We start from the raw sequence: 60,948 nt of genomic DNA, 5'->3' as shown, positions 1-60,948 counted from the left end.
CCGCTTCCGGTCTCTTAACGTTACACCTATCATTTTTCTTTCCATGGCTCGCTGCGTTGTCCCTAACTTAAGCTGAACCCTTTTCGTTAGCTTCCACGTATCTGCCCCATAGGTGAGTACACTTGAGGGATATTGGTAAACTGCCACTCATGACCTGCGAGAATTCGCCATATGCGCTCCACCCCATTCTTATCCTTCTAGTTATCTCCCTCTCATGATCTGGATCAGCTGTCACTACCTGCCCTAAGTAGACGTATTCCTTTACCACTTCCAGCACCTCGCTTCCAATTGTGAACTGCTGCTTTCTTGCTAGGTGTTGAACATTACTTTGGTTTTCTGCATATTAAATTTTTAGACCCACCATTCTGCTCTGCCTGTCTAAATCATCGATCATGCTTTGCAATTCATCTTCTGAGTGACTCAGCAAGGTAATGTCGTCAGCGGATCGCAGATCATTTAAGTATTTTTCATTAACTCTTACGCCCAATTGTTTCCAATTAAGGCCTCGGTATACCTCCTGTCAGCAGGCGGTGAGAGCCACGCTTTTCTCTAAACGACGCTGCTCTATTACTGTCTCATCATTACACCTGTAATTTTCATTTTGATCGATAGGTGGACTGCCAGTACTAGTTTCGGGCAATTAGTATACATGTATTCAAAGACAGAGGAAATCGTAGAGATAAGACTGGATTGTACAGCCATTTTTGGCAGTTCAAGTACACAGAGAATAAATCCAACTACTGTGCTTCGGTTCTAATACAGTGCAGATGGTCCTACCCTTGCTGATGGCATTTGTTCCGCTTGCGACCGAATTCTGAATCACGTTATATCGCGGCATATTTGGAGAAAGAGATAATTCTTTAAAAAATTTAAGAATAGCTGGGACCATGTGATTGTGCAGCGCCTTTCAAGAACCGCGCACCTTAGTTATTAAGAGATAAAGTCATTGACGACTAACCACAAGTTGACTTCAGAAAACCATTATTAGGTTAGGATGGTCTGTGATGAACTAGAACTCGGGCGACTGCCAAACAAGGTAGCCAATGGTAGACAGCCTTTGGCTACATTACCCGAGGACCACCCTGTTATTCGGGCCTTTCATTAGTCGAAGGTAGTGGAGGCTAGCCGCAACTTTCGCAACGCCCCACTGTTTCAGGAAAGCAGGTGGCACACAAGAAGTTCTGCTGCGAAATATAGCAGGTTTTCTGAGCACGCCGACGAGCTGAATTGCTTGCCGTTTAGCTTGAATGCGTTGAGTGGTTTCAAGAATAAAACGAGACAGTGATTGCACGAATTGCTTCTTGGATTTCTCACACGGCGCTGTGAGCCCTTGTTACTGGCAGGCAAAAGGTAAAATCGAATGTTCAGCAGCTACCTGAATTGTGACAGAGCGTAGCGAGTATGGTGCGCTGCGTGCGATCTCTATCGGGAAGGGCGGCGTTCACGTGACCTTCCTCACCTCGTTTGCCCTGGACATTAGGAAGCGAACGTTGGAGCAGGGCAGGGCGAGCTCCAGGAAGACGCGGAGCAGGCGCAGGTCGGTCGAACAGCCTGAGCATCAGCGGAACGGTAGGGAAACACGGTTGTAAAGCGTATAATGCTTACATTATTTCTCATTCTCGGAAATCGCAGTTGGACGTTGTCTCCTAATCGCGATTTTCCGTCCGCAGTATACTCTTATATTGCAAAGGACTGAACTATATTCAACCCACGCCTGAGCGTGACCAGCAGCGCGTTTACCTAACGCCTCACCGGTCGGCCATCATGACTGGATACGCTTAGCCTTCGTAACGTAAATTTGTGCACGTGATTAGATTACGCAAATAATAGGCAGCTGGATTGATTACATATAAGGATTCATAGGCTGCCCCACTCGGTGGTCGATGCACTGACAGCAGATGGCGGGGCGTAGTGATTTAGCACATTGAAACAAAGGGAAACGGCACAAGCACCATCTTCACCAGCGGTTATTCTTCATGCCTGGTATGAGGTTTCTGCGCGTACTCACGCCCGGTTGCTGTAGCTCAAGGCTGCACGTGTCCAACTGGAGGACGGAAAAAAGGGTTAAAAGGGGGGAGAGGGCGGAGGTGGGGCTTGGGTTGGTCGAAGGCGGGGGGGGGGGGGGGGGGGGTGAATGCGCTTACGGACACTAGTCTCGGTCACGGGCTATCACACTGGAGCAGAAGATTCCATACACACCGACAGCATGTTATCAGCCTCAACACCATACCGTAAACCTAAGTTATATCTCAGTATTGTTACGCCTATCATATCACCCGAAAATGGCGAATCAAGCCTTTTCCTGTCCGTAATCCTGCCTTTTTTCGCTCACTAGCTTCTGGGACAGCCGTCGCGGTGGCCGAGTGGTTACGGCGCTCGGCTGCTGGCCCGAATGACGCGGAATAGATCCCGGCCGCGGCGGTCGAATTTCGATGGAGGCGAAATTCTAGAGGCCCGTGTACTGTGCGATGTCAGTGCACGTTAAAGAATCCCAGGTGGTCGACATTCCCGGAGCCCTTCACTACGGCGTCTCTCATAGCCTGAGTCGCTTTGGGACGTTAAACCCCCATAAACCATAAACCAAACCAGCTTCTGGGACTGTCCTAGCTTAGGCTGGTCACACAGGTTTACGCCTGACGGCGCCGTGCCGCGGAGGTAATAAGAAGCGCCTTCCGGTACCGCAGCCTGATTGATGTAACGCGGGCTTTCGTCGGTGCTAGACACAAAGGGAACGATTGTTGATCGAAGCATCCACGCTGATACCATTGAAAAGCGGATGATCTGCGAGAAGTTGATACAGGGGGCGCTGGTTAAGCACGCGTGATCGCGGTTCCCGGCGAACAAACTATCTCCGCCGCGGAGCGCGCATCTGGGATATCAGCTGCAAAGATTTGGTTTTACCACCCTCTCCGTTGCGTCAGTAGCGACTATGGAGTCCCCTCGTGCCAGTCAAGAAAAATAATAATGATTAAGAGACAATACCCCAGCTGCTTATCAGAAATGAGTGCGAGGTGCTGCAGAACATATATCAGACGAGCAGGTATAGAAGGCATGCAGTGTCTCATTTTGGCGCACATTTCAGCGTCTATTACACACGACGAAAACGTAACGTGAATGAAGCAGCGCTCCTAAACGTGTAAAGCAACTAAAGCTATACGCACCGTACATTCCGTGCACCAGCACGATAAGGTGAACGCTATCCGACATGGCCGTCTTCGCTTGGGGAAAATTCAGCGCAAGAAGCTCCGCAACGTCGGGCCTGCATGAATACAAGCGGGAAATCTGGGAGCGGTTGTCGTTCTAAACATCACCGAAGAATGTGGAAAACCAGCGAAAAGGACGCATTCACAAGTAGGAGAAGTACACAGGACAACGCTGTCCTGTTCCAGCGTTGTCCTGTGTACTTCTTCTACTTGTGAATGCGTCCTTTTCGCTGGTTTTCCACATACCATGCACCAACTGGCCCAACAAGCTACGCTTCTTCAACACCGAAGAAGCTTGCCGTAGCCCAGAAACGAAAATAAATAAAGTATTTGGACAGTGAGCCGATCAGAGTTAACGCTCACGAGGGGCCGTAATCTCGTTTTTCAAGTTTGCGTCGGCGCCCTGGCGATGTCGTCGACTTTTCCGACGCCACATTTAAAGCGCTGTATACAAGTGCAGAAAGGCAAGGAAAGGTGCCGATAACACTCATGCTGCCCTAGCACTGATCGATGGATTAAGGCACGCCTTTCTATGTGAACATTAACTCAGAACATACTGTTGTTACATATCATTACACAATTCATCGTGGTTGTGGCTTAGAGCCAAACACGCTGAAAATGTGCCGCCTCAGCACACATGTTAATACATTTGAATTAGACCTTTTTGTAGCGACCTATCCCTGTCTTTCTTATCGCTGGCCAAGGTCTCGAACCCAATCTGCAGTGGCGGACGCAGATGCCAACAGAAGGGGTCCTTAAGTGTCGCTGGAAACAACTCGAAGCTGGACTCAAGCGCTACCAATTCTACCCTCAAGATCGAGGATCGCGGATCGAGGAATCCACGACGTTCCGCTGGTCACAACGGAACTCGGGAAGCTGTCGTGTTTTAATTCATGGCTCGCTAAGTGGGCATGATTTTAAATTCCTTCCGCATTATTCTACCTTTACCGTATGGGCAAGGTTTTCTGAAATTTATCTGTCTTTAACAATGAAAAAAATTACTGGCATCCAATGATGTCGCTAATGCCGCCAAATAAATGAGACCAAGCGTCATCAAATGATTGCACTTGAGCGGAGAAGTGAGCACATTATTCTAGAAAGCGTATTACGTCATTCTAAAAAGAAAATGCTCAATAGAAACGAAATGGTTTTGCCGCACTTCGGCTATTAGCCAGGGAACGGCAATTTTCTTCCGTTATCTCCGCACAAAGCTTGACTTACGTGCGCCATGAAACGGGTATCTTGAGGGAATCCCACAGCCCTCGTCTCAGTTGGCTGAACCTGCAACACAAATTACGTGATTCTCGGTCAGGACAACATGCTTCATTGCAGGATTTCTCTCTCGTAAACCTTGTAGAGAAAGAAACCAAAAGATTTCGGGACTTGCTGCAACACTACTAAGGCGATAATTAACGCGGGAAACGGGCGGGGTTTCACAAACAGTGTCATATGGCTTTCACAGACCCCGTAGTGGAGGAAACCGGATAAATTCCGAAAATCAGGGGTTCTTTAACGTACGCTGATATCGCACAGCCCACGGGTGTTTTCCCATTTCGCCTCTCTGGAGTAGCATGCCAGGCCGACAACCAGACAGGCCTCTCCTGTTCCAGTAAAGTAGCTCCTCCTCCATCGAAATGTGCCCGCCTCAGTCGGGATTGAATCCCACCACCTTAGGCTCGGAAGCCGAACTCCATAGCCACTACGTCACCGCAGCAGACGAATAAGCCACTCGGCAAGAAACATGCTTTGTCTCAAGCAATTTCTCACCTCACAGTGTTACGTTATAATGCTTGAATATTAGACATCGGTTTTGATGCACTATATCACATCTGGACTCCTTAAGATGATAGAGCAGTTCAGATATACAGCTGACAATAGGGAACCTGCACTGAAGTTTGCCATGTCGATTGTAGCGCCGTGGCACACAGCCTAGCGAGAGAAGAAAGCTGTGGTTTCTGGGGGCACTTTTCTAGGTCACCTTCTTGCTCTTATTGAAATGAGCCTGTCGCAGCCACACGTGGAATGCATCAGCTATCTGCGCTACGTCGAGAGAAGCCAGGTAACGGGTTCTATCAGCCAAACGCGAACCTCTAATCGTTGATAATATGCTCTCGCTTTTGTAGAGGCCCGCGGCTGACGGCAGCAGTTTTTAGTCGCCGAATGGAACAACTGCAGTGCCACCTCCTGGGCAGCGCAGGTTCCCTATGAAGTGAGAGTGCGCAGCGTCACTGGTTTCAACGATGGTCAAACCCTTACAAAGGCAAAAAAAGAAGAAATGTTACAAACGCCTACGGGACTTTGTCACAAAAATCGGCGCACGTTTATGCATTGTTCGCCTGACGCCTCGCTTTTACGTTTCAACCTATTCCACTTTTTTAATATACTCTAAAGAGCGGAATTTGGAGCGGAGACGAAACTGCGACTGCAGATGTGCGCGATTATGAGGACAGCAAAGCCTAGGCTGCAACAGGTGTGAAAATGGCGCTGGTACATTACCTCTGGGTATCGTATATTCTATAGCAGCCCGAGTTGGCATTATGGTAGAGTTCGGACAGCGCCGGAGACAGCGAGGTGGCCGACGGCCGCCGGAAGCGAAAGTAGGTGGCCCGCAGCTGGCGGTGGCAGTTGCATACCTCGCTCTCCGGGTGGGTGCTGAGCGCCAGCAGCTCCATGCTGCCCGCCGTCAGCGTGTGCACCGACGCCAGCTCAGCGACGTCGTCCTGGAGGCCACCGGTGCCATCTGCGGGTGGGTAGCAGCACTAAAAAACTATAAAGTTGCCCGTTGGCGAATAAAACGCTGCTGCGTAAAGCCTTTGACAAAAAAAGTAGCGGTGTAATCCGTGCTACGCATAGACTGCTCCACTGTAGGAATGCAAGCGCGCTGACCCGTGTTCTTAGGTCATAGAAACACGCTCTGAGCATGTAATTTTCAGATTCGATTAAAAACGTTCCTTTCATCTCGAGCGCCGTGTGAAATCTGGGGCAGTTGCAATGGGCAGGAATGCAGGCAACGATTGCTTTGCAAAGGGGGTGTCCCGTGCGCACAGCCTGTTGGACAAGCGGGGCAAGGGGTGAAGTAGACAGCGAAAGAAACACCGACGCTAGCTTTGGTACAAGCATAATAAAGGCTTAGCATTGCGCGTACAGTTGACTTAATGCGCGCCGCCAGTGCTTACACGCTGATTAATCAAGATGCGTCATGCGTGCTGCACCCAGCTCGCCGGCACGTGGCGTCATCTGGCGCCCTTATGGAGGACTTTAAAGGCTGTCGCTGCCTAAGCATTTCAGTACAACAATCGTCCTAGTGATGCGGTGCATATCTGCTGTCACAACGCTGTTATCATAGGTGACAATTTAAAACTCTGCTTACTTGGCAGAGCAGAAATTGAGGCTATTGTTAACATTTACAAAGACAGGGAAGGAAATTTTTCGAGCCTCGTTCAAGCAGTCCATTGTGCACATATGCACTTATGCAGTACGAGCCCGGATGAACGGACTGACGGAAACCGGAGAAAGTTTGCGGACAAAGGGAGGGGAAAATTTATCCATTGAATGCTTTCCTACATTAAAATGGAAAGGCCTCCGAGATTGCTTCTGGACCATGCAGTGTGCCTTGTTGGGCATCGCTAGTGTAGGAAACGTCTAAAAGGCGAGAGAAAGTCAATTTTTCATCTTTCATGAGCACACGTATCCATGGATACTGCTCAGCCCCACTACACGGCTTACAACCAAACATGTGGTGTGTATTTGTGACAGATTTTACAGCCGGAGAAAAACGAAGATAGCGGCAGGATCAAGCACTGGTACCAAATTGGTTTACAGTTGGTTTCTAAATCATTCCAAAAACAAGTGAGAAGCTGAACCTTCAGCCTTCTCAAGAAAAGAATTCTCTGGAGTCATATCTTTTGTAAAGCATGCTTCGCTGCAAGAACACGCATTGTGCGGCAAAGCAACCGTACTTTCAGCTGTCATATCTTATATACAGGGTGTTTCACCTAAGACTTTACACAATGTTTAAAAACAGGATTTTTGAGTTAAAATAGCGCTTTTTTCGCCATCGCATTTCCAGCAGTGTAGTGCATCAGAATACACTAAGACGTGTTAACTTTCAGGATGGTTAACTAATATTGAATAGATAACCTTTTAACTATTACTCTTAGAATTCTTAATTATTGAGAGTCGTGTAAGCCACAGTAAGCAATGTCTATATCAGTTTTCATAACTAAGAAAATGTGGCCCAGCAAATTTTGGCTATTTTGACGGGCTATTGGCTATTTTGGCTTTGACTGCAAGCTTCTCGAAAGCGCATGCATTTTGGCGTGATGCGGGCAACATTTCTTCGACCACAACACCGAGGGTAACCATGTTTTCGAAATTCTAAAGCTGACATAGATATTACTGATGCTACGCTATACGCTTCCCCATAATTAAGGAGCCTAACAGTAATAGCTAGAAAGTTGACTATTCAATACTACTTAACGAGCCTGTTAGTTAGCACGTCTTAGTGTATTATGATGTACCACGCCACTGGCAATGCTATGCCGAAAAAAGCGCTCTTTTAACTCAAAAAACCTATTCTTAAAAACTGCGTGAAGTCTTAGGTGAAATACCCTGTATCTAAGATATGACTGCTGAAAGTACGGTTGCTTTGCCGCACAATGAAAAGTTTTGCAGAGAAGCATGCTTTACAGATGATATGATTGCAGATAATTTTTTTTCATGGGAAGTAACGTTCAGCTTCTGGTCTCAATTGTTCCAGATAATTAAGATATTACTTTATATTTTTTAGCATCGCATAATGACGTCAATAAGGTAAGGTTCACTGGGGTAATGCGTGTTTTCGTGTTTTTTTTTTTGTTCTTATTGGGAGAAAGAGCAATGCGAAAAGGTTTTCGATGTCCAGAGTGATTATTTAGGAACACTGCAATCATTTTAGCTCGACACTTTCACTGCGCCTTTGAATTCGTCTCATTTTTTCGGTATATCGCCACAAATGTGACACGTTGAGGAACACATCGGTCTGCGATTAACCCCAGCGCCGTGAGCAGCTTGCCTTCGTCCGCTGTCGAAGGAGAGGTCAGCGAGCGGTAGCGCTCCTCGAAGATTACGGGCGTGTTCTTGTTGTTTCCGTCCAGTGGCCAGCACTCGATCTCGAGGACGGGGAGGCTCTTGAAGTAGTCCGAGCCGCGGATCTTGCGAGCCATCTGCCGGTACATGTTCTCGCTGCGGGAGGACGCGGTGAAAGATGACAGTGCAGACCATTGCACTCTCTGTCAAGACAAAATGCCCTTATGATGGCTAGTGGACGGTAAAACTTCCATTACTACTCAGTTTCATGACACTACCATCTTATGTACCATCTTAGATCTCTTAGATTTCAGGTATATAATAATATACTGGTGTTATATCGGTGATTATCTACTAATGTTATACTAATACTAATCTTATACTGTACTATTGCTTGCTGCTGTCAGAAAAAAAAACCTGTGACTGGTTTTCCATTTTGACACATCACATTTCGCAGAAAAACGCTGCTAAACTACCATAAGCGCTTTTCGTCTAAATCACAGCATGCAAATATAATAAAATTGTGATTTGTAGCTTCCCCAGTATTTCGCGGTACCATTGTAAATGTAAATACAAACAAAGGGAACAAGGGAGATAGAATCTTGAGGGAGCTAACCAATGTTTCGACAAAACGACTTGCCTTCGTATGGGTTCAGGCAAAGACAAGTCATCTTGTCGAAACATTATATATATATATATATATATATATATATATATATATATATATATATATATATATATATATATATATATATATATATATATATATAAAGTCACCATAAATTGAAGAAACATAATAGGATTTAATTCACGACGTTTCGGCTGGAGGACCAGCCTTTATATATATATATATATATATATATATATATATATATATATATATATATATATATATATATATATATATATATATATATATATATATATATATATATATATATATATATATATATATATATATATATATATATATATATATATATATATATATAATGGGTTAGGTGAGGTAGGCACACATATATTGTCGACGCGCTGTGCGGTCTTCTTCCTGAAGAAGACCGCACCATGGTCGAAACGTCGACAATAAATGTGTTTTTAGAAGTGCCTACTTCATTTAACCTTTTCCCTGCGGAACCTACTTTCGTAACTGTCTATATATATATATATATATATATATATATATATATATATATATATATATATATATATATATATATATAATTTCAAAGTTGAAAACGCTTCATTTAGCCATAGATTTATTTTGAGTCGACGTTTCGGACAGAAACGTCGGCTCAAAATAAATCTATGGCTAAATGAAGCGTTTTCAACTTTGAATTTTTGCCTCTAGCAACCAAATACGTTTATCTTTCTATACTGTATATATATATATATATATATATATATATATATATAGGCTGCCTTCAATACCACTGCTAAAATGCGCCGCGCCTCACTCGACCACGCCGTCGTAGTAGACGGCTTCGGCGTTCTTGTTGAGGATGAGGTAGCCTTCGCAGAGCCTGGCGGTGCGCGCCCGCTGCAGTGGCTCGTAGAGCACGAAGCGCAGCTCCTGGTGTCCCACAACGGCCTCCAGGTATTGCTCCCACAGCACGACCAGGATGACGCTGAGCTTCTTGGACTCCTCGTCCTGGAAGCGCACTGCCTCCGGCCTGTCCAGCGTGCTGTAGCGGCTCACGCGGGTGCGTGCCTGCGCACGCGACATAGTCCGTGGGGCTTTCAGGGTGACTGTAGCTACGATCCACAGTAAGACTTCGGTTTCAGCTAGTGTGTTGTATCGAGGGATATTTGCATGAACGCGAACTGGCGCGAGTCTTGTCTTGTGTGGGTTGTCCTGTTTTATCGCGCCAGTGCGCATTTATATACACGTCTTAAGGTCATTAATATGAAGTAAGGGAGACAATTCTTGATGAAGTCGCTATACTCGAGAACTTTTTTTTTTCGGAATGCAGACAGGCTTTGTAATCGTGCCGTGTTGTTCATTGTTCGGATCAATAGCTTCTTCTCTCCGCACGGTCCTCGGAACGCCCAGCCCGAACAATGAATGCACAACCCCCCCCCCCCCCCCCCCCCCCCCCGGCACGGGGACAAAAGCCCACCTGCTTCCCTTTCCTGCCTAGCCTTTGCAGCATTGCCAAGAAAAGTGGCCCCCTTGTATAGTCTCGGTCATCACGTTGGCTCCTAGGTTCCTTTATCATACTAGTTGAGAAACTCTCAAATACCCCATGTGTTGAAAATCCTCTGGTCTAGTTGGGCCAAAACTCGGAGCCTTGCTGATGGTAGCGACGCCTGTAGGTGGTAAAATAACCCCTTTACAATTTTCAAACTCCGAGGTGATCGATGACGCCTGTAGGTAGTAAAATAAGCTGTTTCCAATTTACAATCTCCGAGGCGATCTAACGCCGAGGAAGATTTGTGACATCTGTTACTTGAAGGTTTCCAGACAGCGCCGCCATCTGTCTGCTTAATTCTGCTAAGTTGTCACTAGGGAAAGGTTGGCTTCGAAGCAAATTTTTGTAGCTGACATGATCAGGGATTTCCGGTTCAGCCTGCCGGCCTGCCATTGCAAGTCCTCGTTGGCACCAGTTGGTCAGCCCCTTCTTCCAAGAGGACGAGATGGAGTAAGAGATTGTAGGGAAAAAGAGGGATTGTCTGAAGATGCGTGGCCACCCATTTTGTTCCCACTAGGATGGAGGGACGATCTCTACTATGAGAACAGACACGGTTGACTAGACAGAGATTACTGTACGCAGTCAAATAGCTGCGTTTGGAAAATGTTGGTCTGAAGCTGCCCGAAGAAAGTTGTTTCGTAAGAACAGGGTGAAAAGGACAGAAAAGTAAGAATAAAAGCGCGTAGTGTATATATGGCAGAGAATCGTTAGAGCATTTGCAGGTGCTCTTACAAGTCGCGTTATGTTCTCGGGCTAGTTATCCTGGCTCGTGCTTTTGCCTCTTTCAGCCGGATAAACAGCGTTAGTAGAGGAAGTACTTAGTGAGCCACACTTCGTTAAAAGTATCAAGTAGGGTTTCCAAAGCAACTTGGAAGGGAGGGCTTTGGAAACCATTTCCTTTTCAACTTATGCCTCATGGCACACTTCTCGAATAAAAAAAAAGTACTTAGTGAGCAAAAAGACGGCCCCCATAGATATAAGCGCTTCAGGGTTCTTTTAAACTAATTTTAAAAAGTACAGTTTCTAAACATAGCCTGCTCAAAATTTTACCCAAAACGAGCGCCAAAGGTTAGAAAAGAGGAACAACACTTCGCTTATTACTTAGGCTCCTCCATGTCACAAAATATTGTGCTAGGCTCTCTCCAGAAAAGCTTCGGCCTGTGTATCTGTCTCTGTGCTGCAAGCCCTAAAACCGACACAAAAGACAAGACACCTGCGGACTGATTCTCGCTAACACGCACACATACACGGTACAATTGATACTCACTCTCTCTGATCCAGCGTCTTTTCCTATGTCCGCTTCTCGGCTTTCTGAAAAAGTGTACAGCTCAAACTACATCACATGTGCTGCTGCGAGAACAGAGAGCATGCCAATAACGCGCTATGTTTTTCTCTGATAACGCATTTTACGTTGTGGGCGTGCAATGCGCAGCCGGTTTTTAAATTCAGCGTGTAAGGCTTTTTTTTTAATTCATATCTTAACAACCTACAAAACTCCCGAGGCGAAGTTCTACCAAAGAAGTCTAAGATTTGTCGGCCGTGCCACATTTCCCGCCGGTAGTAGGAGCTTTTCAAATTAGCCGCATCGCGATGTCTTGCAAAAAATTTCGAAAAGTGCGCCTTCAGCAACTACAGCAGCTCGAAAACGAACTGCAGAGTATGACATACTTCCAGGATCAAAATACAGGAGAGATAAGGCGAAAAACACCCCTGGACCTGTGCTGCGTCAGCGTGTTTCTTTTACTAGAGCCCATTCCTTCAGGCGTAATTGTAGGGTTACGTGCATATCATATATGGGGCCCTGCCAAGATGAATCAATGTTCTCAGCGTTCGGCTGCTAATTACAAGTTATCGAGAATAACTCTCGCTGTGGCAGCCGTGTTTAGATGGAGGCGAAATGGGAAAGACGCCCAGATACTGTGCGATTTCATTGCATGTCAAGGAACCCCAGGGGGCGGAAATTAATCCGGAGCTCTCCCCTCGCAGCTCCATCCCCCTTGAAACTTGCCTTTTTCACTCCCTCCTTCGTCCCTTCAGAAGTTGAGACGTCAACAACAAAATACATGTTTATCAGTTGCTAATGAAACAAATGGCTCCCATAGATTTTGTACTCCTCCGAACTACAGGTGTTAAGGATGCTAGACATGCAGTCCTGTTCACAGCGGCATTCATTTCTGTTCACAAGTATGTGCGCACGTATCGCACACTTGATAAACTCGCACTTTGCCAATCGTCTCATTGGATTACGCATTCGGCCGACGAGCATGCATCAGCCATATACGAACTACCCTTGTGAGCAGTCATCACATGCAAAGTGTCATTTTCACTTACCTTTAGCTGACAGGCACTAAATACGTTCTCGTCGGAACGCGTTGTGTTTTACGCTATACAGTCTGCTGGACTTGCGTGCGTTCGTCCAACGCGACCTGCAAGTTTGCGGCGCACTCACTGCGGTCGACCGCGGACTGGCGCTGGTGCTCCTCGAGGATCTTGCGCAGGTGGCTGGCAGTGTGCGTCAGGAGTGAGTTTAGCTCCTGCTGCACGCTCTTGTCAATGGACGCCGAGTAGCAGCACGAACTCTGCGTCGCCCCAGCAAAAAATGAGCAACAGCTGTATTTGCAGTTTGATTGCATCTTGTAGAACCAGCGACTCAAGATGGTACCACGGCTCGGATGTTTGACAAGAAGCTCTTTTCCTTTACTCGAAGGACACTTTCCTAGAACGCTACCTTCAACGCAGGATCGTCTGCTGTGGGATTGCATGTGGCGCGTTTCTTGGGCGCTCGCATGTACGCCCTGGACTATGCGTGGTATGCCCCGACTCAATTTCTTCGTCAGTAGACGGTTTAGGTGTCCGCCAAGAGTAAGCCAGTTACTGCGCCCTTTTATTCTCTTCCGCCTCTTCCTTTGATTGAAGCTAGTCTCAGGACTCAGTGTCAGGCTCAAGAAACATCGCCGAGAGGAGTTTCTGCTCCTGAGAGGCAGCGCCATTTGCGGTCGAAAAAGCTGCCAGTGGCTTAACTTGGCTAGCCCTGAAATTCAGCGAAAACCAAGCACACTTGCTGTAAGCGTCTTTTATTCCGGAGCCCTCCACTACGGCACCTCTTTCTTCCTTTCTTCTTTCACTCCCTCCTTTGCCCCTTCCCGTAAGGCGCGGTTCAGGTGTCCAACGATTTATGAGACAGATACTGCGCCATTTCCTTTACCCCAAAACCAATTATTATTATTATTGCTAAGCATCTGGGGCTCGCCCATGGCAGCTCCGCTACACGCTCGCGACAGCCGTTCTATATATACCCACACGACCACGTGGCTATGACGTGGTATCACACGGTCTTACATGGCTTCACGTCAGCCCATCGGATGCTCTTAAAGTCAAAGGTCAACCAGAAGGTCACCCAATGCCGAAGGTCAACTAAAGGTCATGGGTCAAGGTCAGGAGCAAGGGTTAGACACCATAGCTGTACCACATATGGTCATACACGGTTATCCTTGGTTGGGCTGAAGGTCGTTCAAGGTCGTCGTGCTGCCTACCGGAAGACTGCTTTATCTAGCGTAGTGAAGCTTTTCGCTTCAAAATAAACTGTCGGACTCACGCCCACAGATTGAGCGAGCGGCGGGCTAGAAAGGCGGGCGAGGATTGCCGCTGTGACTGCGCTCGCGGCTGTCAGCGCCGTACTTTCGTGCGCTTTCGGGCGCGTTCACAGCGACCGCGTTGATTATCTAATGCGGCGCATTATGCTTTTATGGATTTTAATCCTATGACCGAGAACTAATGTCCCCCCATGTTATGCCTGGCGTTCTGTCGTTTACGTTGCCTTATAGAAAGCGTTTAATTCTCACGTTAATGATATTTTCTTGCCCTACTCTCTTGTTCACTGCATGCACTCCATCCTTGTCTCGGTTTGTTTTGTAAACACGTTTGAAGAAATGTACGTACATCGTTCCAGAATCTGCGTCGAAATGACGTACGGGCAAAGCCAGAAGCGTTTAAGAACTTAAGCAATAAGCGGTAAGAAGTCCACAGTCGAGCCTTACCTGACCATCGCATGAACACAGTTGGCCCACCAGGTGGCTTACTGAGGCGTTCCTCATGCTCCTGCAGATTAAACGTCAGCGGATTACGGAACCGAGAATGGCAGAAATAGTTCACGATAGCGGCTACATGCGCAGAAGTGAGCACAAAATATTGCACAGCAGAAGGCGTGAAGTCCTCGAAAGCGTTGCGTGTAACGTGTAGGAACTGTATGATGAAAACAACATTGGAATGGGATGCTTGGCAGCTTGGGCCAAGCTGACGATCTTCTGTGAAGCCAGGACCAAGCTGAGCAGCAAGGCCTCCAACTGTTCGTTTGCGGAAGTATTCTATTGGGAGTGGAATTGTATCATGTGTATTGGACTAGAGTAGTTGCCGCATACTAGTCATCACGGGGTCGTTTTCAGTCTTGGTGTCAGGAGCTAATCAAGCGGCGGCGAAAAAAAATTATATTTGTACATCAACATTTTATATCAATTTATGCGTCTTTTGCAACCATATAAACATCAGCACAGCCACAAAGACCCAAACGATCGATTTTTATTCAGTGCGGAAGTTCCATGGCGTGGTCTTCAGTGTCCCTTTAACGTCGAGCACGAATTTGCGGATTCATTTATTTAGCCACGGCGGCCGTATCCTGATGGATGTGAAATGCGAAAATGCCAGTGCACTGAGACACCGCCACATATTACAAACATAGCCGGTCAGAAATATTCAGATTTCCATCTCGTGACGCACAATTTACTCTATTCCCCAGCTCCATGCATTGTATTCCGCACCTTCAAGCTAACATCATCACCCTCCCCAAGTGTAGAGTGACAAGCCACTCATTTTGCACGTCTTATTTCTCATTCTAACCTCGATGTATAGAGCGGATCACGCAGATTAGTGTTGTAAATGTGTTCTGCGGTAACTTAAATCCGACAAAGAGGTGGGAGGGAAGGCGGTGCCCACTCACCTGTCGCTGGGGATGCAGATGGTGGTGAGGGACGCGTGCACTGTCATGGTGAGCACGCTCAAGTTGCTCACTTCGAACACCACCGGGTAGTAGTGGTGCAGGCCGCGGACGGGGTCAAAGGTCAGCGTCATCACGCGCGCCGTCACGGCCGTGAAGGGCGAAGGCCGCTTGGCTCCCGTCGACCGGCCGTCCCTGCGCCGGAAGAAGGGCCACCTTGGCATGCACTTTTCGTGTGACGTCACCACAAGGAACTTCATCATTCGTGAGGGCTAACAAAGCGACACGACCACTAATGCAGGAAACGAGAAACTAAAGCGTCTGCCACTCACGAGCCACTTATCACACGCTTCTGACAGGAATTAAGGTAATTAGAATTTGTGATGATGACGATGAATTCTTATGGCGCAAGGGCATCTGTGACCAAAGAGCGCCACCGACACAAGGTTTTTTTCTTCTACTCAAGGTGGGGCCATAGACCCATTTCCCAAACATTTCACCCCGAATGAGCTGAGCACCAGGCCATGGGGAGCTTGTACCCATTGTATCACCGGTGGGTACCCGAGGCCACTAGGGATCGAACCGCGCACCTCCAGCATGCGAGGCGGATGCTCCAACCACTAGGCCATCGCCTTCGGTAATTAGAATTTGTGTATCTCCTCATTTAGTTACCGGTCTTCGCTAAACATAGATAGAGCTGGCGGCCATTTTTCCTATTCACGCTTGCAGTGTCAGGTCTTTCGCTTTGGGTCAGCGTCACCGGCGCACAAGTCCAGGTGAAAAGAAAAAGAACAGAGAAAGGTCACTTGCTCGTCTTCCATCTTAGAGCACCAGACTTCCAGGCGAAGCTCGTAGGTGGCGTCCATGAGCCGCAGCCGAACCTGGGACACGAGTTCGATGGTGATCGTTAAATGGACACAGATGAGAAATTGATGTTGGCCCTTATTGATCGGGTACCGCGTTGTAATCACAAAGAGGCCACTCTAACTGGAAATGAATTTTTCATAAGGTAGAAAAAAAAAGAAAATTGGCAGTGGCTTAACTTGGCTAGCCCTGGAATTCAGCGAAAAGCAAGCACGCTTGCTAAGCGTCCAAGGCTTGTCCATGGCAGCTCCGCTACACGCTCGCGACAGCCGTTCTATATATACCCACACGTGGCTATGACGTGCTATCACATAGTCTTACGACACCATCGGATGTCATCACGTAGCTTCACATCACCCCATCGGATGTTCTTAAGGTCAAAGGTCAACCCAAAGTTCACCCATTGTGAAACGTCAACTAAAGGTCATGGGCCAAGGTCAGCGGTCCCAGTGTTCGGCACCATAACTGTGCCACATATGGTCATACACGACTAACGTGGTTGTTCTGAAGGTCGTTCAAGGCCGTTCTCCGGCCTACGCGACAACTGCTTTACCTAGCGTAGTGGAGTTTTTCGCTTCAAAACGAAATACAGGTGTCGTCATCGCAGGCCGATTTCGCAAATGAAATGCGTGCGTTGACGCGTTGACACGTCAAGAAGATGCACCTCTACACGTCTCCCGCCACCACCTTCCGTGAGAACACGCATATTCTCGCAGAATTATTGCAACAAGGGCTTCTTTTTGTGAACGGCTGCGCATTTTCTCGCCTGCATTATGAGCAAGCCGTGATAAAGCTATTGTGATCAAGGTAAATGCGATATTCTATCCAACACGAAAATTTCGTTCAGCCACAAGTCTCCTCGCCATTAGTTCACACATGCGTGCCAACATTAGGCGAAACATTTCGTGGACAATAAAACTGTGGGCCAGTCAGCATCTCTACCCGCATGTGGCAGCCGATAGGAGCACCGAGCATAGGTGCTTACGTCATTCCTGAGGAACAGGTGCACCTCAAAGCGCACCGCTTCGTCCAGGTCGGTCTGGATGGAGTCGCAGGTCCGGGTGATGGAGAATGTCTTGGTCACGTAGGTGCCGTTCAGTCGCTCTGCGAATGAGCGGTGGGCGCAGTGAGGTTTAAGCGAAGATCTGTTTAAATGCAGTAGCTTCCTTTAAATATATTCCGCACTGTTTTGTGACGTGCTTGTGCCGTGTGTGTGCTACAACGCAGCATATGTCAGCCATGCTATACTGAACGATCAGAGTCATCCCGTGCACTTACTGCGACTTGTGGTATAGTAGTAATAGTAGTGGCAGTATTAGTAGATGGGGATTAATGGCGCAGCGGGAAATAAGAATGTATATTGCTTGGTTTGTGGTTTGGTTTGGGGAGGTATGGTGGTGGTTAACGTCCCAAAGCGACTCAGCTATGGGGACGCAGTAGTGAAGGGCTCCGGAAATTTCGATCATCTGGGGTTCTTTAACGTGCACTGACATCGCACAGCACACGGGCTTCTAGAATTTCGCCCCTATCGAAAATGATTGAACCCACGTCTTTTGGGTCAGCAGCCGAGCTCCACGACCACTGAGCCACCGCGGCGGCGGATATATATATATATATATATATATATATATATATATATATATATATATATATATATATATATATATATATATATATATATATATATATATTGCATAAAACAGGAAGTGGTGAAGAACGCGCCGCGGTGGTTTAGTTGCTATGGCAGTAGGCGGCTCCGCTTCCAAAGTCCCTCGGACTCAGCCGTCGAATCATTTCGCCTCCATTTAAACGTGGTGACCGCTTTTCGATGGATGCGATGTCAGCGCGCATTAAATAACCTCCAGGTGGCGTTAATTAATCCGGAGCCCTATACTGCAGCTTCCTTCATAGATCATATAAGGCTTCAGACGTGAACCAAACATTTTCCACATGACACATCGGAGAGGTGACTGCAGTTTTTCTCTCTGAAGCAAGTTATTTTTTATTTGGGGGGGGGGGGGGAAGGAAGTTTAGACGTTTGGTGATACACAACTTTGAGGGTGCACAGCTTCACCGTCTCTCCTGTAGAAGCAGTGATGGTCATGACCCTTGGGGTATTGCTTTAGTGCTGCCGTTGAAGTAGAGTCGCATTACAGCTGGCGTATTTATCAAAGGGAACGGAATAGGACAGCATGACTTCATATTAAACTGTTAAACGATTGTTTGCGCACCACCATAATTTGCTCCGCAGTTTGTACGTACACGGCATTTTTTCTAACAGTACTTGTAGCTCCGGTGGATTCTGGTGGCTTTGTACATTACAAACATGTGGTGCCGGTTACTCACGTGACAATATGTCAGCTTAACGATATCCCGTATCTTAGGAACTAAGCGAAAATTCCCAGATTGTTTAAACGTCTCTGGCTAATAATTATGATTTCAACTTGCTCTGGACAACGTGCTGAATGCATAAATTGACATTAGCAGTCTTCATAAATGATCTTATGTGGATGATATGATTAGGCGCACCATAAATTCTCCTTGCTTTTTAAGTATAACCATCAAATGGACGATGACCATCACATAGAGGCACTGACTCGCATCTGGAGTCAGATTTGAGTGAAATTTGAATTATTACTGCTATGAGAGACTAGTGAAAAAGGTGTGAACGGATGGTTATGATGAGACGTATTGAAATTCTACATACGTGTCGTAATAGATAGTAATAAGGCGAAGAATTGCAAATTTGCGAACCGATCTATTTACACCGCAGCGGTGACCAAGTGGTTGAGCATCCGCCTCGCATGCTGGAGGTGCGGGTTCGATCCCCAGTGCCGCCGGGTACCCACCGATGATACAATGGGTACAGGCTTTCTTTCCCCTGGCCTGGTGCTCGGTTTATGCGGGGTGAAATGCTTGGAAAATGGGTCTTTGACCCCACCTTGAGTATACGAAAACACATTTTGCCATGGCGCTCTTTGGCCACAGGTTGCCTTGCGCCATAAAAATTCATAATCATCATCAAATCTACGTTACGTGAAATTAAGGTATATCAGTTCGTTCACATTAAGCTGTCCACATTGCACTGACAGTTATCGACGCTGGTGAAGCTTCTTGAAACAGCACATACTTTAAGTTGACGTATAGAAGAGAGCGGTCCAAAGACTGTCGTAGAGAGACAAGGATCTTGTTGCTTCTGTGTCGGTAGAGTCAAACAAGGCGCATATTTCAGTGCTAAAGACAGCCTCCGAAGCCCAACGCACAGCACGTCGTGTGAATAAGATGGCCTGACCAGTACGACATTCATAAAACGTGTCACATACCTTGATGCGGCTGCTGTCGTAGTAGGTTACCGTAGCATAATAAGGTTGGTTAAGTTTGTAAATGCGTAAGAACGGTTCAGCTGTTTATGTTATGCTATGTACCATCAGCTGATACATATACCGCTCAACGTTCAGCAGTACTTCATACACGAGGAAATACTGTTTGGCATTGATTTCAGGTGTCACGAAGGACGTGTTCATGGGCTAGTGCTTAATTTATGTGACGCCTGGAAGAAACGTGCGCATCACGTGACCGTTGTCAGCTTGAAATACGAATTCTGAGACTTGTAAACCCCACTCTTTGCAAGGTGCGACCGTACGGGATGAGCTTACTTGTTGGACCTAGGAGCACTTGGGAGTAGTATCTCGAATCGCCTTGCATGGACACTCGTACCTGGTAGCGTCTAAAGGAGTGTGAAACAAAAAAAAAAGATTTGTGATAAAAACCTCCCAGAGCCATCGCGCACGCTGTGATTGCCAATAGCGTCTAATAATTTTAATATTTGACACAAATTGGTGATTAACTAGGTCATTATTTTCCACTATGCTACCTGTCGCCATACAAGGGCCACAGGATCACATTGTATAAGCGATCTATCTCTAAATGAGCATGCTACACTTCACCACACCAGCATAGTTTTCTAGGTAGTTTTGTAATATTTCCTAGCACAAAATCACCAGTTACAGCCCCTGCACTGCCAAAGATAATTTTTTTTTTCAGGAGCTCAATTAATATTGTTGATTTGGCATCACGAAAGATTTGATGTGCAAAGAAACCTGACAGTGTGTGCAAATCGCAGACAATTTTTCATCCTTCCAGCCAAATTTAGTCTCACAAGTTAGAAAAGTAGCCCTCCGTCGTCCGATAAGAATAATCAATCTAAACTTGGCTTCCCGTTTCACATAGATGATACACATACAGCCCAAAACAAAGGCACATAAAAAGGCACACACAGGTGCCGCTATTGTCGAAACTTCATAATGCAGGCTGCAGGTCAGACCAGAAATTGAGGCCTCTGCTTTTGTGTCTTTGTATGTTATGCGCTGTTTCTTAAGCCAACTTAAGTACTAGCTGGAGTACTGCTATGTGAAGGGCCGCATACGGGAGGCCCCGGCATTGCTAAAAAGAACTAACCAGGCGACCAGTGCCCAAGACATTTTCCCTGCCTTCAAATTTATTGACCCAGTCATGTCGGCGAAGACGGTGGTGGGGAAGGCGGCGGCCGATGCAGAAGACAGATGTGCAAAGACCGCCAGACGGCTAAAGAGGAGAGGCTGCGCGTGGTGCCCTACGCAGCCGCAGTCTTCCCCGCGGTTTGCGCCGTGCTTCCCCCCCGGCGCGCGAAGACGGGTTCGTTTGTGCGTTTGTGTGTGCAGGCCGACAGGCGACCTTACTAGCAGCGGACACGACGGGCTGCGTAATGGCTCGAGGTGGCGGAGGAGGTCGGCGGCTGGCACCGGACGGACTGACTGCTGAGAAGCGTCGCCCTCCGAGGGACACCTGATCCCCTTCGACCCATCCCCAACGGCGCCATCGGCCTTCCCGTCGTAACAGCCGCGGATTCCTAGAAGTTTGGCGGGTGCCTTTGATCGGCTGTGTGAGCAGCGACGACGAAAAACCGTTGGGCGAGGATTACCCAGAGAGAGAGAGAAAGGGAATCTCCGGAGAGACGGGGCGGGGCCAGGGAGACAAAGGAAAGAAGTCGAGCAGAGACGGGCGAGGCGAACGGACGCAAGATGTCGCGCTGGTCTATAGTCAGCGAAGCCGGACTTCAGCGTCCGTAGCAAACTGACCGCCAGCCGAAACGCCCAAGAGTCCTATGGCCTCGACCCGTCACAGCACCGCCAGCCGAGAGACGCCGGGAAGAGAGGCAGAGCCCGAGAGAGCCGAAGCAGCCGCGGCCCGCCGACGCGAGACGATTGGAGTCGAGCCCCGACCTGCCGGACGGACGACCAGTTCTCCTAAAAGCCAGCGGTGAGCGGACCACCAGTTACGCCTTCAGGCAGAGAAGAATAAATATTGTTTTGCCGGGTTACCGCCTTGTTGGCTCATTTCTCCTCGCTTCAGCAGGACCCGTAGATTTTGTGACTGACCCCCGACAGGTGGGAACGTCACAAGTGTTGGCAGCGGTGGGATCTTGCTGAAGTTGTGGTGCGAGACCATTCACCCTCGCACCCGAGGAGAAAGGGGCCAACATGTCGCTACAGGAATCACCGAGTCTTCACGAAGGGGTGATAGGAGCAAATCAGATGCTGTTGGGAGCTGTGATTCCATCGTTCACGGGGAACGACAACGGTCCCAAATTAAGGGATTTTCTCCAAATTTTAGAGCAGGTTGGTACTCTGGGCGGATGGCAGGAGAAACAGTTAATCGGGATGGCGCGGTGCAAGATGGTCGGGGCGGCTCTAGACTTTGCGTGGTTGGATGAGGAGGTGGCCGGCGTGACTTCGTATAGATCGTTTAAAGCGCTCGCGCTGAAGCGATTTGATACTGAGCCGGCGTACAGGAAGTTTGAGAAGTTTCTGAGCGCAAGGCAGAACGCTGGTGAGAATGTGCGCTCGTTCGCGAGCCGACTGCGTAAGCTCGGGGTGGAGGCCTTCGGGGACGTTGATGGTGATGAGGCGTCGAAAAGTGAAGTGAGACGCGAAATCCTTAAGGAACAGCTGACCTCTATTTTTCTGAGTGGGCTCCGCGATCCGGTGAGGAGATTTGCTCTGTCACATGATCCCAAGACATTCGAAGAGGCTGTGGAGGTAGCGTCTAGAGAAGAACTGTTAGAGGAAGCGACCCGCACGAACACCGCTATTGTCCGACGTGTAGAAAGCGGGGAAGAGATGAGTGAGCTTAGTGAACGTCTAGATCGGCTGGAGAAGCTGCTCGTAAAGAGCATTCGGATACGTGAAGAGCCTCCATCCAGGCAGACGGGAAAATTCAATCGACGCGTCGAATCAGGCGTGTGCTTCTCGTGCGGCAGGTCCGGGCATACCTCACGTTGTTGTCGTATGCGTCAGGTATCGCGCGGGCGCATTCCAGATCACACGGCCTGTTATGGGTGGCGTACGGAAGAAGGCGAGGGCAGCCGTGAAACTGTTGAGGGAAGAAATAGAACCTCTACTGACGGCCATCACGAGCGAGGGCGTTCAGAAGCGGTAGTGAGCCTATGCGCGGGCAAAGCGGAAGGGCTGCGCGATGCAAGGGAGAGCAATCGCCATGCAGATGCGCTCAGCAGCGCGGCGGACGCCAGAGTAATCGATGTTCCCCCTGCGAGTGAGCGAACCCGCCTGTACAAGGAGCAGAGGAAAGATCCGTCTGTCCTAAAATTGATAAACGTGTGCAACAGCTCAGAAGGGAAAGAGTCGGGATTTTATCATTTGGACTCTTGTGGTATACTCCGTTACAGAGACAAAGCGCACGGGGCCGCAGACAGAGCCGTTGTAGCTTTGCAAGTGAGAAGGGAAATTGTGAGGTTATGCCATGATGTGGAAGGCGGAGGACATTTTGGCTTTCAAATGACCCGTCGGGCAGTTAGCAAAGGCTATTTCTGGCATGGACTGAGACAGGATGTGGCAAAACACTGTAAAAACTGCCAGTGGAGAAAGACACCGAGAGTGAAAGAATTGCATGGACCACCTCCTGATTTTACGTGACATTTTCGTGGGCAGCATGACGTAAGGGAGTCTGTGAGTTGCTGCGACCATTGAACAATGAGAATGACTGAATGGCTACACATTCTCGTCTTACTAGCAAAATTTTGTCTCTGAGCTGTCATGCGTGAATGACTGGTGATTTACAATAAGAGCGGACCTGGATATATTGGTTTGCTCTGCCTGGTGGAGTTACTGGCCCGTTCATAACGTGGTTCTATGAAACATGGAGTTGAGAACTCTGCTACGAACAGTGTGCTGTGAGAGTGACGTGAATGCAAAATTTTCGTAGAAAATTTCTTTGTAAGAAGAGGGGGTTGTGAAGGGCCGCATACGGGAGGCCCCGGCATTGCTAAAAAGAACTAACCAGGCGACCAGTGCCCAAGACATTTTCCCTGCCTTCAAATTTATTGACCCAGTCATGTCGGCGAAGACGGTGGTGGGGAAGGCGGCGGCCGATGCAGAAGACAGATGTGCAAAGACCGCCAGACGGCTAAAGAGGAGAGGCTGCGCGTGGTGCCCTACGCAGCCGCAGTCTTCCCCGCGGTTTGCGCCGTGCTTCCCCCCCGGCGCGCGAAGACGGGTTCGTTTGTGCGTTTGTGTGTGCAGGCCGACAGGCGACCTTACTAGCAGCGGACACGACGGGCTGCGTAATGGCTCGAGGTGGCGGAGGAGGTCGGCGGCTGGCACCGGACGGACTGACTGCTGAGAAGCGTCGCCCTCCGAGGGACACCTGATCCCCTTCGACCCATCCCCAACGGCGCCATCGGCCTTCCCGTCGTAACAGCCGCGGATTCCTAGAAGTTTGGCGGGTGCCTTTGATCGGCTGTGTGAGCAGCGACGACGAAAAACCGTTGGGCGAGGATTACCCAGAGAGAGAGAGAAAGGGAATCTCCGGAGAGACGGGGCGGGGCCAGGGAGACAAAGGAAAGAAGTCGAGCAGAGACGGGCGAGGCGAACGGACGCAAGATGTCGCGCTGGTCTATAGTCAGCGAAGCCGGACTTCAGCGTCCGTAGCAAACTGACCGCCAGCCGAAACGCCCAAGAGTCCTATGGCCTCGACCCGTCACAGCACCGCCAGCCGAGAGACGCCGGGAAGAGAGGCAGAGCCCGAGAGAGCCGAAGCAGCCGCGGCCCGCCGACGCGAGACGATTGGAGTCGAGCCCCGACCTGCCGGACGGACGACCAGTTCTCCTAAAAGCCAGCGGTGAGCGGACCACCAGTTACGCCTTCAGGCAGAGAAGAATAAATATTGTTTTGCCGGGTTACCGCCTTGTTGGCTCATTTCTCCTCGCTTCAGCAGGACCCGTAGATTTTGTGACTGACCCCCGACAGGTGGGAACGTCACAGCTAAAAAGCATGGTCCGAGCGGTTCTTTCATTTCAAACAAGAGAACATGCTCCGAAAAGTGAAGCACAGCCAGTGGACGCACCCTTCGGCGTCCAGGTAGAAGTTGTACAATGTGTACAGTTCGACAACAAAGTCGACCACCACTTCGTGCTTCATGGTGTTGGGTCGTCCTCTGAAAGAAACGCCAAGGCATGAACGAGCTGGAGCACGTGCGCCTGCTAAGAAGCCCAACCACTGCACACAATAACACTGCACACAATATTACAAGGAGGTCGCGCACCATACGCGACCAAAATTGCGGAGATGCGCTACGGGAGAGCACTCAATTGACGGAAGCAAGACCGGCTAGAAGGGTTGTACAGGACAGGACTTGCTGGATGGCCGGAGGACTGGCCACTGATAATATCAAACGAAACAATATCGCAACCTTGTTCTTCAGCAAGATCTCGAATTCCGCTTAATTAACAAGAGCCTCGCGAAGCTCCCCCTATGGTTTTCAAAGCTTTTCGTGTTTCAAATGGGTTTGTGATTAGTCGGTTCTCGCCAATCAAAATAGAGTAGGAGACGTTAGCCCAAGCGGGAGGCATCCCGGTCACAACAGCCTGCGATATCCCATTGGATAAGGGGCATGGCTGTCACAATAAAAGCGCTGACCAATCACGATCGGCACTTCCTTTAGAAAAAGCCTCGTCAAGCTCCTTTCCTGATTTTCAATATTCACAATCGCTGTTCTTACGCGTTGCCGCCTAAGACCTTTGTTTGGCGACCTTCCTTTCACAAATCAGAACAGCAAAACACATCACAGCGAAAACATGAAGGACCTCTGCGTTGACCATTTATGGTAACCAGCGAGAAGACACCTAATGCGCCCGCCAATCACATACCAACCCTTAATATGCATTCATTCAGAAAACCTTGTCACTCTGGCCGCAGGACAGGCTGATGTGATACCAGGAAGATAACAAAAAAATGTAAAGACTTCATATTTAGGCAGCTCGTTGAAAATGTCTATTTTTGGCTTTGAGCTGCAGTTAGTTTAATGAGCAGACAAGCACACAGTAAGATTTAGAGAGTTCTGATGCGGATGCGTTCAGCAGACGTCCAGAACAAGAATAATCTAAAAAACACCAAGAGAAATTGTTTACTAATGAAACCGCTTCTAACTTGGGAAGCATTCGTGAAACGGCTGGTAGAAATTCAACTAGTCCGACGAGAAGCTGACGTGAGAGGAACATCAGCGTTTCATTCCAAAAAAAAAAACAAACAAACGCCGTTCATATCTATCTGATTAGCGACTAGATCTAGTTCTCTACTGACGCTGGTAGCTTTGGAATACTCACTTATGAACGAAGATTTTGGTAAAAATCGATGTGTCGTGGACAACTGCGCACTTCCTTGGTTCGATTTACGAATCTTCTCCGTCTTCTCCGCGTGCTAGCGGTGGCCCGTGATGGTTGAAGGCGTGCTTCGATTTCTTTTTCTTTCTTTTGGTGAGCCATTGCATCAGAGGCAACAACAACAGCAAATACTAGAAGCAAAAAAATTTCACAGAAAGGCTACGGTTTTTTAACACGCATGTTTAAACTTTAATCATCATCAGCCTGTATACGCCCACTACAGGCCAAATGCCTCTCACATGCCTCTCTAATTAACCTTGTCCCTTGCAGCTGCGGCCGTCGTATCCCCGCAAACTCCTTAATCTCATCCGCCCGCCTAACCTTCTGCCGCCCCCTGCTACGCTTGCCTTCTCTAATCCACTCCATTACCCTTAAGGACCAGCGGTCATTTTGCCTTTGCACTACGTGCCTTGCCCAACATAATTTTTAATTCTTGATTTCGACAGGACGCCGCGGTGGCTCAGTAGTTATGGCGCTCGGCTGCTGTCCCAAAAGACGCGGGTTCAATCCCGGCCGCGGCAGACGAATTTCCATGAAGGCGAAATTCTGAAGGCCCGTGTGCTGTGCTATGTCAGTGCACGTTAAAGAACCTTAGATGGTCGAAATTTCTGGAGCCCTTTACTACGGCGTCCTTCATAGCATGAGTGGCTTTGGGACATGACCTAACCTATCCGAACCTAAAGTCTCCGGACACTCGAGCGGCATCTAAGGCGTAGCTTTGTAGACAACACTTATCGAAATGAAAGTTGGACTTCGACTTGGGTGGATGCAATTAGTATTGAAAACTGAGCCTTGAACCAAAACCGAAGTGCTAGAACACGTAATTCTCGTTCGGCCTAACCACGCTAAATCGCTCGGAAATCATTTTTTGTCTCCTTTTGCAACCCACATTTTTCTTACTATAGCGTGGCGCTGTAGCTGTGATACCACTTAGCTCGGCGAAGTTACAGGTGCCAGGCAACTCGCCTTGCCTCTCAGATTCACATTCTCTCTTTGAACCGAAGAAAGTGAGCTGATAGACAATTTCAGCTGTGCATCCGCAGCGACTATCTGCACGGAATGGGACCGCGCTGGTGGCAGTGCGAATGCGCAAAACGCAGGCACGAGCCTTGAAAATAGCACGTCGCACATTGACGGAATCTTCCGCTGCTATGGCGGCCGATAGGTGGCAGGGCGACCGGCTTCACAAGCGAGGCCTAGCCCCTCGACTGAGGATGAACAGTTAGAGCAGCCATCGCTTTGGAAGCTATAAAACGCGGTGCTGTACTCACGCCTTCTTTAAAACTTTTCTATGGACACGTCTTGGTGTGATTTACTGCTGTAAAAATGGCAGAACAGGCAGAATTATAGTAGATGCAGGAATAGCAATATCTTGTGGTGGAAGAAAATACTAATCATGCACACGTAATCACTGGTGTTACGCATTAAGAATGTATGAAGGAAAAACTTAATATAATAATAATTGGTTTTTTAGGGGAAAGGAAATGGCGCAGTATCTGTCTCATATATCATTGGACACCTGAACCGCGCCGTAAGGGAAGGGATAAAGGAGGGAGTGAAAGAAGAAAGGAAGAGATAGGTGCCGTAGTGGAGGGCTCCGGAATAATTTCGACCACCTGGGGATCTTTAACGTGCACTGACATCGCACAGCACACGGGCGCCTTAGCGTTTTTCCTCCATAAAAACGCAGCCGCCGCGGTCGGGTTCGAACCCGGGAACTCCGGATGAGTAGTCGAGCGCCCCAACCACTGAGCCACCGCGGCGGGTAGGAAAAACTTACCAGATCGTGCATTGATCATATTGTGGTTAGAAGTAATATTTTAACATCATTATCCGGCATTGTAAGTAAAAAAATTAGCGGATCATTACTATACCGCCCTAGTGCTTTAAAACGACGGCGCAGATGCGAGTAATCGAAATTGTTGACAATAAGCAGGTCGGTAATGTGGTTCAAAGCTGCGACTGGAATTCACTGTCAGCCAATGATCATATACCACTATATCACATGGTTGTAAACAAATTTAATGAAATATGCAAACATTCAAGAAAACTAGTGAAAATAAAACAAAGAAAAAATAAATAGATCACCAGAGAGATTTTAGAGCTTTGTTTTTTGAAAGAAAAAGCTTGGAAAAGATGTAAAAATAAACCTGACGACGATACTCTTAGGAAAGAGTTTCGTGCCCTACGCAATCAGGAGACAGCGAAACTTCGATTAGCGAAAAAGATATTTTGCGAAAGAATTAGCTCAGGCAAAAGAGAATGCCAAAAGAACCTGGCCATGTCTGTGTCACTTAATGGGGCGTAGTACAGACCACAATGCAGATAAAATGCTCCAAAAACCGTTTTGTGACTCATATGGCATAATTGAGCTTTGTGAAACTTTTAACATTTATTTTTTAACTGAACCTGCATTGCTAAGACAGAAAAAGCACTCTGAAGATCTGAATGAGCTCAAAGTAGAAATATATACTCTGCGCACTTGCCGGAAATGACTCGCTTCGATTTGTCTGGTATTATACACTCGATCCCCTTCAATAAGCCAGCTGGATACGTTAAAATAAGGCCTCGTGACCTGATACTTAATATTAACAAGCTTACTAACGTGCTGTTACGTATTGTAAATGGCGAATTGGCTACCGCCAAAATGCCTGAAGAACTGAAAATTTCAATTCTTCGACCTGGGCATAAAAAGGAAAAAATCAGCGAAACAAGTAACTATAGACCAATAGCCAGCCTTCCTGTAATAAAGCATATAATCAAAAAAATCTCTGCATGGTATTATGATCAGTTTCTGTGATAAACACTCACTATTAGCTAATGCTCAGTATAGATCTGTAAGCTAAAAGAAAACGTAGAAGAAAGACTATGTCTTTTCCTACAGTTTTTACAACTTTCATCACCGTGTCACTTTCTATTGTTTTTCTTAACGTTCCGATTGTTGGCTTTGTTATCCTGTATCCACCTGTGCTTCCTTGCTGTCATCCTTCGTTTTACTCAGCCATTATCCTTGGGTCTACCTTGTATCATTACCCAGAATGTTTTTTTACTAGTATATTGTGAATTGTTTGTGCACAGATATTAATAAGAGACTTGTTCATTTAGTTTTCAGTCGGGACTCTTTATGCTCTGAATTATAAATTTGCAGCTGACGTTGCCAACTATCATTTATACATGTCCGTACGAACATCAATTGTTAAGAGGCACAGACCCCGTCAAGCTGTCTTCTTCAGCATTTTCTCTGTGCTCCAGACCTCTGTAAAGATGTCGAATAAAGAATAATGAATGAAAAAAAAACATCGCAGTACTAGAACATTATTAGAAGACTTCAGTGATTTCGTTTGTGCATTCTAGATAGCAATGAAACAACACTAACGTTGTTCGTAGACATGACTAAAGCCTTCGATACTATAGATCACAGGAATTTAATTGAAAAACTAAACGTAATGGGATTTAGAGGCATGTTTGTTGCATTCTTTGAAGACTACCTAACAGGAAGGTTCCAAGTAGTAAAAATAGGAAAATCAATTACCAATAAAATTTTTATAGAGTATGGAGTCCCACAAGACTCGATAGCTGGGCCGCTTCTTTTCAAAATTTACATAAATAGTCTGAATACCTTAAATCTTTCATCACAGTTATTTCAGTACCCTGATACAGCACTGGCATTTACCCATTCATCTTACGACTATGAGTTATCCGTAATGCGAGGAGATGTAAGCAGAATAATAAATTGTATGTCTAAAAATTGCATATACAAAGTTCATGCGGATTAGGAATCCTCACTAGCGCATTAAACTTAATGGCGAATGGACTGCAATGTGAGAATTGCTGTTGCGTCCCAGTTCCTTATACCCACTCTGTCGAATATCGGGGTCTGCGCATAGGTAAGTTCTTTAACTGGGATGAACATGTCATATACATTTGTAAAAGGCTAAGGCAAGTTGCGGCATATATATACAAATTACGAGAAGGAGCAACTATCAAAACGCGTTGCAATGTGTTTCAGTCTTTAGGCGAAAGCATCGTACGATACGCTATAACAATGTACGACAACTGCTGTGCTACTCGGCAAACAAAGGTTAATAAACTGCTGCGTAAGATTTCCAGAAATATTGTGTACGGGACACAACTAAATACTAGACAACCAGAAGATATCATGAATGATTTAAGCCTATTGAATTTAAGACAGTTATATCAATATGTCATTCTAACAACAAATTATTATGACATCAGTTTCAAAGAACCTGTGAACAAAGGAAGAACACTAAGGCCAAAGAAAAGATTTGCACAGTTTTTTTAACAACTTACCTGAAGAGATCCTGAGTATCAGCGACAGAAAAAAAAGCGAAAGTCTTGCTAAGAAACTGGGTGCTTTCATGATGGATTGCGTTCCTTTTTTCCTTTGTTTTCTTTCTCTCCTGCTTGGCATAATCGTATTTCTGAAAGAATTGCAATTTTCGTGATGTCTCTGTTTTGTACTTATTTTCTTCGTTTATTTCATTTTTTACTCAGTTTCATGAGTGTCTGTGTCTTCAGTTACTTAGAAAATGAAAAGTGCATTGGTAGAATTGGTTAAATTTAAGGGGCAGTGTGTTCCTATGTTCTCCTTTCTGGCTCTCTTACTCAGCAGAACTGTGCATAAAATAGCACTACTTTTATGATGTTTTATTCCTGTACCTCTGCACATTGTTACGTCTTTGGACTCGGCACAAGTGTGTGGTATCACTTTTTGAGGGTATACCTGTTCGTTTTTTTTAATAGTGTTGATTTAGGAATCAAATGAGTCTATTTGTGAGCGTTTCGTTGTCCGGTGTATTGTGTGCACTGCTTCTGCCGGCCCACCCACAATCACCGAGGTGCTTAGGTGCGGCATAAAATTAATATGCAAATAATGCGGACAACAAAGCTTCTATTCTATTCAATTGTATTCTAATTACTGCTCATATATACCCAGAGCGCTAGCGATATCTTGCTGATATCCTCATTTATGTTGTCTTTTCATCCTTATTCGAATGCAGTCTTCTCCGCTTCTATTCGCTATAATGTATCTTATCGTCGTATTGATCGCCCTCCACAACGCGTCATAACAGTTTTGTTGTCTGAAATACGCTCTTTCTTAATGATTCGCAGTATACACTCGGGCAGTGACTATTTTTGTGAAGAATTCTCAGAATTAAAAAAAAGTTCTTGCAAAGGCCATGGTTTGCAATGGAAGAATGGCGGCTTTGGCTACACGCGCTTGCTAATGCACGTGCACGAGCCACGCGAATCACGTTCGAAGAAGAAGCTGACAGCCGCCCTGGAAAGACGCCTGGCGGCCGCTGTCGATGGAAGCGTGAGCGGCAATGGCGCCACCTAGGGAGAACGGTGGTGTGTCGATTGCTGGCAGGGCGTCCTGCTCGAAGCCACGGACGACGCAGTGCCGGAGCCGACTTGGGCCGAAACGGGGCTGCGACGAGAGATGCCGCGCAGTGGTGACGAGCCCGGGCGCTCACCGCAGCCTCCTCCCCCCCCCCTTTCCGGACGGCGTCTTTCCATCGGTCAAGCGGGACGCGACGAGCATACCGCGGGCCTGCCTTCCTTTCGCCGTCCTGGCGGCGATCGCGGCTACGTGCTACATCGGCGGCTGGTCTTCATCGCCCAGCGGCTGTCCGCGCCCATCGTCGTCGCCTTCCATGGGCCAGCGCCAAGTCCCGCGCCGCACCAACTGACGAGCCCGGCGGATTTAGGTGGCGGCTGTCACCACGGTGCCTCTTAGCAGCTAGCGGCACCAAGTGCCATCCGAGGCTACCAGGCAGGCGCCGAGCCAGGCGTCATACCGGGTGCGCTGCACCATGCGCCAAAGAGAACCTCGCCTGGAGGTGCTGCACCAGCCTCCATAACAGCTGCCACGCCAGGCACCATGCAACGACACCTCGTGGCCAGAGCCACCGTCTACGAGCCTGAGAGGTCCATCTCGTCGCGCAGATAACAAGAACTGGAACAGCTACGCTAGTAGTACTTTAGTGACTACTAGCGTACTAACTAAATATTGCCTGTTGGAAACACCGGAATTGGCCTAAGCAAGCACGATGCATACAATTCATTGTCTACCTCCAATTCTTTGTCTGTGTTGTTTATTTCCGATGCGGATCATCTGACAGGCATGAAAACAAAGAAGCCGCCAGTCAAGCGCCTTTGACACCCCACACACTGCTTTGTACCTGTGACATCTGCTTCACAGGCGGCTGCTCTCAATGATAGAAGGAGAAAAGAATGACTGCGTAAGCAAACCGTAAGAAATCAAACTTTTGTACTGCGTGGTTGTCCCTCGCATCGATAACTGCCAGTGGGTGGTTCAGCGGCAACGTTTATAACGCTCTCACAAATGCATGCTGCCATCGCACTTATACTAGTAATATGACTAGTAGCCGCCCATAACCACTACACGATGCTCCTTTTTGTCACGAACACTAAAAAGGTCACAGAACAACTTGCAGCAACTCTTAGAAGTGGCCTGAGTATCTTGATTTTTTTCCTCGGCCTTAGTGTCCGATATGCAAACGCGAGGACAGTGAAGCCGACATTCACCACTTACTGTGAGACTGCCCAGCTCTCAAGCCTGCAAGGATCCGGCACCTGATGGTAGAGGGTCTTTCATCGACTAACCCTGCTTCATATATTGCCTGGATGCAGGGACCAAACCGTCGCTTACTACTGGACTTCATGAAATCAACTAATCTTTTTCCGTTACTTTAATGATTGCTGAATCCATCATCTCACCTTCACCTATTGGTGGCCCGAGGCAACAGATGTTAAAAAAAAAGCTCTTGGGACAAGAAAACGAATGTAACACGTCGTAGGCAGAACGCTAGGACAACAACAACGTTCTGTTGGGGGAGTTGGTACAGAGGCATTCTTCTAAAAAAGATATCGCGCCGCATTCTTTGAAGGAATTGGCGAAGCAGGGGAAGGCGCCATAGAAAGAAGTCTGACCGCCTTCGTTCCTGACGCCCCTTCTGATGCTTCCATACCACTGTGCTCCGCGGAGAAGCCTGAACGTGGTCGCGGTTTTCGTGGACGGTTACGCCACTGTTTCAAACGATAGCGCCAAAATATTTCGCTTGCTTAATCTACAAAAAAAACACACGCGACTTGTTGGAGTTCATAGAATTCAAAAACCAGCGCAGTTTTCATTTAACGATTGCAAAGGCGCATGGTCCTCTGCGCCATGTTTCGGCATGCTGCGCCCCCGCAAAACCCCCAAGGACATTGGAGGTGCACATTTTCTAATCTCGTCGCCTCACACGGCTAGCGCACTCTGCTTCTTCTGTGGTTCCGAAACAACCATACTTCCCGTTTTCACAGCCTAGACTCGTGGTTATGAACGTTTGGTTATGACCATTCTTGACGGCATCCATATCCAGCTGGTTTCACAGAGAAAAACGGAATTTATTTTTATTTATTATTGATACCCTCAGGGCCAAAGGCATTTCAGAGGGGAGTGGTTACAAATCACAGAAAATGAACAAAAACAAAAATTCAACATGCAAGCGTCATGTTCCTGGTTATACAATTCAGAAGTAAGCATAATATGTAAGTGCAAGGTAAGAGAACAAAACAAGGGAAACTTAAGTAAACAAAGGAAATGGAGAATGATAAGTACATTTGTTGTGAACCTTAGTATACAATGTTAGCTAAATTGCTACGCAGGATGTCTTGAATGCAGGCTGTCGATCCGGGAAGGTGGTTCCAATCTGCTGATGTACGGGGAATGAACGACTGAGAACAAGCTTTTGTTTCGTGCGACGTTATACCGACCTTGTGAACGTGGTCTAGCCGTGGAGAGATGAAAGACGGAGGAGATATCAATTCATCGCGTAGATTGGGACAGTTGTAAAAAATTTTATGAAATAAACATAACCGTGAAAATTTTCGACGGGAGGCTAAGGGTGGGAGGTTGAGCGTGTTTTTCATGGAGGTGACACTTGCAGTACGATTGAAGTTAAGTAGGATGAAACGGGCGGCGTTATTTTGTACAAGCTCGAGTGCATTAATTGAGTTTGCGTAGCTGGGGTCCCAAATTGCAGATGCGTATTCTAGTTTACTACGGACAAGGGTTTTGTATAACATGAGTTTTAGGGAGGTAGGGGAATTGGAGAAATTCCGGCGTAGGTAGCCTAGCATGCTGTTAGCGTTGTTAATTATGGCGTTAATATGGAGCGACCAATTTAGAGTGGAAGATATATGAACTCCGAGGTAGCGATATGACGTGACGGCCTCCAGTATGGTATTATTTAGACAATATGCACCTGTAGTAGATGATGTGCGGGAGACACGTAAAACTTTGCATTTAGAAGAATTAAGTTGCATTAACCATAAGTTGCACCATGCAGATATAGCAGATAGATCATTCTGTAGAGCGCATACGTCGTTAGTGTCGTTAATTTCGCGAAACATTACGCAGTCATCAGCGAATAAGTGTATGTTAGAGGTTACGCAAGAAGGTAGGTCATTAATGTAAATAAGAAATAAAAGAGGGCCTAAGACGGATCCCTGTGGCACTCCAGAATGGACGGGGGTTGATGGAGAGGTGGCATTGTTAGCAGTTACGAACTGAGTGCGGTTGCAAAGGAAATATTCGAGCCAGAAAAAAAGCCTAGGATCAAGGTTTAGTTTGCTTAGCTTAAAAAGTAGTAATTTGTGGCATACCTTTTCGAAGGCTTTTGCGAAGTCGAGGAAGACGCAGTCAGCTGTTGAGCGGCGATCAAGGATGAGATTAAGTTTATGCGTAAATGATGCTAACTGAGTTTCGCAAGACAGTCGCTTACGAAAACCGTGCTGCATGTCTGTAAAAAATGAATTTGACTCCAAGAAGTTCGCGATACCTGTGTATAATATGTGCTCCAATACTTTACATGGAATACTTGTCAAAGATATGGGACGGTAGTTAAGGGGTGAATTCTTGTTACCTGATTTATGGATTGGGACCACCTTCCCGACCGTCCAGTCAGCAGGCAGAGCACCGGTGTCGAGGGACTGTTGAAATATCTTGCAAAGCAGCAATGAACAGTAAGTTTGAGAACCCTTAAGAAATTTCGCGTTGATTGAGTCAGTACCTGGACTGGAGCATGGTTTAAGGGATTCAATAATCTTCTCAATACCGCAAGCTTCGATGCAAATGGGATCCATAGTTATGTAGTTGTAAGTCTGCGCTTGTGGAAAAATGGTGTTAGTACAATGAACAAAGTTTTTACAGAATGTGGAGTTCAGTACCGCTGGGCATTCTGCATCTGGGATGGCAAGGCCATTCTCGTCTAATAAGTTAATGGTATCGCTGTGGCTGGGGTTGACAATGCGCCAGAACTTTTTAGGATCAGTGGAAAGAATGCTAGGAAGTGTATTGTGAAGAAAATTTTTTGTGCTTTTAAGTGCAGTTACGTAAACGGCGTTAGCTTCACGGTACGCCTCCCATTTTGCGTTGCTACCAGACCTTTTCGCAACTCGGTAGAAACGTTTTTTTCGATTGGACAGTCGTTTAAGATAGGAGTTGTACCACGGGGCTCTCGAGTGGGAACAGATTGTCCGTAATGGTATGTATGTATCTGTTAATTCTTTAACCTTGGTAACGAATAGATTCCAGTTAGTATCGACAGAGCGGTCATCAAACCCGTTGCAATAATAATCGATAAATTCGGCGAGTTCCCTGTTAATGGCCTGAAAATCAGCTTTTTTATAGTCGCAGATGTGTTTAGAAATCTTCTCAGCTGGGGGAGTAACGATGCAAATGTCAAATGAGAGCGATAGATGGTCGCTGAGACCAGGTAAGTAAGTGATTTCTGAGGCCATATCGGGATGGGTAGTCAGTATTAAGTCCAGCGTGTTAGCAGTGGTATTAGTAACTCTTGTCGGTTGAGAGACTAGTTGGGAAAAGGAAAAAGTGGAACAAAGGTTTAAGAGATCGGTGCTTAAGTTAGAAGAAGGGTTCTGAACTGGGGTATCAAAAGATCAAGATATGTTAGGAAGATTGAAGTCGCCAAGTAAGAAAACAGGCGCCAGGGGGTGTCGTGTGCAAACAGCATTTATGGCATCGTGCAGATCATCGAGGAAGTTAGCAGAGTGACTGGGAGGACGGTAGCATACCCCGAAAACAATTTTAGAGTGTCCAAGTTCCACGCATGCCCAGACAATCTCGAGATCTGTTGTGATGTTAATAGCGTAAGACCGGAGTGTTTTACAAATGGCAAGTAATACGCCACCACCCTGACGTGACGTGCGGTCGCAGCGATAAAAAGTGTATCGGGATGAGTCCTGGAAAATTTCGGTGTTACGAATGTTAGAATGAAGCCATGTTTCAGTAAGTGCAATAATATCTGCGTTACACGTGTCAGCTACGGAATGAAATGCATCACGTTTGTTTACGATACTTCTTACGTTAGCGAGAAGAACAGATGTGCGTGGTGAAGGCGACGACTGCCCACGTCCCCTCTCGTGATGCTACGGGGCGTTTTCGGTGTTTTGGGCATTTGATGAAGGCGACCGCGGTGTGTCCTCTTCGAGTACTTCGGTGGGAAATTCTTTTATCAGTTCGATGTTGTTTGTCACGCTGTCGTACATGTAGCACTTATTGTTAACGTAGAGTTTGTTGTAACGAAGCAGGAACTTTGGTGACTGAGGCAGGCTTTTAGCGAAATTAGTAAGTTGCTGGCGTGCGTTACGGGTTGCTGGCGAAAAATCCTCTGATACAGAAATGTTGTCAGTTTTAAGTTTAGCTCGACATGCTAGTATTCTGCCACGGTCTTTAAATGAGCCGAACCGGATAACTACAGGCCGACGCTGCATCATTGTTTTCCGCCAATAGAGCCGGGCAATATCTGCATAGTATTGGAAAAATAAGTTCATTTGCGACAATGCTAGGTCGATTACCAGCTGTATGGTTCGCAGAAAGCTGATACGTTCATTTTACTCACATATTGCAAACATTTTCACGACTGCTGTTTATTACACGGGCATACAGACATACACAACCACAAATGTGAAGTCGCCAATGAGCTAGATACCGCTATGCAATGCGAGGACACAGAGACATTTGATGGTCGTCAAAACGCTTTGATAAAAAATGCAGAAATGAAAATACAAAAAATATAAAAGATTACAGTGCTGAGCTGAAATTTTTAGAGAATGATTACGTTACCTCCCCGTAAGAAAGAAACACAGACTGAAAAGAACACTTAGAATACGCTTGCCAAAGAACACATCTCCGCAATATGTATGGTCCACAACATAGGTTTGAAATCGAATGCGAACATCACTGCTCGTCACAACACGACTTCTCGCATTTTTTCACCATCGCTGTCTCGTGAACAAACGACATACTTTTTTTTTATTTAAGCATACTGTAAGCCTAGTTAGGCTCTTACAGGAGTGGGCAAAATAATGGAACAATTATACAAACAATAGCATATCCAGTATAACATACACGAGATACAAAACATGCGCCTGCAGTAGAAAAGACCATAGCAAGTAGGCTGAGACCATCAACGGTCAAAGGACATGCGCATTGCTATACACGTTCATTTTGATGCATTTAAAACACTGGAAAGGAGAACGACGAAACCACGAAGCGATACAATCAGGTCAACACGATGCTCTTTTGCTCTTTTTATTGTAAATTCTGTTTTCCAAAAAACGACTCTACGTTTTTCAAAAAGATATCAAGAGAGACGTCGTTCATGAATTCGTGAGGCAGATTATTCCATTCTTCAATGGCTAACGGAAAAAATGAGAATTTATATGTGTTACATCGCGTTGGGATGGGTCTCATGCACTTTTCATGGTTTAATCGCTTCGAACGATGATAAGGTGCCTTGATGTACTGATTTTTATCAAGTCTTATGCGATCATTGTAAAGAATAAAAAGAAACTTCATCGAAGCAACGCGTCGCCAACAAGCAAGGGTAGGGATACGCGCTTTAGCTCGCAGGGAAGATATGCGGTCATGACGTGAGTAGCAGGAGTAAATAAACCGGAGGGCCTTATTTTGAATTTTTTCGAGTTGATCGCTGAGGTAAGACTGATGGGGGCTCCAAATGATGGTGCCGTATTCAAGGATGGGCCTTATGAGGGTATTATAGGCTGTTAACTTTACATGAGGAGGAGCTGCTGACAGTTTTCTACGGAGGAACCCCAGCTGTTTGAATGCTTTTGCACACGTATTGGATATATGCGTGCTCCAGCTTAGCTTATGGGTAAATGTAACGCCTAAATATTTCACCGTATCCACCCTCATTATGTTAGATCCTGATAAGTTGTAGGAATATACAAGAGGCACTTTTTTACGGGTAAATGAGATGCAAGACGTTTTGTTGATATTAATTTCTATTCCCCATGTTTCGCACCACCTGGCAATGTTATTTACAGAAGAATTTAATTTTAACTGGTCGTCCGGTCTACGTACCGTAGTGTACAGAATGCAATGGACGCAAAACGCATCCACCCACTAAAAGTTTACACGTTGACAACATATCATATACACACAACGCATGAACATGTTTTGATTTGTATTCAGCCGATATTGCATGCTAAACATGATCTGGAAGCAGTATTTAAAACTGCTATTGGCTGCAGAGCCAGACTCGCACGAGCAATGCCACAGACTGCTGCTAAGGGAAGCTTCCTAGCACATTCAATGAGAGACATCAGAAACCCTGAGATGTTTTGTGATAGCAATCCAACACTCGAAATTGAGCTTGTCTATTTGAGTGCCTTCTCCAGCATGGCACTCTAGTTTGCGAGATACTATCTGGTTAATGAAGAGATAATTGCTCCAGATAAACTTCCGTGCTGTCTTAACAGCAGCTTTTGCTTCTGTTTCACTCATCCTTGAGGTTGATTTCAGACACGAAATTAAGGATGCTTTTGACTCGAGAAGCTCGAATGCTTCGGCGCACGATTTTCCAACATCCTGCCTCAGTACAAATTTAGCAGCACGGTGGAGGGACGACACATTACGCTGGATAGCTAACCTAATGGCTGGAGTTATGCAGCCAACGTTCACCTCTGTGATGAAAAGATTCTGAAGCAGTGCTTGAGATATGGCATCAAGGCTGTCAGGAGTCAGCCCACGTCTGCATGACAAGACCATCTTATGAAGGTTTTCATTTGTCTTGAGAAGTGTTGCTAGCAGCTCTGTAGACTCGGTGCTCATCTCATCACACTGTAGTGCAAGGTTTGTAACGGACTTGTTAGAGTAAAGGCCCTGCGATACCATTACAGCGAAGCCAGGTTTTCTGTTCCTATCACTCAGCGTGAGGGATTTCAGAGAATAATTTTTCTCAAGCATTGAGCGCAGGGAGGCGACGTGTGTTGAAGTGACTTCCCACAGGCACACTGTTAACTCCTTGACACAGAGATTGCAACTCAGCGCAGAGCAAAGAGCAGAGAAAGATTCGGGTGAGAATTCATTGGTGTGAAGTTGCAGCTCAGTGGGACAGAGCAATGGATCCGACATGGCAGAAATGAGACCTCCAGTGTCCATGTCTTTCCAGCGAAGCTGCACACGACGATACCACTGGTTTCTGGCTAGCTCAGTGGACAATGCCTTCCTGCAAGACAGAGACAAATCCGCAAAAGAAAAAAAAGAACTCGCGAACTGTTCATGTGTACACACACGAATGACCGACGGTAACACATTTACAATACCACAGGACTCTCCGAATCATATGCTGCTAAACATTGTAAACCACCAACCTTCTTAATTTAGGAAGGGACCACTTAAGAAGTCTACAGCACAGAAAACCTATGGTTATGCAGAACCCTGTCACAAATAAAACAAAGGCAATGTCCTAGTGCCAAACCGCACCTTCAATATTCAGCACTAATGCAATTAATAAATATATTCAGTAACCGAGGGGAAGATAAAAAATCCTTTAAAAACTTAAGTGAGTGTTTGGACTGTAGAAATCCTCGTCATTTAAAAAGCAGAACTGGAACTACAACACTATGCACTTCCGTGTAAATAAGCACCGGCGAAAGATGAAATTCTCTCTAGTTACTTACAAACAACTGATAAAAGAAGTTGTAAATTGTATGGAGAATCATTAAAACATAGATCATTACGAGCTTAACCGACATCAAGTTTGCAAAGATAATTAAAGCATAGGAAACGTCACCCAATTCAGTTTTATTGGTATTCGATGATTTTTATTCTCCATATAACTGTTTTAGACACGCATTATGTTCTACTGTCGAGAAAAATCTGAAAATCTGTGTGTATACAATAGAGTTCCATATCAGAAAATCAGCGTAATGGTTCAAAATGCACACCGCACACATTTGTGCCCATGGGTTTTCACCCTCATTTGGCTATAACACATTTATGATCAATTAATTATTTTCCTTATCATCCGAAGCTCTTCCGGGAACAAAAACTTAGGCACAATGCCCTTATTAATATATTGCCCCGCGTTCCAGGAAAAAAAAAACGTCATCACCAGAGAGCACTTAAAAGGCGCGCCATAGTACATCGCGACATCCTTCTCTATTACTTTGATTTGGAAAACATTCTTTTTTCTAAACACGAAATCGCCCTGCCATTCTTTCTAGCTGGGATTTGAATGTAGCTGGCATCACTATGTGAAAATAACGCTAGACACTTGGAGAAAATTTTTGAAAAGTTGCGTGCACAACCCGTAGCATGCCTTGTTGCAAGGGGCTCAATAAGAGCATTTGGACAATTTTTCACTTTAACAAAATTATTTTAAGCAAAGCATGCAATAGACTGGTGGTCAGAGGAAAAAGGCATTAATAATTTGCGCACTCTACGACTTCACATTCTGCTCACTGTTGTCAAGTGCGTTCATTCTGATTTGAAACGTGCTGGTAAAAAATGCAGCTTAGCTGCAATTTTACGACACAGCCATTTTCAGCCCTTATTCTTCTAAAAACTTAGTTTTTTCTTCTTTCCCAGCGCAAATGAATGAGTAAATTACCTTAACCTTATTTTGAATCCAAAGATTTTTACTTTTTAAAGAAAGTGGTAATGGCAGCGATAAACGCACAGACAATATTAGATTATCTTTAAGTAATATCCGGCTTACCGTTCACTTGGTGTTGACATACAGAAGCCGATCTTCAGAAGGCTCAAAGACTTATTTTGTTTCAATGCACTGCAGAGGATTTGTACTGGCGAGGATTCCACATCGGAGGCAGACACATTAAGGCATTGTAGTGTGGTGTTCTCCCGAAGCCCTTCGGATATTTGTCGAGCACCATCACAGTCAATATAGCAGCCTTGCAGGGCCAATACACGAAGGCATCGATTTTTGCACAACACTGACTTGAGCAGAGCCCCCATGGGAGAGTCGATGTGGATAGGGTCCGTATCGCAGCCAGATATTGTCAGACAAGTCACTCCATTGTTGTATTCGAGTTCTGTCAGAATCATTGTCAAGGGATCCTCGAAGAAGTCGCTATTCAGCGCTTGGAGTGATGCATCATCCAACGGCTGGTCGTCGTTTTCTGCTTCCGTGGTGCAGCCATTACTCGCAATCTCTTCCGGCAGATGCAACGTGTGCAACGTCTGTGCAGATCGCAAAAATGTCAGGAAGTCTCTCAACCCGGCAGGTTGTAAACTAACACCTAATGATAGCAGCCGAAGGTTCTCACACTTTGTAATGCCGTTCACAAGAATGTCGGAGGCACTGCGAGACATGAAGACTTCCGACACGGCTATTGTATTGACTGAACTGGAGTTGGCTGATAGAATTTGAGCCAGCTTTACTGCTAACCCTCTGCTGAATGTGACCAGGCGTCTAACTTTAAGCGATTCCAGTTGCTGTATAGGGAGTAGAGCATCGAGGACTATAGACCAATCAAAAGTTTCATCTCCTGTTATGGAGACGTGACGCAAATTCGATGCATGTGCTGTGATGGAGTCAGGAACAGTGGTGCCATACGGACGCGGACATCCTCTTCCCAGGCTGATTGCGTCGATACAACTGTGCTTTTTTGGCAGCCATGCCAAGAAATAAGCTGCATTGTATGAAGCATTCAACTTGTCGAAGTCTTCAGAGGGGCATCTTTCTTGAGTGCGAAGTTTCAGCTTTCCTACTTGCCATTCATTGAGGTCAAGTTGCACAGCATTTAGGACACTGTTCCAGTTTTCTAGTTCGTCACAAAGCCAACAGGTGCCCTCTGAGGATGCTGAGCACTCGCGCTCAAGATCCAACTTGGTCAACATTTCTTGCCAGCGCTCCTCGTCCATACTACTCTTTCCAACGTGCATCTGCGAAGAAAGCATGCCGGCAATGCGTTAGATTCAAACAGTGTAACTGATTAGGCTACGTGAGGAGACACAGAAATCGCGCTGACGCCAGTTATTTATGTTATATGAGAGACTAGCTTGCGCTAGCTTTGAAACATCCCAGCCCAGAGAATCCAAGGAATTCAAGGAATTTGCAAGGAACGCCTGTTGGCCTACGGCCACAACGTACCTGTATTCATATTTCCCGTTTATGATTTTAATTTTCGTGCCACTGCGACAGGACCTACTCGAAATTAAAAGCGAAATTATGATACTTAATGTTACGTACTGGGAATTAGTTTATTCCGCACATAGTAAACATAATGAACGTAGCTTTGCCGGAGATGGCGACCACACACTCACTCGGCGCGAACACGCTGTCCACGTGATCAGGGCTTGTCAAGGATGTGGCGCCATCCATCGACGCAATGGGGAGCGTTCACGTGTAGTTCCAGATACTCCCACTACGCGGCTGCACCCATCCGCATCCGAAGACCGAAACGAAACCCGACACAACACTTTTACCTCTGGCAGGGATTAGGTAAAAAGACCCGTGAAATACACGAGCAATAGATGCGCAACTAAGCCGGACCACGGTGTGTGCGTGCGTGTGTGTATGGTTCTCTATCCTTTATCCTCCTGCACCTTCTTTTATAATTTTTATTTTCAAACACCCACCGCGGTGCCTCAGTGATTTCGGAGTTACGCCTGCAGAACCAGGTGACACGGGATGAAGTCCCGACCTCGGCGGCTGCTTTTCGTCGCAGGTGAAGTGCAAAGAACAGCCATTTGCTGTGCGATTTTTGCGAACATTCAAGCACAGGTCATTGAAATTAATCCAGGGTCCTCCACTACGGTGTCCCTTGCAACCCATACACCACACATAATATATTTCCGCCAGCTCCCACTTAAGGCACCGGAATTGATAACGGCACGTTCCACAGTCGTAATCTGCCTATTTATTCACACATTTGGAAGATTTGCTAGACTACTGTTACAGCACGGGCATGCACGCCCACACCAACTAAGCAATGCCTACATAAATGTAAGGCAATGCAAGGACATAGAAGCATGTAATGTTGGTAGTTATAAAGGCCTTCCTGAGAAGTGGAAAAATGAGAATGAAAACAAAATGTGGGAAAGGCTACAGTGCAGATGTGAAATCTGAGAACGTCTGCTTTGCCTTCGAATAGGGAGAAACAGAAAATAAAACGGAACATTTAATAGCACATTTGATCAGTGAGACGAAGTCCACTACATATATAGTGTACAGCGTATATATTCCAGAATCAAATGCGAACGTCACCATTGATCAAAACAGAACTTTGCGCACTTTGACACCATCACTGTCTGGCGAATGATTTAAATATTCGCTTCCACATAAACAGCGCACGAAATTGTCCATCCGTCGAAACGTAAAACATTGATGTGTACACTCAATGAACAACCCGCCACGGTAGCTCAGTGGTTAGGGCGCTCGACTACTGATCCGGAGTTCCCGGGTTACGAACCCGACCGCGGCGGCTGCATTTTTATGGAGGAAAAACGCTAAGGCGCCAGTGTGCTGTGCGATGTCAGTGCACGTTAAAGATCCCCAGGTGGTCGAAATTATTCCGGAGCCCTCCACTACGGCACCTATTCTTCCTTTCTTCTTTCACTCCCTCCTTTATCCCTTCCCTTACGGCGCGGTTCAAGTGTCCAACGATATATGAGACAGATACTGCGCCTTTTCCTTTCCCCCAAAACCAATTATTATTATTATCTTCAAAACATGCGATTGTTTTGGAAGTTACAAATATTTTGACCGAGGTTTCAACTTCCTTTATTTGCCGACCTCCGTATCTCCTGTGCCACTTTTAACAGTCTTTTCATTCCTGAGCGCATCCATTTACTATGATTTGCGGCGTAAATAAGCCTGCATCTCCATGAGCAAGCATTCCGCATATTTAGTGATCGAAATCCTAGCCCCGCACTTGGGCGGCATACCCTGCCCCTAAAAGAGAGTGTGCTACAGGCCAGCTTACTCCCTCTCTCTCTCTCTCTCTACTCCCACATAAGCTTATTCGTGTTAAGAGAGCAGTGGACGTTGTGTCTGCAGTGAACTTCCTGCCCATCTCACACACTATGTTTCGCCTTTGTGCGGAAAAAAAGCACCAGATTTCCTGGCGGTGTATGGTTTTAGAGAACGACTTTTTCTTCTCTCTAAAAACTTACATAACATCGCTTCCTTCGTTGCTGAACTCTCGCCATTCACAGTAAGCACAACGCTGTTCTAATTGAAAGGTCACTTCATCAGTAAATTTAGATAATTAGGTAAATAATTAGCGCAATTCTCATAATTATAGACACAAGCCGAGAATGACAGGTAGCTCCTGAATAGACTTTCTTTTCCTTCCAGCCTGCCTTTAGACATTTGTTAACGTGTTCACTGCAGCACTCAACATGTCGGTTTTGACACTTATTGTTAGAACCTTCGTTCATGTGAACGCCACTTTAGAGCTTTTGGTTTGATCATTTTCGGATCGCCGCCGCGGTGGGTCAGTCATTATGGTGCTCGACTGCTGGCCCGAAAAACGCGAGTTCGATCCCGGCGGCCGCGGTAGCATTTCGATGGAGGCGAAATGCTAGAGGGCCGTGTACTGTGCGATGTCAGTGGACGTTGAAGGTCCCCATGTGGTCGAAATTTCCGGGTCCCTTCTCGATGGCGTTCTTCACAGCTTGAGTGGCTTCAGAAAAGTAAACCTCATAAAACCAAACCAAACCATTTCCGAATGAATGAAGCCAATTATGTTTTGACAAGGCAGAACGTAAAGTAAAAAAAAATATTACATGTAATCGTTTGCGAATATAGAACATTTCATTTCAGGCCCTCATATGAAGCAGCAATAATCAATATATATCCGAGAGTCAAGAAAATTTCATCCACTCTACACGTGTGTGCTGAGGTGCATCGGATAGCCCCCCTCAGTACAGAGAATAGTTGTTTATCATGCGCGCAGTCCAGGAGTCGTATTGCGTGACTGTCACAAATTCTTTCAAAAGTTATTGACAGTGACGTCAAAATGAGAAAACGATGAGACGTCACCGCTTGACGCAAAGAGGAATCAGGCAATTACAGCAGGGCGGTGCCCCGAGAGCATTTTTTTCAGGGTGAGGGACCGTCTGCTAAATTGTTGTAAAAAGAAATAAGAAATAAGCAGCGATCAAAATGACTAATTTTTTATTTTGTCAAAACATACTGTTTAAAGTTTGAAAATATTAAGCAAAACATAAAGCGTTTGAAGTTGTGCTATTAAATTGGCTGGTGGTTAACTTTAGCTGCCGCGGGGAAGCGCTGACGGCGGTAGGATTGGTAAAACGTCAAGCCGCTTTGCATGAAAGCAGCCGATTCCATGCCGTATTATTGTTTGTTACGCGTCGTCTTAAATCAAGCTACTCGGCGGTTGACCTTAATGCGCAGAATTTATTTCAACGAATGCAGTGAAGGCTATACGTGCCTACCTAGCGAACTTGCAAACATGCAAGAAGCGCTTGCTAACGAAATCGACGAAGACAACTTGTAGAACTCTGTGTTGTTAGGCTCTTTCGATCGATGACAAAAATGGCAAAAGGTGAGGTGTTGCAGTATGTCATGTGTGGTTGTCTGTTTCTTTTCCCTTGGGAAACAGAAGACAACTACGAAGTACGATTTGCTGGGGAAAAAAAAAGTGCTTTGCCAGCATAGGCGCGTTTGATTTATGTGGCACAGAGGTGACCATGGGAGCCTACCCCTTTTGCGCGCTAACTTTGCAGATTGGCCCCAACGCCTGCCGCACGCATTTACTTCCTATCGGTTCTGCGATGCCGACGTGCGCCTCGTAACCAACGGCAGCTTGAAAGCCTCAGCCGCTTTCTCTTCACACTCCCTTACCTGAAACTCCAGGGCACAGAAATATCTACCCTGGATGCCATGACCGGAACAGCATTTAAGACAGCACTACACTTACCCCTAAATACCTCAACCGAAAAATTCTTCCAACTAGGCCTACAGAACAGAATAGGTGAGCTTGTCCAGACCCACCGACAGACACAATACATACGTCTCGCGAGAGCCACCACCGGCAGACACATCCTACACACCCTCGGTATCAGGTTACCAGCCACGGATCACACACAGCTCCAAGTCCCCCACCATATTCACCGCGAACAACTTATTAAACCTCTCCCCAAAACATGCACCCCACATACCTCGAACCCCGCCGCAGAGCCCGCGCACGGGCGTTCCACAAACAATATGGCATGGAACCGGATGCCGTGTGGGTGGATGCCGCATGCAAGGGCGAGGACGGGGTTGTAGCCATCACTAACCCCCCCCCCCCCCTACAACGGATTGCCACCCTTCACGTATCCCCCACTACCACTTCTGAGGAAGCTGAGCAGGCCCCTATTGCCCTAGCCATCGCGCGCACGGAGGCCTGGTATCTACTATCGGACTCTAATACTGCCATACTAAATTTTGCCCGCGGTAGATTGCACATCCCTGCATTTGCATACTGAACTCCCTCGCCGCACAACCGCCCCGCCACATGGAGCTCATATGGATGCCTGACCACTCCGGGAATCCGGGAAATGAGGCTGACGCTTTAGCCCGAGGTTCTCTCCACCGGGCACCGGCGGCCTCCGATCTGGGGTTCTCACGGAAGCGCATGCATTCCTTCAGTGAACTGACGCAGGCCTGCAAAGCCGAGCGCAGGCTGTACCTCCCACCCCATCCCTCCATTGACAATTATCACCAGACACTTTGGAGGCGGCTCCAAACACGCACCTTACCCTCTCCATATATACGCTCGCGCTATCACCAAGTCCACACAAACCCCTCCTGTACCCTCTGCCACCACCCCAAAGCCACTCTCGATCATATCCTTTTCGTCTGCCCGGCAGATCCTCCCCCGCGGTGCCTGGAGCACCTTACCGCTTGGGAGGCTTGGGAGACCCTGCTTCGCTCCGAGGACCCGGCCACAGGCCGGGCTGCCAGCGTTATGAGCCTCCGGGACATGAACGTTTGAGTGCCGTGGGGCCGTGCGGGGGACCAAGGACCTGCGCGTCTTAAACTCTCTTGTGTCTAATAAAGTTTCCACCACCACCACCGCCGGTAGCAAAGAACCGCAGGGCACACACCACCTTCCACTGCACCGACAGCGCGCTCGCAAGCAAATTTGCTCTAAGTTCATCCACGACTTCGTCGCAAGCCGCTCCACAGTCTGCATCTCCAGTCGAAGAAGGTGTCGAAACAGCTCATCCGGCAAGTCAAGCGCGTCTTCGTGCGCCCTCATTCGCCGTTGCTCGCGCAAGCGGAGCCGCCTCAGCCGTATGTCCGTGTACACCGCCGCCATTTTCTCACAAAAACGCAACGGTCAAATTGACCGCCTCGAGACTGTCACAAAAAGTCTCAATTTACGCCTGCATAATTAGGCGATCGACGTCATCACTTCTGCCACATCCGTGACGTAATCTGCAGCCACCCATGACGCAAAAAAGCAAAATGGCCGCCGGCCACGACCAACCAACAGGAGCGAGAACAATGTTCTAATTGACAGTTGCGTAATCCGGCCCCAGGCCCGTTTCGTGGCATGCAGTAAAGACAAGCCGTATTGCTCACTGTTTCCAAGCACTAGCTGGATCAGAGTAAAATCTTCCTGTACCATTACAATCTGGTAGAAACATCGCGATGCATTTTAGCTGTGCAGATAAACTGGCACGACTGCGACCCTTCTTATTGCTGGAACGTGAGTTTGTCCCATAAGGATGCTTGTGTTGGCATCATATTCAGCGTAAAAGCCCAAACTTTAGAATATATCCGGAGCAAGGGAACGGTAAAGCGCTATGGTTTAGTTTCTAAGGATTATTTTTTTACTATAGTCATTTACCTATCAGTATGAAAATGCCTTTTGTTCCTCGACCTTTAATCGAAACAGATTATTTTACACCGGCCTCAATACTTTTCTCCATATTGTTCTTCCTTCTTTCTCTTCGTTCTGGAATTTTTTCTGTTTCGTCTGGCCCTTGCCAGTACGGCTAATTTTGTGAAATTTTAGGTAAAGAGATTTGTATCACAGTTTTTGGTTTAGGTTTCATTTCAGTGGATTGCCTTCTATCTTGTCTTTGTCGATTTGTGCTCACAAAGAGCATTATTTTTAGACCTTGTTCTTTCAAGGTCACTGTGATTGCTTAATTTTGCCACCAGGAGTATTTTTCATTCATGCCGAAGAAAAGAAGGTGATCGCGAGAGCGCTGGCGCCACGCGCTGCATTCCGTACGTGGCACGCGAGGCAGCAACAGCAGCAGCAGCAGCAGGTACGCTGGCAGTGGCCGCTGACTGTCCGAGCGAGGGCAAGAGCAGCGGAGGCTTGAGAGGCACTTTTTGCGAGCCAGCACACATGGGTTCGTGCAAAGCAGCGAGAGCCATTCCCAAGCGCACCGCCCACACGATCGGATTCGGCAACGTCGCGCTGGGCGACGAGGCGCCGGACGCTTCGGACAGCGGACCCACGACGGGATCAGCCGACTCGGACTTGGAAGCCTTTTGGGGTGGCCGGACCATCATGACGTCCCAGAGGTACCCCCAGTCCCGTCGTCGCAGCATCCGCGACTTCATCCATCGCAGGCCTTGGCAGCCCGTGGTCCCGGAGGCAACCCGTGGCCAGGGTGACGCCCCCGTGGCCGCCGGAGCGTCTTCATCCGCGGCGCGTAACCAGCGAGGGCTTCAAACGGGAGACGAGGTATGTCATAAACAGGTCGTGGCTACTGTCGACGGGTCAGGGTCAGGCAATTGCTGCTTGTGTTGGCTACGTTGTCTGTGCTCATACGCACAAGAAGCCAGCTCAAGATGCAATATACGAACGCGTTGGAAGTAACAATTGCGCTATGAACCATACCAGGTTCGAGAAAACTTGCCTTCATGCACTGCCGATGCTTCTGTATGCAAGTAATGCAGGAAAGCCTCCTTTTCTAACCACAACGAACTCACGGGTACACAGCCTGCCATAAAGTGCAAAATGCGGCAGGTTAACGCCCCTCACAAAATCTCTTACGTAACGTCCTGTGAAAATAATCAGGGCATCGTATCCAAAGATGCGTAGCGTAGGTTTCGTACACTTTCCGTGCGCCAAATTCTGTTGGGAACAAAAGTGGACGCGCCATCGGAAACCGCAGCTGATAGCTTTACGATCAGACGCTAGCTGGAGACCACACTTGTGGAGATGAAAACTCAATTCAATTCAATATATTTTCCCCATGTATACTTGGTGAGGGCCGAGAGAAAAAAAGTAAGAAATTGTGACTTGACGTGCCCCTGGGCTCCACATTGCAGGGAAGCAGGCAACATGCAAAATACATACACAAGTAGTGACTCACGTGCTGCGATGTGTACTAATGAAAGCAGGTGATAGGTAACGGATATGGCAGCTATTATCCAAAGTCGTTTGTCGTGCGTTCTGGAGAATTTTGTGGCGGTGAAAAGCATTAGGCTGTATATACAGAGAGAGGTGCTCGGGGAGAGGCGCTTAGTGTGTCTCGCTCCCACAGTACGCTTCTCATTTGTCTGGGCCCTGTCAATTCCGTCGCGAAAGCATGCGAAGACAGATTTCTCTCGATGAACGGGATTTCCGTGCAAGAGTAATAACCAATTGGCCCAGGCAAAAAGGGGGAAGCCCATTATCTGCTTCATGCGCCCTTTCATTCATAAAAACAAATATTTGTTTCACCTGTGAGAGCGAGATGCAACTGTCCTCCAACACTGGGACAGATCAGTGGGATGCCCTCTTTTCCGTCGGCGACAGTGAGACGATGGGGTATGGTTAACGCTGTGCGTGTGTGTGTGTGTGTGTGTGTGTGTGTGTGTGTGTGTGTGTGTGTGTGTGTGTGTGTGTGTGTGTGTGTGTGTGTGTGTGTGTGTGTGTTGTCTAGGACTCTTTTTTTTTCAGATCTTTAGTAAAACGTGCCTTCAATATGGCACCCTATCGGGCACAGTCTGGTAAGGGCATCTTGTGGCTTATGTGTTCACGTCGTCAATACACAGAAAAAACGAAAGCATTTGAGCAGACGCTTCGCGGACAGTGTATACGTGCAGCTTTTGCGAAAAGTTTGGAGCCCAAGAAGTTAGGTTTTGAGCCATGCTGTGTGGCGCGTTATTCATCGCCTGCGTTCTAAATATTTTGAAGGTGAGGGGAATTCGTCTAGTCACTTCTCTAAGAGTACGCGAATGCTAAAAGAGCCCCAGCAAACGGCTTAGGAATAAACCCCTTGGGCTCTCTTTTGGCTAAGGAGGTGCATCTACAGTTATCGCTGCACTAAATGGACCTGTTCCACCTGCTGCGTTGTGTTTATATTTCTTATAGTATTCTCAATCAGCTTCGTGAGCGGTCAAGCCGAAATGTAGTGTATCTGTATAGTGCTCCCGGTCGTCTATGTTATGCCTGTTTACCAAAATGCATCCGGCATAGGAAGAGGTGGCAGCCGTTTCAGCCTAATGCTTGCCAGCACTCAAACAAGGCAACGCTCGCATCGATGTCGTCGAGTAGTGGGAGTTCAAGTTGTAGTCGATCAGCGCCGTTTCTTGGTCCCGAGATGGAGGGCGATTTCTGAAGGTAACCTGCGAGATCAGGTATCAAAACATTGTTTGCTAAACCTGCCTGAGCCTTGCTGCGTGGCCCGGTCTCGGAGGCCATGTATGAGCATTACGAATACCGCGAATCAAATGGATCATGTCGCGACACCCAAGTCTCCCTCCCGCGCAGAAAGATGACGGCACTGTACTGTGCGCAGTCGGAGTGGGCCCTTTTCTCCGAACAGTCGACGAAGAAATGTACGCCTTGCCTTACTTGAACTTCATATCAATTATTTGAAAAGGATTCGATAAACTCAGAATTTATTCAATTCTTTTTATAATCTTGAACATGGGGTATTTGGTTCCTTCGGCGTATCAAATACAAGGATATTGCATTAGTTCGGAGCTCTGATGAGAGAGGGCAAAAATAATTTGAGACGTTTTAAGTAAGATAAATTGCCTCGCCCCGGCTACTCTATCGCGGGTGCTCCGACGAGACAGTAAATATTTACTCTTTTTGTTTTCCTCGCCCGCAGGGTCACGGCGCTCTTCAAGTGATCACCCGCCAGGCAAACTGCAATTTAAGCCTGTGGATTAAGGCGGTTCTACTTCCGACGAAGCTTGTCTTCGTCATTTCTGCAGTCAATAGATTATCAGCCAACAAACAGTATCTGTTTGACAAAATAAAACCGATTCCATCCTCGTATTCATGTTTCTAACAGTGTTGTATTACCCCACGTTGGGCCTTCGATTATTTGCTGTTTGTTTGTGTTAGCGGGGCACTCACACTGTGAGCACAAGAGCATTCCTTGTTTTTAAGCTCAACAAAGTTGCCTATATCAGAGCGACAGTCAGGTTTATTATTTGCTGCAGTAGGTATGCGTTTTTATCCTCTGAAGCACTGGAAGGTATGGTTCTCATTTTGCCTTTTCAACATACTGCATTTGCTAGTTAGGTTTGTTGCATGCACTGCTATTATTGTGCTTTGAATTGCCTTTCGTTCTCATAGCTTACATGACTGTTCAATTTCTACATTTCAAGAGAGTGCATTAAAGAAGATGAATAAACGCAAATTACTGTGTCAATACTTTTCTACTTTAAGCCAACATAATCGGGTCTTGACTAAGGCGTTCGCCTGCCGACCACCAGGTCATGGTCTGGAACCCGGCAGCGGCAACTGCAAACTGCAAAATAAAAAAAAATACGCCCCAGTACTCTGGCATCTCCGAGAGTATGAAATCCAGGTGGTCAAAATCGATCCGGAGACCTCCAATATAACTCGCGTCATAGCCCACACTGTTGCGTAAGAACTTGAAGATCCGTTAAATAATTAAAAACCACTCGCAACGTCGCCGAACAGCGCTAAAGCACGTAAAGCAGTAACACTAAATTATCCGCGATGGCTCAGTGGCTGGAAAGCTCGGCGAATAGGCTGGTGTACACGGGTTCGAAACCAACAGCGGCGGCCGTGTTTCGATGAAGACGTAACGCAAAAGGCGCCTGTATGCAGTGCGTTGTCAATGCACGTTGAAGATGAAATGAAAATGGGTTTTTGAGGAAAGGAAATGGCGCAGTAACTGTCTCACATATCTCGGTGGACACCCGAACCGCGCCGTAAAGGAAAGGATCAAGGAGAGATTGAAAGAAGAAAGGAAGAAAGAGGTCCCGTAGTGGAGTGCTTCGGAATAATTTCGACTACATGGGGATCTGTAACGTGCACTGACATCGCATAGCACACGGTCGCCTTTTGCTTTTCGCCTCCATCGAAAAGCTACCACCGCAATAAGGTTCGAACCTGGGTACTCTCGTTCAATAGCCGAGCGCTCTAACCGCTAACCCACCACGGCGGGTCGAAATTATTCCGGAACCCTCCACTACGGCACGTCTTTCTCTCTTTCTTCTTTCACCACCTCTTTTATCCCTTCTCTTACTTCGCGCATCGGGTTTGCACGGAAATGCGAGAGAATTACTTCGCCATTTCCTTTAATCAAAAAACAATTTTCATTTTCTAAATATGTATACCAAATTCCATACATATGGTGCAACGCTATAAAAGGTATGGAAGTAGTCCGGACGGGAAAATAAACGGAGGCCTGTTACTCCGCGCATGTTCGACGTCGTGTGTTCAAAGGCACGACGGAGCGACAGCATGTCGGCCGCAGTACCTGTGCATTTAATCAAGCTCATGATAAATGTGCCATGTACTAAGACTGCAATCAAAGAAATAACGGTGTTCCGCTCACCCCCAAAACAGCGCACTAATTTTTGGTCGCGGATGCAGACAGCGCAAACGCTTGCCAATGCACGCGCATGAGACACGAAAGTCTCGGCCAGAGAAGAGGCTGAGAGCTGCTCTGTAAAGACGTCTGTCGAACGTGTCCATGGATATCTCGACGCTAATGCCGCCACCTACCGAGGCCAGCAGGAGTCGATCGCTGGCAGACAACCTCCCAGTGGCGACGGACGACGGTGTGCTGGAGTCGTCCGCTCTCGAAACGAAGCTGCGGCGAGATCCGCTGCGCAGCGGAGACGAGACCTACACGCCGCAGCCTTCAGCGCCGGACGGCGTCTTCCCATCGGTCAAGCTGGACGCGGTGAGCATATCGCGGGCCTGCCTTGCTGTCGCCGTCCTGGTGGTGATCGTGGCTACGGTCTGCAATGGACGGCGTCTTCCCTTCAATCAAGCGAGACGCGGTGGTCATGCCACGGCCCAGATTTGCTGTCGCCGTCTTGGCTTCATGCGACATCGGGCGGCTACTTCCCATTAGTCAAGCAGGACTCGGGGAGCATGTGGCGGGCCTGCGTTGCTGTCGCCGTCCTAGTGGTGATCGCGGCTACGTGCTACATCGGACGGCGTCTCCCCATCGGTCAAGCGAGAATTTGTAAGCATATGGTGGGCCTGTCTTGCTGTCGCCGTCCTGGTGGTGATCGCGGCTACGTGCTACGTCGGACGGCGTCTTCCCCTCGGTCAAGCGAGACTTTACAAAAACATGTTGGGCCTCCGAGCAGTATGCCAACCGATGAAATGTATTGCATGCGATTTTTAAGCTTTGCTCACAAAGTATCTTGTCTAATCTGACTGGTATCATTCTTTACTTCTTGTATAAATTCTGTGTGCACGAAATAAAGCTGTAGTGGAAGTTAGCGCATGTGTTTGTCCCCTGTTTTGTTGCTGCGCTATGGATCATAACGCATACCCACTAGCCCGAACCATCACCTTGTTAAGTGCTACATCGGACGGCGTCTTCCCACCGGTCAAGCGAGACTTTATAAGCACATGGTGGGCCTGTCTTGCTGTCGCCGTCCTGGTGGTGATCGCGGCTACGTGCTACATCGGACGGCGTCTTCCCACCGGTCAAGCGAGACTTTGCAAGCATATGGTGGGCCTGTCTTGCTGTCGCCGTCCTGATGGTGATCGCGGCTAAGTGCTGCATCGGACGGCGTCTTCCCATCGGTCAAGCGAGACTCTACAAGCATATGGTGGGCCTGTCTTGCTGTCGCCGTCCTGGTGGTGATCGCGTCTACGTGCTACATCTGACGGCGTCTTCCCATCAGTCAAGCGAGACATTACAAGCATATGGTGGGCCTGTCTTGCTGTAGCCGTCCTGGTGGTGATCGCTGCTACGTGCTGCATCGGACTGCGTCTTCTCCTCGGTCAAGCGAGACTTTAGAAGCATATGGTGGGCCTCTCTTGCTGTCGCCGTCCTGGTGGTGATCGCGTCTACATGCTACATCGGACGGCCTCTTCCCATCGGTCAAGCGAGACTTTACAAGCATATCGTGGGCCTGTCATGCTGTAGACGTCCTGGTGGCGTTCGCGGCTACGTGCTACATCGGAGGGCCTCTTCCCCTCGGTCAAGCGAGACTTCGCAAGCATATGGGGGGCCTGTCTTGCTGTAGCCGTCCTGGTGGTGATCGCGGCTACGTGCTACATCGGACGGCGTCTTCCCCTCGGACAAGCGAGACTTTGTAAGTGTATGGTGGGCCTGTCTTGCTGTAGCCGTCCTGGTGGTGATCGCGGCTACGTGTTACATGGGACGGCGTCTTCCCATCGGTCAAGTGAGACTTTATAAGCACATGGCGGGCCTGTCTTGCTGTCGCCGTCCTGGTGGTGATCGCTGCTACCTGCTGCATCGGACGGCGTCTTCCCATCGGTCAAGCGAGACTTTACAAGCATATGGTGGGCCTGTCTTGCTGTAGCCGACCTGGTGGTGATCGCTGCTACCTGCTGCATCGGACGGCGTCTTCCCATCTGTCAAGCGAGACTTTACAAGCATATGGTGGGCCTGTCTTGCTGTCGCCGTCCTGGTGGTGATCGCGTCTACGTGCTACATCGGACGGCGTCTTCCCATCGGTCAAGCGAGACTTTACAAGCATATGGTGGGCCTGTCATGCTGTAGCCGTCCTGGTGGTGATCGCTGCTACGTGCTGCATCAGACGGCGTCTTCCCATAGGTCAAGCGAGACTTTATAAGCATATGGTGGGCCTGTCTTGCTGTAGCCGTCCTGGTGGTGATCGCTGCTACGTGCTGCATCGGACGGCGTCTTCCCATCGGTCAAGCGAGACTTTATAAGCATATGGTGGTCCTGTCTTGCTGTAGCAGTCCTGGTGGTGATCGCTGCTACGTGCTGCATCGGACGGCGTCTTCCCATCGGTCAAGCGATAGCTTACAAGCATATGGTGGGCCTGTCATGCTGTCGCCGTGCTGGTGGTGATCACGTCTACGTGCTACATCGGATGGCGTCTTCCCATCGGTCAAGCGAGACTTTACAAGCATATGGTGGGCCTGTCTTGCTGTCGCCGTCCTGGTGGTGATCGCTGCTACCTGCTGCATCGGACGGCGTCTTCCCATCGGTCAAGCGAGACTTTACAAGCATATGGTGGGCCTGTCTTGCTGTCGCCGTCCTGGTGGTGATCGCGTCTACATGCTACATCGGACGGCGTCTTCCCATCGGTCAAGCGAGACTTTATAAGCACATGGCGGGCCTGTCTTGCTGTCGCCGTCCTGGTGGTGACCGCGTCTACGTGCTACATCGGACGGCGTCTTCCCATCGGTCAAGCGAGACTTTACAAGCATATGGTGGGCCTGTCTTGCTGTAGCCGTCCTGGTGGTGATCGCTGCTACCTGCTGCATCGGACGGCGTCTTCCCATCGGTCAAGCGAGACTTTACAAGCATATGGTGGGCCTGTCTTGCTGTCGCCGTCCTGGTGGTGATCGCGTCTACGTGCTACATCGGACGGCGTCTTCCCATCGGTCAAGCGAGACTTTACAAACATATGGTGGGCCTGTCATGCTGTAGCCGTCCTGGTGGTTATCGCTGCTACGTGCTGCATCAGACGGCGTCTTCCCATAGGTCAAGCGAGACTTTATAAGCATATGGTGGGCCTGTCTTGCTGTAGCCGTCCTGGTGGTGATCGCGTCTACGTGCTACATCGAACGGCGTCTTCCCATCGGTCAAGCGAGACTTTACAAGCATATGGTGGGCCTGTCATGCTGTAGCCGTCCTGGTGGTGATCGCTGCTACGTGCTGCATCGGACGGCGTCTTCCCATCGGTCAAGCGAGACTTTATAAGCATATGGTGGTCCTGTCTTGCTGTAGCAGTCCTGGTGGTGATCGCTGCTACGTGCTGCATCGGACGGCGTCTTCCCATCGGTCAAGCGAGAGCTTACAAGCATATGGTGGGCCTGTCATGCTGTCGCCGTGCTGGTGGTGATCACGTCTACGTGCTACATCGGACGGCGTCTTCCCATCATTAAAGCGAGACTTTACAAGCATATGGTGGGACTGTCAGTCTGTAGCCGTCCTCGTGGTGATCGCGGCTACGTGCTACATCGCCGGCACGATGTCCGGCCGCCCTTGGAACCAAGTAGGGAACTTTGTTGATGTTGTTGGCCACTGACTCTACGTGGACGGCTTTCCCAGCAGTGCCTCGGTACACCTTGAAGCACACGAGCAGTGTCATCCCAGGCGCCATGCCAGGTCCCGCACCAAGCGCCATACAGGGTGGCATATCAAGCCCCATGCAATGGTGCATCCTGGACACAGCCGCAGTCTATGCTATCGGTGCGTCCGTCTCGTCGCGCGGATATCTCGTGCGAAGGGCTGGATCCTCTACACTAAGAGTTCTTTGCGACAAAATATATAAATAAAATAAATATCGCGTACTAAAGCTTCATTTGCGGCCTTGAATTTTTTTTCTGCACTGCCTTCGACCACTGTCTTCGACCCATGAGGACCACGTGAAAGGCATGGAGATAGAGCCGCCATTGGCCACGCGCCTTTGAGGCCACAGAGACACTTCATGGCATACCTTTGAAAGGAAAGGGGTTTTCGTGGAAAAGAAATGGCACAGGTTAATAGCTGCCTCACTTCTTGGTGGATACTGCAACCACGCTGTGAAGGAATGAATGATTGGGGGAGTGAAAGAAAAAAAATTGGCACTGGCTTATCTTGGCCATCAAAACGTTCTTGTTTCCAGCAATTATCCGGCTGTCTTGGCCACTCCCACGTAGTGGGTAGGTGCCAGCTTTATTTGAGGCCAGCCAACTAACCAACTTGGCTAATCCCGTAATTAAGGGTAAAGCAAGCACGCTGGCTACGCCTCTGAGGCTTGTTCATGGCAGCTCCGCTACAGGACCGAGACAGCCGTTCTTTATATATACGCACACGGCCACGTGGCTATGACGTGTATCACATGGTCTTACAGCCCAGACCTACTGGTCTTGCTCGTACTGTCTTGGTCAGTAGGTCAAGTTAGTAGGTCTTGCTTACGACACCTCCATCGGATGTCATCACTTGGCTTCAGATCACTCCAGTGGATGTTGTTAAGGTCAAAGGTCACCCAATGTCAAAGGCCAGAGGTCAAAGGTCCACTAAACTTCTTGGGTCAAGAATTCGACACCATAACTGCAGCCCATACAGACATACACGGCTAACGTAGTTGGGCTAAGCGTCGTTCAAGGTCATTCTCCGGCATGCGCGACGACTGCTTTACCTAGCGTAGTGAAGGTTTTCACTTCAAAAGGCCAGATGGCACTTAAGTATGCTTACGTGCTGTGACTGCAAAAGCATTAGGATGCCATCGAGGGCGTTCGATATCGACGCACGCTGCGCATTGCGAAATGAAACGGAGACGCGCCTCCGAGCTTCTGAATCGACAAAGGCCCGCATGGAATACTGGAACTCTTAGTTGGAATACTAGTCGTGAGCTAGCCTCCAGTTAGTTCACCCGCCGCGGTGGCTCAGTGGTTCACCCGACCGCGGCGGCAGCGCTCGCGGTCGGGCGGTGGAGGCGAAACGCTAAGGCGCCGATGTGCTGTACGATGTCAATGCAAATTAAAATGTGGTCGAAATTATTCCGGAGCCCTCCACTATGGTACCTCTTTTTTCCTTTCTTCCTTCACACTCTCATTTATCCCTTCCCTTACGGCGGGGTTCTGGAGTCTGCCGAGATGTGAGATACTGCGCCATTAAAATTCGTTTCCCCAAAATGCAATTTTCAAAATTTTCCCACCGTAAAAGTATTGCGGTCCCGGACATAGTATAAAACAGCGTTTCCACAGTTATTGAGAGTTATGAGATGAAATTTCGAGTTTCAGGTGGTCGTATTGAGGTGGTTTAATGGAAAGGGGTCGCCTTCTTCCTCAAGCGAGAAACTTTCCATTGAAAAAAAAATAATAATAATTGTTTTTTGGGGAAAGGAAATGGCGCAGTATCTGTCTCATATTATCGTTGGACACCTGAACCACGCCGTAAGGGAAGGGTAAAGGAGGGAGTGAAAGAAGGAAGGAAGAGAGAGGTGCCGTAGTGGAGGGCTCCGGAATAATTTTGACCACCTGGGGATCTTTAACGTGCACTGACATCGGACAGCACACGGGCGCCTTAGCGTTTTTCCTCCATAAAAACGCAGCCGCCGCGGTCGGGTTCGAACCCGGGAACTCCGGATCAGTAGTCGAGCGCCCTAACCACTCAGCCACAGCGGCGGGGCTTAAAAAAAATAATAATAATTGGTTTTGGGGGGGAAAGGAAATGGCGCAGTATCTGTCTCATATATCGTTGGACACCTGAACCGCGCCGTAAGGGAAGGGTAAAGGAGGGAGTGAAAGAAGAAAGGAAGAGAGAGGTGCCGTAGTGGAGGGCTCCGGAATAATTTCGACCACCTGGGGATCTTTAACGTGCACTGACATCGCACAGCACACGGGCGCCTTAGCGTTTTTCCTCCATAAAAACGCAGCCGGCGCGCGGTCGGGTTCGAACCCGGGAACTCCGGATCAGTAGTCGAGCGCCCTAACCACTCAGCCACCGCGGCGGGGCTTGAAAAAAACGTTCAACCCAATTTCTGGATGAAAAATGTCTGAGAGCTTTGATTTTCTGTGTCCGAGAAACTTCCAACCGGCCCTTCCAAGAGTGACCCATAAATACGCTCCGCGGTATGTGTTAATTAGCTCCGCAGTGAACAGTAAGCGACGTAATTATCTTTTTTAATCAGCACATACTTATGAGTAGGTCAAAGGGGAGTCCGTAGCAGGGATGCGACTGTCTCATTAGTTTTTAAAACGAATCACCCATTCCCTAAAGGCTTACAGCGCATAGAAATGAGTGTTTCGCTCCACATAAAATCTAAACACAGCGCAGGAGGTGCTCAGGGAGGACAGTGCAAGCATAATGGTCCGCTGGTGAGGTGTTTCCAGGTGTGTGGCACCGAATTCAAAGCGTACGCGCTATTGTACCTTTCGTTTTGCTTTCTTTTGCGTCGTCGTTGGGCGCAGGATAAACGGTATCATCGCCAACTAAACGGCCGTCGTTTTTGTGAGCGACAGAGCAACGGAAGCGCATGACGCGGTAAAATAGCGCGAACGGTTAGAATTGGGCGCCGTACGGATAGCAACAGTCCCTACACTCCAAACACGAATAAGCCTATGTGGGAGTAAAGAAGGGAGTAAGCTTTCCCCTAACGCACTCCATTTTAGGGGCAGGACATGCTCTCCAAGTCATTGGGTAGATTAAATTGCAACCCCCCCCCCCCCCCCCCAAAAAAAAAAAAAAGTACACTTACGGTTGACAACCAAAAACAGATTCCCTCTTCAAAACATGCGATAGTTTTGGAAGTTACGAATATTTTGACTGAGGTTTCAACCTCCTTTATTTGCCTACCTCAGGATCTCCGGCGCCACTTTTAAAAGCCTCTTTCCATCGCTAAGCGCATCCATGTACTGTAATTTGCGGTGTGATAAAGCCTGCGTCTCCATGAACAAGCATTCCGCATATTAATTGATCGATATCCTTCCTACACCAGGACTTGGGCGGCATACCCTGCCCCTAAAAGAGAGTGTGATAGAGGGCAGCTTACTCTCTCTCTCTCTCTCTACTCCCACATAGGCTTATTCGTGTTAAGAGAGCAGTGGACGTTGTGTTTGCAGTGAGCTTCCTGCACATCTCACACACTATGTTTCGGCTTTGTGCTAAAAAAAAGCACCAGATTTCCTTGTGCTGTGTGGTTTCAGAGAACGACTTTTTCTTCTCTCTAAACACTTTTTTCTTCTCTCTAAAACTAAATACTGCTGCACTCTCGCCTATGAGCGTAAGCACAACGCTGTTCTAATTGAAAGGTCACTTCATCAGTAAATTTAAATAACTAGGTAAATAATTAGCGCAATTCTCATAATTACTGACACAAGCCGAGAATGACAGGTTGCTCCTGAATAGACTTTCTTTTCATACCAGCCTAAATTTAGACATTTGTTAACGTGTTCACTGCAGAACTCAACATGTCGGTTTTGACACTTATTGTTAGAACATTCGTTCATGTGAACGCCACTTTAGAGCTTTTGTTTTGATCATTTTCGAATCGCCGCCGCGGTGGCTCAGTCATTTTGGTGCTCTGCTGCTGACCCGAAAAACGCGAGTTCGATCCCGGCCGCCGCGGCAGCATTTTGATGGAGGCGAAATGCTAGAGGATCGTGTACTGTGCGATTCCAGCAGACGTTGAGGGACCCCATGTGGTCATAATTTCCGGGTCCCTTCTCTATGGCGAGTTTCGTAACCTGAGT

At 47.6% G+C, this 60,948-nt stretch overlaps 2 protein-coding genes across 3 annotated transcripts; both read right to left on the bottom strand.

The window, feature by feature from the left end:
* Positions 1 to 1,441: 1,441 nt before the first annotated feature.
* Positions 1,442 to 26,023, bottom strand: LOC144107373 (protein FAM135B-like). The gene is made up of 15 exons (XM_077640366.1): positions 25,972 to 26,023; positions 24,714 to 24,803; positions 19,970 to 20,040; positions 17,299 to 17,417; positions 16,260 to 16,330; positions 15,453 to 15,644; positions 14,497 to 14,557; positions 12,909 to 13,038; positions 11,727 to 11,770; positions 9,725 to 9,978; positions 8,257 to 8,426; positions 5,700 to 5,943; positions 4,425 to 4,484; positions 3,162 to 3,259; positions 1,442 to 1,551 (listed from the first exon to the last, which is right to left on the bottom strand). Exons 2-15 carry the CDS (start codon positions 24,785 to 24,787, stop codon positions 1,442 to 1,444), a joined length of 1,698 nt encoding a protein of 565 aa, XP_077496492.1. The 5' UTR covers positions 24,788 to 24,803; positions 25,972 to 26,023.
* A 10,960-nt stretch (positions 26,024 to 36,983) lies between these two features.
* Positions 36,984 to 42,692, bottom strand: LOC144107817 (NACHT, LRR and PYD domains-containing protein 14-like). 2 transcript variants are annotated; one of them, XM_077641016.1, is made up of 3 exons: positions 42,504 to 42,692; positions 41,109 to 42,295; positions 36,984 to 39,614 (listed from the first exon to the last, which is right to left on the bottom strand). In XM_077641016.1, the coding sequence occupies exons 2-3, from the start codon at positions 42,293 to 42,295 to the stop codon at positions 38,696 to 38,698; spliced, it is 2,106 nt and encodes a 701-aa protein (XP_077497142.1). In that variant the 5' UTR covers positions 42,504 to 42,692; the 3' UTR covers positions 36,984 to 38,695. The 2 variants fall into 2 exon arrangements, with proteins under 2 accessions (XP_077497142.1, XP_077497143.1); XM_077641017.1 differs by having other exon boundaries at positions 42,603 to 42,692.
* Between the last annotated feature and the right edge of the window lie 18,256 nt (positions 42,693 to 60,948).

This window comes from Amblyomma americanum, chromosome 10 (genome assembly GCF_052857255.1).
Source record: "Amblyomma americanum isolate KBUSLIRL-KWMA chromosome 10, ASM5285725v1, whole genome shotgun sequence".
NCBI classification, from domain to species: Eukaryota; Metazoa; Arthropoda; class Arachnida; order Ixodida; family Ixodidae; genus Amblyomma; species Amblyomma americanum.
This window is presented reverse-complemented; position numbering and strand designations above follow the sequence as displayed.

Bases quoted from the DNA above. Each gene is read 5' to 3' on its own strand.
- LOC144107373 (XM_077640366.1), bottom strand. From the start codon at position 24,787: ATGAAGCACGAAGTGGTGGTCGACTTTGTTGTCGAACTGTACACATTG. The intron at 15,645-16,259 runs GCAAGTGACCTT...CTTCCGGCGCAG, and splicing joins TGCTCTAAGATGGAAGACGA to GGACGGCCGGTCGACGGGAG. The intron at 11,771-12,908 runs GTGAGTGCGCCG...ACACTTTTTCAG, and splicing joins CCAGTCCGCGGTCGACCGCA to AAAGCCGAGAAGCGGACATA.
- LOC144107817 (XM_077641016.1), bottom strand. From the start codon at position 42,295: ATGCACGTTGGAAAGAGTAGTATGGACGAGGAGCGCTGGCAAGAAATG. The intron at 39,615-41,108 runs GTAAGCCGGATA...TCTGTCTTGCAG, and splicing joins ATGTCAACACCAAGTGAACG to GAAGGCATTGTCCACTGAGC.